The 58,395-nt window shown below is 42.4% G+C and overlaps 4 protein-coding genes across 5 annotated transcripts; 1 reads left to right on the top strand and 3 right to left on the bottom strand.

Annotated features, from left to right (window-relative positions):
* Positions 1–8,170: 8,170 nt before the first annotated feature.
* Positions 8,171–22,438, bottom strand: LOC138205953 (bromodomain-containing protein 1-like). 2 transcript variants are annotated; one of them, XM_069162338.1, is made up of 12 exons: positions 21,994–22,438; positions 18,313–19,703; positions 17,646–17,802; positions 17,421–17,549; positions 16,982–17,110; positions 15,927–16,239; positions 14,854–15,603; positions 14,594–14,720; positions 14,264–14,394; positions 11,343–11,437; positions 10,775–10,929; positions 8,171–10,070 (listed from the first exon to the last, which is right to left on the bottom strand). In XM_069162338.1, the coding sequence occupies exons 2-12, from the start codon at positions 19,683–19,685 to the stop codon at positions 9,881–9,883; spliced, it is 3,549 nt and encodes a 1,182-aa protein (XP_069018439.1). In that variant the 5' UTR covers positions 19,686–19,703; positions 21,994–22,438; the 3' UTR covers positions 8,171–9,880. The 2 variants fall into 2 exon arrangements, with proteins under 2 accessions (XP_069018439.1, XP_069018440.1); XM_069162339.1 differs by lacking the exon at positions 11,343–11,437 and having other exon boundaries at positions 9,959–10,070; positions 21,994–22,434.
* Positions 22,439–22,864: 426 nt separating this feature from the next.
* On the bottom strand, positions 22,865–28,701 carry ftsj1 (FtsJ RNA 2'-O-methyltransferase 1). The gene is made up of 11 exons (XM_069162341.1): positions 28,664–28,701; positions 27,730–27,856; positions 27,397–27,466; positions 27,025–27,151; positions 26,253–26,331; positions 26,101–26,153; positions 25,971–26,024; positions 25,041–25,143; positions 24,629–24,712; positions 23,904–24,007; positions 22,865–23,454 (listed from the first exon to the last, which is right to left on the bottom strand). Exons 2-11 carry the CDS (start codon positions 27,848–27,850, stop codon positions 23,281–23,283), a joined length of 969 nt encoding a protein of 322 aa, XP_069018442.1. The 5' UTR covers positions 27,851–27,856; positions 28,664–28,701; the 3' UTR covers positions 22,865–23,280.
* Positions 28,702–29,605: 904 nt separating this feature from the next.
* Positions 29,606–35,673, bottom strand: LOC138206626 (serine/threonine-protein kinase pim-3-like). The gene is made up of 6 exons (XM_069163458.1): positions 35,473–35,673; positions 34,363–34,472; positions 33,261–33,311; positions 32,706–33,069; positions 32,315–32,491; positions 29,606–31,399 (listed from the first exon to the last, which is right to left on the bottom strand). The coding sequence occupies exons 1-6, from the start codon at positions 35,531–35,533 to the stop codon at positions 31,227–31,229; spliced, it is 936 nt and encodes a 311-aa protein (XP_069019559.1). The 5' UTR covers positions 35,534–35,673; the 3' UTR covers positions 29,606–31,226.
* Positions 35,674–43,147: 7,474 nt separating this feature from the next.
* On the top strand, positions 43,148–47,270 carry kbtbd13b (kelch repeat and BTB domain containing 13b). Its single transcript, XM_069162692.1, has 2 exons — positions 43,148–44,691; positions 47,216–47,270. The coding sequence occupies exon 1, from the start codon at positions 43,162–43,164 to the stop codon at positions 44,602–44,604; it is 1,443 nt and encodes a 480-aa protein (XP_069018793.1). The 5' UTR covers positions 43,148–43,161; the 3' UTR covers positions 44,605–44,691; positions 47,216–47,270.
* Positions 47,271–58,395: the final 11,125 nt, after the last annotated feature.

Consider the following 58,395-nt stretch of genomic DNA (forward strand, 5'->3'; position numbering starts at 1 on the left):
AAATGACAAGATTTCCCCTTGTAATGATGAGGTCGGTAATGCTATAAGAGTACTTCTTGACTGAGGGGAGAAAATGTCCACTCTTTGCACTGCATCCAAATCCTATAAAGCAATGAAAACATAAGCAAATGGCAGTGATGTGTGTAATTGTCAAAATGCATACAAATCTAAAATCTAATCCAATCTTTATGTGCAGCAGTGTAACCACAGATTAATTGACTATTGTTGAACATAATGAGACTGTCTCTGAGAGTTATTTGTTATTCTAACATTTTTTGAAATGTTAGAATAACAATTTGAAGTTTTTACAGTGTTGTTATAGAAATGAAAAATATATCTGTATTTTGATGGCAACTTGACACCCACAATTCCAGATTTCCAGTATTAAATTTAAATTAATTGATTTTGGAAAGAGAGTTACAGCAGGAAACGTATTTTTCCATTTTTTTCCTATTTTTTCCTATTGTTCACTGAATGTTTTTTTTTTTTAAATTATTATTATTTTATCTATTTAGCAAAACAAGGGAAGTTGTCTCAAGGCAACAGGACAGACGGCAGGCAGGTAAACCTGGCGTCTTGATCAAATCCCATCCTATAATGACCTGGGGATCAAGAGATGAGACGGGAAGATTTGAAAAAAAAAGTCAAGGAGCAGGTTTTTCATTTGGTGCTGAGAGCCTGGCGTCCTCCACCGATCCCTTTTTCTTACAGAGGAGAAAATTAAGTCCAAAGGCCTTTCCAGGAAAGCATCGCTCCTCTTTAATATTCCCAGACGCCGCGTGGCTTCTTAGCAAGCCGACGTGACATAAGGTCGAGGACCGGCTTCACAATCGACGGCCACATCGAGAGGACAACTGATTTTCATTAAGATGGACTGCGGTGCGCTTGTCTTATTAGCGGGTCATTAGGCTCTCCGTGGCCGACAGATTGGCTGAACAGGAAGCAGGGGAGCAGGCAGAATGTAATTGCACTCGGAGTGACCACACAGGTGCCCGCTCGCCCGGTGCTCCTTGATTGGTTAATTAGTGCGTTGTCAATCAGCCCCCTCTAGCAGCTCACTCTCACCATAGCTAAAAGGTGAAAGTGTTTCTAATGAAGCCTAAAACTTCTCTTTACGCTTGTTGCGGTTCCAATTAAAGTAAATCCTGAACGCACAGAGTGAGGAGCAACACAGGCACATATAGACGATGATTATTGTTCTTTTTTTTGAGTAGGCTTATTATTTTCCCAAAAATTACAGAAATTCATATTGTCAAAAACTGGAAAATTGAGTTGGAGTGGAAAAGGTTATCGGGACTAAACACAAAGAACATCCAATTCACTGAGCCTAAAATGATGTGGGGCTAACAGTGGGTGGCAAAAAATTAACTACAAAGCATCTGTAATCCACTAAAACACTTCAGACTGTAGCTTCCTCGCCACGACAGCAACAGAGGCTGTTTTCTAGTATTTAGAGCCATCTGCAGAACTGATGGATGAATAATGGTTTTCCAGAGCTGCAGTTGAACACAACACAAATCTGCATGATAATTAATGACAATCACAGTTTAAAAGATTCAAAATTGCAAGATGCAAATACAGCCGCAAGCGGCAATGATGGGGGTTCAGGCAAATATCAAGCAGCAGCAGACAAGAAGCACATGAAAGGAAACCAAACAAACACATTGCAACAGTGTCGACCAGTTGTACTTGTCCACTAGTGGATTTGAACCAGGTCTCCAGAGAAGGTGATTGACAGACTGTGCCACTGAATTTTGGAGAAGTTTGGGGGGGAATAGAAAATGTTGTTCATACAGTACAAATTACAGGAAGATATTGAATATCACTGAAGGCTCACCGTTTGACCAAACAGTTACAGACACTCACTTCATAGCTCTGGCGCTGCTGTTGCAAAAATATTTTAAGTTATTTACCTAGTTTTTGAGCTCATGTGGAGCTGATAATAACAAACTGCTGTTTTCTAGGGAATAGTGGCAGCTGATTGGCTGAAAGCTGAATGGTTGGGTCGCAACAGGGGGCATGTCTGTGAATTTGAATGGATAGAAATTTAAAACAGATTTCCTAAGTGAGTTGGTGTTATCAAAGGCATACACACATTGTTGAAAACCTTCAAGCGAGCTATTCAGAAACGAGCCATGAGCTCCTGGCAGCTTGTGAGCGTTGGAGACGCCCGGTTTAAGACCAAGCAATTACCGGCAGTTGAACGCTGCCTGAGAACACTGGCTTCCTTTTTTTCCTTACGCAGCCATAATTGCTGTGTAATTACACCTCCATTGTGATGCTTTCAGCAAAGACAACTCTGCTGCTAATAACATGAAAACTTCAAAGGTGACAAGATGCTGCATTAATATTCATTAGGACGGAGACACAGGAACGACTACTTGTTTGTTTTCAACAACAGTACATTTTGTTTCAATGCCTGATTGCAGATCTGCAGAGAGACACGGGTGTTAAAGACTTGTTTTTGTCATGCAAATCAGTTTTAACCATAAAATCCATAAAAAATGTGCCTAATGGGGGGACATGCCGGGTGTCCCATGGCATGGGAGTCCCCATAATGATGGTGTGCAAGTACAGACACACCTCTTTTTAATCCTGCTCCGCACTGTTGCTGCATGTTTTCCCTGCAGATAAAGAACTTATGCGGTACAGTTAGCGTTCACTGTTGTCTGTCACTGATCTGAACCTCTTTTATTTGAATCATGTGACTCATAGATCATAGACCGATAGGACCAACCTATTCTCATCACAGGCCATCAGACATCAGTGCTGTTTTGTCACAGTTGCAGACAAGGTGCCTGAGCTTCAGGCAACAAAAACCATGTGGTTAGGCTTTAGGAAAGAGAGTTTTTCCTTCCCTGGAGGTTTTTCTCCTTAAATGAGGAGTTTTTCCCTCCTAGCACATTTGGGAAATGTTGAATTGTTGGGTTTCTCTGTAATGTAAAGTTCTGCTGTAAGGACTTTAATGTGTTCAGTGCCATGAAATAACCTGTGTTGTGATTTGGCGCTATATAAATAAAATGAATTGAATTGGAAAGCGAGTGGTTTGTGTTGAATGTTACACGGGGACAAATCGAACAGGGTTCGGCAAAGATCACGGTTTGGGTTCAAACCTAGAAAAAACATCCATGTTTACTTATACTTTCTCTCGGACGAACATCAGTCTCCCCGATGAAAGTCTTGTGTTCGTGCCATCTAACCACCCTCAACCTCTTCCAAACTTTCTACTGCGTCAGATTACCGTCTTTTTTTACATCGGTTGCCATGGTTGCCACACCTTGTGCGTTTTTTGCCTGATGGCAACCGCTTTGACAAAATGGCAGTATTCCACATCCTGAGAATGAGAACGTGTTGCATAAGAAGTCAGACTAATTTCATTCAGGCTCAATTGACTGTCTGCTGTGTAAATGTTGGTGTCTGCATTTCACCAATCCAATTCGGGTTAACGGAAATCTTGTTCTGAATTTTAATTTTGTATTAGTGAACTCGCCTTTAGCCTCCTCTTCCCTGCAGTGAGGAAGAAAAGGCAGCAAGCAGTTCCTTATGACCTGCTAATCCCCTACAGAAGAGGTTTTCTGCACACATGCTGTTACAGATTTAATCTGCCCTCAATATCCTCCTACACACACATAAACGCATCCTAACCTTAATCCTCACCCCTTCTTATGTCACGGGAAAAGGAAACAAAAATCTTGACCCGGATACTCACCAGGGTTTCAGTGAAAAGTGTGAAAGAACACTGATTTATCAATTCATGTTTTGATTTTGATCACCTGTCTATAATTGTAGGTAACACTTGTGCCAGAAAACAGCTCAGACCCCACGAGGCGAAGGTGTGGTGAAGGTGTCCCGTGGAATCAGACACCCAGACTTTAGCAGCGGTTCCTTTTAAGTCCAGTAAATTCAGATCACACTCTTTCTTCCAGCACATCCCAACGATGCTCAATTTAAACTGAGATCTGGGAAATTCGGAGGCCAAGTCGACTCCTTGAATTCTTTGTCATGTTTCTCACATTATTCCTGGACATTATCAAGCTGAAAGAGGCCACTGCCAGGATGGATTACTGTTGTCATGAAGGAGTGCATGTGTCAAAGGAACATGATGCCAGGAGCCAAGGTTTCCCAGCAGAACATTGCCCAGAGCATCACACCGCCTTCTTGCGACAGTGCATCCAGCTGCCAACTCTTCCCTTGGTAAATGACACACTCGGACACACACACACACACACACACACACACACACACACACACACACACACACACACATACACACACACACACACACACACACACACACACACACACACACACACACACACATACATACACACACACACACACACACACACACACACACACACACACACACACACACACACACACACACACACACATACATGTCCACATGAAGTAAAAGAAAATGTGATTCATCAGACCAGGTCACCTTCTTCTCACTGTTAGCCATGGACATGGATCAGCATGGGTTCTGTGATGGATCAGACAGGCATTGCGTCATCAAGAGCCGACTCTCATTACCACAAACCTTTCTGGGGGAGAACAATCCCACATACTGCATTGACAGGAAGTTGAGACTTTTCTCTAAAGTTCAAATTTTAAACTAACCAGTTTGAATGATAACGTTATTGCTGTGTGGTTAGTTGCGCCAATAATCATGTGAAAAACGCTGATGTCCTAAAAAAAAGGTCCTTTACTCTACTTTTTACAAGGGAAGACAACGGGACAACTTGGGTTATAATGTAGCTTGGTCAGTACAGAGCAGGACTGAAAAATATAATATTTCTGTGGTAATTTGCTCACCTAGAGACCCGATAAGGTCAAATTAGATGCCCGCAGAGGAAACCGCTGACCACTGAGTCGGGTTACAGCACCAGCTTGATGCCGGTCTGAAGAGGGACCAAATACCATTTTTGGGGCATTTATAAACTAATTACCTCTGCTGGTTTGCTTTTGTAACGCTATTGTACATTAAAGTCGATGGCGAGGGTCACTTGTTTAAGGAGGCGGAGCTGCAAGCCAAATATTTTGGATGTGTCAGTCTGATCTATCGGTCCAGAACTACGCAGCGCCAGATACAACAAGTGCGGTCTAAAACCTTTCTGTCATTGCCAGCATTGGTGGTTTTTTTTGTATGATTTTGGATACATGATATTCATTGAAAAAAAATTAATAATCACAATTGTAATATTAAGGCCAAGATGGTCAGAAGGTACCCTTAGAAAATGTGCCTCCCATCTTGGATCCAAAAGTCTTCAACAAACAAGCAGAGCCGAAACCAAACCAAACCATTCTGAGCCGGTCTCAGCCGGGCCAACTCTGCTGATGACACCTCCCGCTTGACAGAGACAGACTTTCTTCCAGCAGTGTCGGCCGCATTAATGGTCTGTGTGCACAGGAAATGTGTTTATTTATGAGCTGGACACTGTTAATTACCCATCTGCATGGATAATTATCTCCAACTTCAAAGACGTTTTAACCCCCAGAGACCCCAGAGAGTCTGTGTGCGGCTGAGCCGGACGACGAACTCGGCAAGCCCGAAATATCTGCTGCTAATTAGAGGATAATGATGAGTCATCAGCGAAATATTCACAAGAGACAAGAACTGTCAAAACTGAACCAACAGGGATAATGAAACACAAACAGCAGCCGCAGATTTGAGCAGAGTGTTACAGTACTGACGGAGTGTGACCAGAAATATTCTACAACCACTGATCATCCTGCCGTTCATTAGCATCTGTTTATCTGGAGTTGGCCTTGCAGTTGCACCACGATGTGTGGTTCTTACACCCGACTCCGCACTCTGAGCACGTGTGATCCTCTTGCACATTCAATTCTGCGGCTTGGCAGTTAATCCAGAACAAGCCCAACAAATTAGTGTGCATTTAAAACCCAAAGTAGCAGTTTATGACTCGTGCCATATTTTCCGTTGGAGCCAGGAACCTTCCCAACAAGGAGAGCTGAGTGTTTGCGTTTCACACTCTGGAAACACGGCCCGCTATCTCAGACACGAGGAAACAACAGGTTACTGGAGTCACAGACCGGTCCGGTGGTTTGTGAACGGCCGAATGAAGCCTCGAGTTCAGATTTTGTCCGTCGCCATTTTGATAGTTCCAAATCGTTTGGAGCAGGAAGTTGACCATATTTGGGCCTTCTGGAGAGAGGGGGGCGGTGGATCTGACTCGATCTGATTGAAAACCCGGCGACACTACGTCCCGCCCACCGATAGCAGTAACCTGACTGCACCACAGGCCTGTCAATCAAACAGACACGCCCCCAAAAACATGGCTTTTTGAATCTTATATTCTAATTAATGACGGGATTATTTTCAGATGGACCGCCAGGAAACTAATAAGAAGGAGCGACTTTAGCTAACGAGACCGAGATAACTGATGGACACATTTTATTGACTGAGAATCTTGAGACCAGTTGAATGGGATTCTGTGGAACTGGAGGTTTTTTGGAGCCGACCTCAAGTGGCACTCGGTGGTATTGCAACTTAAGTTAGCTCATGTTAGCTACTTTAGGTACACTCTGCTGAGAGACAATGTTTTAGAATTGCAAACATTATTTTCACCAAAACATTGTGTGACAGCAGCCTGTGAGGGTGTTGTCAGTGTTGCTTCTGAACTATAAACAGAGTAGAACTGCGTGTCTGGAGGAAAAATGACTGTTTATTCTTCAAACAGAAGCTTCAGAGACAGAACCAGTCCAGCAGCCAGGACGGCAGCAGGCGAGCCCACTGTTGATCTCAGCTGTCAATCAGCGGCCACATGGTTGACATCAAAACCTTTAAATCACATTTACAGAGCAATAACTTCCTAAATGACCGCCAGCATATTTATTAGAAGTTTAAATGAGAGTCAATTGGAAGCAGGGATGGTTTGGAGCCAGCATCTGGCAGCTGTTGGTATGACATTTATATATTTGGAAATCATAGAAATATTAACCTCTCTGTGCCTCCAGCATTTGCCTGAGAATTATCGCATTTTAAAGCTTTCTTCCGTATCCAAGCAATCCAGCTTGTGGACAAAACAGCTAATTCAGTGGTTTTAAAGTGGTCACTTTGCCAAAATGTAACTGAATATTGGCTAAAATACAGCATAGCTAATTAAATACCTGACATTTTACTTCCTTTTTAAATACCCCATTTGTCTTTTGGAGTATCCACAATGAAGATTGTTCACATTGACCAAAAGGCATTATTTTGAATAATGTAAACTTTAATTTCAGTCCATTGAAGAATGTTGATGAATGTTTTAGTTTTAGGGTAATACAGTCACCACAATTAGTAGACAGAAGCCACTGGGACCTTTGTTGACAGTCAGTCTCTGTCTCTTTACATCTACTTGCTATTTGCTGTCCAAATAAAAGGCTTCAGCCAAAAAATACTTGAAAAAGTACCATGTACTACAAACAAGTCTGAGTTTTATCTATGTTGAACAGTGTTTGGACTTCATTTGCGTGTCCTCAGCTACGTTCAACAGAGCAACAGCGCCACCTCGTGGTCACTTAATATGATGCAGGACATTTCTACATCAGCTTCTTGTTGAGTATCATTTTTAATGTGTATTTGTTTTTGCACTCTATGGTTTATTCATTCTTTATTTATTTTCATAACGATAAAAGTCTCTTCAGTTTACAGGATTTATGATCCCTGAACTGCATTCATGGGAACAGACTAATTTAATCTGACAACAGTCATTTTAATTAATAATCACAATATTTCTAGTGTGGAACGTGTCCGTAACAGTCCAAAGCAAAGTGTTTATTTTATTGTTTAAGAGTAGTTTTAGTGGAGAATAATTTGATCTTTTCCCCATGCTCATTTCACTTCCCTTTTCTACTTGATAAGAGTTAAAAAGTATGACACAATTTTGCCTGTGTATTCATAAATCATGTTATAATAACAAAAAATACCCCCCAAAAAAACGAAAACCCAAAATGGAAATGGGTAAAAACAAAGAAATCAAATAAATATAAAAAAAACCAAATAAAGTAAATCCCCTCACAAAAATAAAAACAATAAAATAACAATGCAATTAAAATGGAAAAACAAAAAAATGTATACAGGATGACAGATAAACATATTAAAAATTACATTACAAGTGAAATCAAATTATATATAAATATAATAAATGCCAGGACACGTTGATTCAGTGATTCAATACATATTTTAATTTTTCAGTGTTTTAGTATAAAAATCCCACCGGCCTGCTGTCGGGTGGTTTCCGCTCCCGTTGGCTATAACTGTGGTTTTTCCCAGAGAATCAGCTGAAGTACCAAATCTATTTACACACAACATCCACATCCAGAGGGGCCAAAAAAAACCAGGAAGTCTACCCATTGCTACCCTGCCAAAATAAAACATCAAACGCTATCACCTCTCAGATTTAATGCTATCAATCCCAAAAATAAAATACAAAATAAAACAACACAAAAACAACAGAAGAGGAGCGATCTCTACACGTGGCTCCTAGTGTGCCCATAGTATTTTTTTTTTTTTTTTTTTTTTTTTTTTTTTTTACAATACTCTATAAAGTAATGCATATACATCTTTTCAGCTTTACAATAAATTAGTACAGGCACATACTCGTCTCTCCTACGTCTGACTGTGAGTCAGTTCAGGTGGAGAAGATGATTCTGTGACATTTTACAGAGGACTTGAACTCATCATAGCACACAAACAGAAAGGCCAAAAACCTGAAAAACACAACTGAACTGTAAAAAAAAAAAAAAACACGCACGCACGCACGCTCTCTCTCTCGCACGCGCACACACACACACGCACACACGCACGCACGCACACACACACACACACACACACACACACATTAGTGGGAAACCTGTGGGCAGCAGATTTTTTTGGTTTTGGTGTGAATGATGCACTTCAGGCATTTTTAAACTTTGAGAGCCTCTATATAGATTTTATATAAATATGTACAAACAAAACAAAACAAAAAAGTAGTCCAGTAAAAACATTCAGGTAAAAAAAAAAATAAAGAAAAAGAAAAAATATGCAAACAAAAAAAAATGAATGCCAAAGACGAGAGAACTTTGAAGGTTGAGAACTTAATAACTTACAAAAACCGTACAAAAGAAGCTGAAATAAAAATGTTCAATACAGTATGCATGTTTGTTTTTTCTCTCTGCAGAGATAGCACCAGCAGAAACACCAACACCGTCAGTGACAAAGACGACGTGGATCATCACCTCTGACTGTATAAATACCAGACCGCCGTGTACCAAAACAGACTGAAGGAGTGAATAAATTAGTGTCAGGCCTTGTACAGGATATTTACAGGAACTGCTGCCGTCACACACACACACACACACACACACACACACACACACACACTGATGGACATTTCATGGCAGTGAGATTGTTGCAGCAGTCTTGCAGCACATTTAAGTAGGTCAGAGGTCAAACCGACACATTCAACAGGTTTCCACCTGCGATTTTTTTTTTTTTTTTTAGTCCTCACAGCCAAAGTTAGATGTTTTTTTTTTTGTTTGTTTTTTTTTCATTTCTTTCAACTTTTTGCACCCGAGAACCGAGTCGTTTTTATTGCATAGCTCTTTTTGACAAAACAAGATGACCATCACAAGCTACAGTATTTCAGACAGGTGGGACCTATGTGTGAGGAAGTGACGAAAAATGACCGGGTTTCCAGTTGGCAGGAAATGGTAAACATGAGAGGTGCGTATGTTGTGCGTACAAAAACAGAAACGAGAGTGCCTCTGCCAGGGACTATGTTCGAAAGAAAAGCTGAAAAGATAGAGGAGGAATGAATGATGGGAAGATTGTTGAGGTGGTGATGGGGGTGGGGTGGGCTGGGGGGGGGGGGGGGGGGGGGGGGGGCTTTTAGTCTGTGACAGCGAGTCCGGGGCTCGCCTCCAGTTTGCTGCTAACACGGTTCAGGTGGTTTATGGCTCGGTCGAAGGCGAGCTGCACAGTTTTTCTGACTGAAGTCTGACGAGCCTCCGTCAGCTTCATTTCATCGAGCATCTTGTTGATCCCGAAGGGAGCCATCTTGGATCTAGGAAGCCATTGCCTGAGGAGAGGGAGAGGGAAGAATGTTTTGGAAAATGTTTCCAGCGTCCTTTGACAGATTCAAGATACAGGTTTTTTTGAATACCGCTTTAATGTTCTTAAAAGTCCAAAAAAATAATAAATTCGACTCCCTACAACTAACTGTGCCTTTGTAACGATAATTCAGTTACACGGTTTAACTTGGACCCAACGCCTGGCAAACTACAAAGACATGTCAAACTACGACAAGGAAATACAAACCAGTACAAAGAGATACAAAAGCACCTGAATACGACTACGATTGACAGTAGGCGTTTTCGGACCCCCCCCCCCTCCATCCCCACACACACACTTCCCCAATAATGAGCCACAAAGGTAACAGTATACCGCTGCAAACATATTAGAAATATTTGGTTCTATTTCTGCCAATAAAATGCCCCTAATTTGACATATTGAACCTTTATTATTGGCCTACGTATTGCTCACTTTAGTCCTACAGTACACTCGCAGTTTTGAATGAGCTGTTTCTTGGTCAAAGTTTTTCTCCTTGTACTAAAACAAAATACCGTTGTTTTTTTTTTTTAAAGTTTGAGGTTTTGAAAATGTACTTAACTTCCCTAACAGCAGACCAATGTGATACATGGATTATTTCACACCCTTATTTACTCCTTTTTTTGTGTCCTAACAGCAGCTCTGTAATCAGTGAAGAGTTGGTGAGTTCCTCACCAGCTGCGCCTGTTGTCGAAGAAGTGGACGAGGAAGAGTTTCTCTGCGGACCTGAACTGCATCTGCTCTCCGACTCTGAGAACGTCCGGCGGCGGCAGGGGAAGCTCCACCCCGTTGTGCCGGGACACCGTCCTCCGCAGTCTGGGCTCCATGATCTGTGAAGACCACAAAAAAAAAAAAAAAAAAAAAAAAAAAAACAGAGAGGGGTGGACGCTGAGTGAGGCAGCCTTCTAAAAAAAACAAAAAAACATCTGGAGTATATCCTGGCCGCCGGCCGCACAGAAGGAGCCCGCACTCAAGAGACACAAGCATGCAAAGGCCAAGTTGAGCCCCAAAAAAAAACACATTGTGAGCGAAGCGGGCCACTCTACACGCACGCGCACGCACACGCACACACACACACACACACACACACACACACACACACACACACACACACCAACCAGTCCCACGATCGGCCAGCTGGAAGCTCCCGCACGGCTACGAGCACAAATCACAAGCTACGGCACGGACAATGGCAGAGGGGCAGATGGGTAATGAGACACAGAGGGCACCAACACTCACTCACCAGGGCAGGGAAGGAGGGATATCCACTACATTTAGCCCAAACTAGTTTAAGAGGCTCCAGAACAAATGGAGAAGCAGCGGTGGGCTTCCACACCTCTACAGGAACAACGACAAGCAAGTTATGAAGGATTCACTGCAACAGAGAACACAACCAGTCTGAACACACGGCCACGCACACAAGAGGTGATGATAACACACGTCCAAGCACGCCAGAGAGGACACGCACACAGCCGCAATTTAAGATGATAAAACTCAGATTTTGGAATTAGGAACATCCGTATTTGATTAGGGACTTTGAGGGATAATACGGGGTGGCAAAGTAGAAAGCCTCCGCTGTTATTCCAACATGTCACATACTTCTCTAAACTGTGCGAATAACTATTAGCAGATAGCAAATTAAAAAAAGACCCGGATCAGAGCCAAAGTATTGTACTCATAACATCCGTATGAGGAAATATGTGGGGTTTTTTGTATTTGTAGAATGGGCCGTTCTGTATATTTGGTTGTAGCGTATTGAGGTCCTGCAGGACATTCGTTAACTGGTAATGGACCTTGTTTTATGCGTAGCTACATGTTTGCTTAGATTATGTTTAACTGTCAACGTAACCGATGGCCCGGTACAACTTCACGCAGGGCAACTTGAGTGGACGGCCAATCAGAGTCTTTAATGTGAGCATGTTTTTTAGATTATGTCATTGTTTTTTTAATAAAACAATACACGTTGGGAGGATGATTGAAAATGAGATGTCTGTTCTCCAAAAACATGTCCACTACAGAAAGACACACGGTTGCAGGAAGAAAGAAGAGGCTTTCTACTTCTCGAGAAGCAACATTAATCCTGGGTTTAAAAAAAAAAATAAACAACATATATGCTTGTACAGTTTGCTGGTGATTTCCTGCCAAGACGAGCTTCAGTGCCCTGAAATGTGTCGAGACAGACTGAAGGAGCAACCTTATTGTAAGCACACCGACAGACCTGCTCTTCATACCCCCGTTTTACCTTCAGGAAATCTTACATTACCTTATTTCCCTCTTTTCAAGTTAATTAATTCAAATAATTGTGTATAATAAATCAGGAAAATTATGTAATTATTACGTTTTTAGCTGGTGGGCAAGTAAAAATATACGAGGGGCAAGTATTTGTCCTTTAGCCACCATATAAAGCAAATCTCCAGAACTGCCTTCTTTCATCTATGTAATATTAATAAAATCAGGAAAATCCTTCCTCAGCGTGACGCAGGAAAGCTAATTTATGCATTTGTTACTTCCAGGTTGGATTATTGTAATTCCTTGTTGTTAGGATGTCTAAATTACTCATTAAAAACCTTGCAGCTGATCCAAAATGCTGCAGCAAGAGTACTGACGGGATTTAGCAAGAGAGATCATATTTCTCCAGTTTTAGCTTCTCTTCACTGGCTTCCTGTGAAATCAAGAATAGAATTTAAAATTCTCTTGATGACTTACAAAGCTCTACATGACCAGGCTCCATCATATCTCAGAGATCTTATAGAACCATATAATCCTAGCAGAGCACTTCTCTCTCAGTACGCTGGTCTACTTGTGGTTCCTAGAGTTTACAGAAGTAGAATGGGAGGCGGAGCTTCAGTTTTCAGGCTCCTCTCCTGTGGAACCAACCAGCTCCCAGTTTGTGTTCGAGGGGCAGAACCCTCTCTAACTTTAAGATTAGACTCAAAACCTTCCTTTTTGATAAAGCCTATAGTTAGGGCTGGCTCAGGTGAACCTGAACCATCCTGCAGTAATGCTGTTATAGGCCGAGGCTGCTGGGGGACCTCGTGATGCCCTGAGCTTCTTTCCTCTCACTCTTTCACTCTCTATTAGTCATATCTCACCATCACATCTCATTAACTTTATGCTTTTTCTCTCCCATAGTTTCCTCTTATTGTCTGTTGTCTCCATTCAGTTCCCTTGCTCGCGTAGTTTCTGTTCTTTCTTTTGCAGATGTCCCGCCATGGAGCTGCACGTCTCTGCCCTGTGATTGTCGGCCCCACCAACATTTCATGTGTTGGATCTCTATGCTGTCCTTTTCTCTCTCTGCTCTCCTCTCACCCCAACCGGTCAAGGCAGAGTCTTGTGATTTGGGGCTATATAAATAAAATTGAATTGAATTAAAACTCTGAAAAATGTTATGTTGAACACCCAAATAATCATGTCATTCCTGATACTATTTTTTCATGGATCTAAATAAATAAACATTAAACACAAACCGGTCCAAACGGTGAGACACACACGCACACACACACGTACACACACGCACAAGGCCGGTATCATACGAATGCACTGCTCACTTGAAGTAATGTTGTCAATAACAATTAATAGTGCCATTAAATAAGTAAAACAAAAAGATAATCACCATCAGCTGAACTTCAAAGTCGCTGATTGGATATTGTTTGCGGCCTTGGTATAAACCTAGAATTCAATCTGAACCCACAGAAAAAAATAACGGCCTTCACTTCACTTCCACATCGTTCATCAGAGGTTTGTCGTTTTGGTTTTCTTCCTTCATTCGAGACTGAACCTGCAGTTCGAGTCACTGCGGACTTCATTTCAGGATCCTCGAGTCCCTGAGCCTCAGTTTAACCTGTTTGGTCCATAACTGACGAGTTGCTGGTTCTGTAAATTCCCATTTCAAGGGTTCCTTTTTAAGGACTTTTAACAACTAAAACTACAACTTCTCTCATTGTCACAAAGGTGGGTCAGTAGAAAAAGTAGGCATGTAACAGGTAAGCAGGAAATCAAAAAAAAAAAAAAAAAAAAAAAACAGCAGATGCATGCTGGCACATGAAGAGTATTAGTAGGACTGAAAATAGATTTATTAAATGTCTTCAGGAGACAGAGGTGAGAGCTGCCATGCCGTTTCATGCACACTCATCAGAAACTCGCTGATGACTCAGATTTGCTCACCTGAGGGGATCTTGGCAGCTTTGGGTAACTCTCCGTTCTCGATGCAGGTCACCAGAGTGCTTTTGTCATCCACAGTGCTTCGTCGAGCCGCCGCCGGTCGCCCTTTGCCGCTTTTCGATACGATGACGGTGCTGAAAGACAAAAGAGGAAAGCTGAATGAGGATAATGTTTTCAAGATACACTCGTGTTTGTGTTTGTTTTTGTGTGTGTGTGTGTGTGTGTGTGTGTGTGTGTGTGTGTGTGTGTCAAAAACTTGTAACTCTCCTTTGATTACTGACCATTGATTGGGGGAGGGTGTGGGGGTCTGTATTATTCTCTTCATGAACTCACCTCGTGCCACAGAGGATGCTCCCGCTCGAGGAGATGCTCGACTCTGAGGCGCAGCGACGGCGAGGCTCCAGCAGGCGGGGAGACGGTGAGACCGCCTCCTCCTCCACCACAAAACCATTCGCTATTCCTGAGGAGGAAAAAAATACAGGAAGTTTGTCACTGCAGGTAAACAGCAACAGCAACAACAACAGCAAAAGAGTATGTTTTGTCGCCGGGGTGATTTAGGTTGGAAGTGAACGCTGACGGCTGATTTCTGTTACCCGTGCCGAGGCGTTTGATGGGTGACTCCTCGTCCTCCTCACCGTCAGCGCTGCTGCTGCGGGTCCTTTTCTTCGGCAGGAGGAGCGTCTCCAATCGAGGAATCACCACCGACAGGAAGGTTTTAGCGCCCAGCGGCGGCGGTGACGCAGAAGACTCTTGGTTCTTGGGAGGTTTCTGCGGGCTGGCGCTCTTGGACTTGCGGAAGAGGACGTTCGACCGCCGGTTGCAGGCGCCGGAGGCGTCCGTGTGGACGTCGCCGTTGGGAAGCAGCGAGTGCGGGATGTGCCCGTTGGGGGTGTCCGGGGACTCTGAGGTAGATGTGTTGGTGCTGTCGTCGAGCTCCATGGGAGTCTGGTCCAAAAAGGGTTTGACGGGGTTTAGAGAGGGCGGCTCCAGGTCGCTGGGCGAGGTGTCGAGCTGGGACGGCGAGGTTAAAAGCTCTAATGTTGGCGGAGGTAAAGACTTGTCCTCCGGTGGCGTGCAGGGTTTCGATGGGGGTCCAGGTGGTGGTTTCTCCTCCGCCTCGGTGCCTCCGGGATCCAGGCCGGAGGGCGGCGACGGTGGGAGGGACTTCTTTAGACTCATCTCGCTGCGGACTTCCATGATGGTCTTCTTGAGCAGTTTGAGCCTCTTGCTGCGGGACGGACTGCTCCTCATGGCCGTGCTCAGGTCCAACTTCTCCAGGAGCTCCTTCAGCTGATCCTCCAGAGGGGTCCGCTGACGGTAGGTGGGGCTTAGGAGGCGGTCCACTGAGAAAGACAGACGGTCACAGGCTGTGACATCACTCCAGCACTTACGGATCGACAAAACAATTCAATCGTTGTCAAAAACGAAATACATCGAGTAACAATTAAACAACTTTCAGTGTGTGACAGTTGTCTTGATGAATCCGTTAGTTGCAATTTGTGTTTGTAAAACTTCAAAAGTTTAAAAGTTAAAGCTGCTTCAGACCCACAGTTAAAAAAATTTTTTTTTTAAATAATCACAATAATATCGTGTTGGGAGATTTTACCGGAGAAATGTCTTTTTTTCTTGAATCGATTTAATGCTCCTTAAACATCAATCCGCTTACCGTCCTCCCAGCAGAAAGGGGGAGGGGTCTCCACCTTCGGGGCACGGGGAAGATGCAACCCGCTGGGGAAGTCCAAGCCGATCCTCTCGGCCTCTCTGCGGGCCCTGCGAAGGATGGCTCCTCCGTGGTCCTGCATCCGCTGAGCCGCCTTGTAGAAGAACGTGTCCTTGGCGTTGTACGACAGGCAGTTGGCAATCATGAGGTCGAAGTCGGCCTCGAACTCCTCCAGGCTCCTGTAGCTGTGAGCGTCGATGCATTTCCTCATGGTGGAGAAGTCCATCGGGTTCTTGATGTGGTCCAGGTAGTCGGGGACCTGCAGGGGGACAGAGGAGACGCATCAGAGGTTTGTGGATGGTTTGGGAAGAGTTTTGATTTCGTTATTGACGTGACGAGGGCTGTGAGATATGGTAGAAATGTCAGAAAACAGATGCTCATCATTCTAGTTCCTTTACAGCACGGAGGTATTTATATGTTTCTGTTTGTGGTTCAGGGACTGTTCAGTAAAGAGTTGAATAGTGCAGCGAGTATTCAGCACGGAGAGATGCAGATTGTCGGTGCCTCGTCTGGCACCGTCGCTACTCTTAACTGAATAATTCCAAAAGCCTTGATCCCTTCTCAACATACTGCATGACAAAAATAAACAGCAGAACTTCTGATGATACTTAGCGTTTCTCTGTACGTCAAAGCGTGATTAGCTAAACCAACTTTGAAATCACAGCTGACCTCTGTACTGTCTCCAACAACATTACATCCCTTTTTGAATGAAAACAAAAAAATAATAACAGTTAAAAACAGAACAATTCCATCAAGACAACAATGCTTTTTTTTCCCTTGATATAAAGGCTGTAAACACAACAAACTCAAAGTATTTTCAAATTAAAATAATGAAAGATCTGGTTAGCCTGGACTGTCCTGAAAAAACACCCACGAGATATAGCATGAATGGTTTGCACCGACTATGACCGAGATGAAAGGATGGTAGTGAAATGACCCTGAAAATAAACCCAGGGCTCCGACGGCTTAAATTGCCATCGAACGAACAGATGCTTGCAGACCTCCTTGATGTTGACGGGCTGCGCGAAGATGCTGTACTGGTCCTTCTCTTGCAGCTGACTGAGCACAGCTCTCAGCAGGATGTTGAAGGGGGTCAGCTGGACCTCCAGCATCGACTGCTGTAGCTTCATCTGAAAGGAGAAGACATTTCAGACAACTTGCAGCAGCAAGGCGCGATCAACCCCAAACTGCTAAAAATCGGACCAAAATAATCCGCATTTTATTTTTATACGTACCCTGCCTGCACCTACCAAAAGCAGCAAAGGAAGCTACTGATCAAGCCATTAAAGTGTAACACAGAAGCTGCACCCCCATATGAACCCCTCCCCCCCCTCCGTATATACCACATGTCCAGACAGGAAACCTGATGCAATTTATTTACAGGTTTCATGTGAAACGTTGCAGCTTTAGGAGAAGTAGTAAATATTGAAAGAACTCTACCTCCTCCCTTTTCAGCTTCTCTCGTTTCCTGATGAGCTCCAGCAGCAGGCGGGCTCGCTCCAGGTCGTGGCGGAGGCGGTGCCACTCCTTCAGCTGCTCTTTCAGCGCCTGGTTGGTCTCCTTGCGGTCCTGCGAGGGAAACACAAGCTTCCGTTCGGTAACGAGAACCACGCCAAAGGGGCGACGCTCTGCGGTCTCGAGGCTACGCGTGTTCGCAGCACTGACCATCTGCTTGGCTTTGGGCGGCTGCGGGTTGGCCTGTAACCGGCGGATCAGCGGCACGTTGTTCCTCGACTGCCTCTTCAGCACCCAGTAGCTCAGCACCCGCTCGACGAACTGACGCTTCCTCTGAACCGACACCTGGTTCAGGATGGTGTCGAAACTGATCCGCATAAAAATAAAAAAAATAAAAATAAGAAGGAGAGGGAGATATTAGCAAATGAATTCATGTAATCTTCGTTCTAAAGCTTCACGTTTTCTAGTCTGCGTCTTTATGTCCGTAACAGGTTGTAATCTGTACATCATCAGACTCCTTTGTTGTGATGTCACCTTGTTCCGGGATCTTACATATTAACATCTTGCATGTTAACATCACGGACGAACATCATTCTTACTGATAGATTTAATGTGAAACAGTGACAAAACAAAACAGCAAAAACTTGACGTGATGAGTGGATCTTCTGTTGTTGATAAAAATCCTTATTGTGTGTCGCGCCTTCAATATTAGCTATTTCCAGGATTCCATTGTGGTTATTTTTTTCTTTATTTTTCAGTTGACAACCTCAGAAACTACACTTCTAAAATCAGGAGTTACAAAGAGTTTAAGTTCAAATTGAAGAAAGACAGAAGCGGACGTAATTATGGATATCATGAGTGTTGGTGGCCAGCTTACCTTGATGCAGTGATACTGGGCCCAGAGTTGTTTGGGGTCTCTGGTTCTGGTTCCGGTTCAGGCTCTGCTCTCCTGCTCTTTTTCTTCTGCCATCCCTTGGTTTGGGCTTTCTCCCTCTTGTCGGCCCTCTTGTGGCACGCTCCGTTTTTGGGATGCGGCTCCTCGTAGATGTTGAGCGGCGGGCGGTCGCAGCCTTTAGGCGTGTGGCTGCAGCAGTAGGCCGTCTTCTTCACAGAGAAGTTGGCGGCTCCGGACGCAGTCACCTCTTTGACCGGCTCCATCCTCATGTAGAGGCCGGCCTTCTGGGCGCAGCTGACGTGGAAGGCGGTGTAACAGTTGATCTTGTCGCATTGGATGCACGCTCCGGCACCTTTCTCCTTACACAGGTAGCAGGTGAGCTTCCAGCGAGCGGGCGGGATGTTGCGGACGCCGTCGATGGGCTCGATGAAAACCGTGTCCGAGAAGCCGACCTCGGGCACCCACAGAGCGCACGCCACGTGGCCCCAGCGGTCGTCGTCCGTCTTCTTCAGGGCTCCTCCTCGGTTGGGGCAGAAGACGCACTCGGCCGGCCGCGACGGACACTGCAGGCAGTGGCGGCACAGCCACTGGCCCTCGGGGATGTAAGGCACGCCGTAGCACTCCTGGTGCACGGCGATGTTGCAGGAGTCGCAAAAGAGGATGACGTTGCTGTCGGCTCCGTCTCCGTCCATGCAGATGCAGCAGACGGCGTCCTCGTCCACCAGCGACCGCAGGTCGCTCTGGCCCTGCGTGGCCAAGTACGACTCCTTCTCAAAGCGGTCCATGAGGAACTCAAACAGGTTGTGCGACACCTGGCTGATACCCTCGCTCTTCCTTTTCTCGTTAATGACATCCAGCCAGGCGTAGTCTTCCTCATCCATGTCGTACTCCACCTCCTCATCCAGCTCCTCCGCTGTCCTCTCAGTGTATTTATAATAAGCCGCCGGCCGTCTCGGCACCACCGGCAGATTGTATTCAACAGTTCTAACCTTCGGCTCCAGCAGGCCGCCGGTGCTGCCGTGGGTGGCGCTGCCGGCGTGCGAAGCTATAAGTGCTGCGTTCTTTTTCTGCTGGCTGTTTTTGAGGCGCACAGAGCGCACCAGGACCTGCTGGGGCTTCTCGTTGTTCTCCTTGTTGCTGTTACACTCCATGATCTCCTGCGCCGTGGGGTCATCGTCGGAGATGACGTCCAGCTTGTCGTAGATGCTGAGTCGGTGCACCCGGCCGTCCACCTCCAGCTCCACTATTCGCTGAGCCTGCGCGTACGTCAGCGTCTCCCGGTTGGGCGACGGCTTGATCGGAGAAGAATCCCTCTTGAGCACCGCCGGGCGCTGATTTCGACATTTCTTCTTCATGTTGACGCTGTGAGGACCCTGAAAACCATAGAAATTAAACAACAAGAGTCAACGACACGCAGATGTAATGTGGTGGCAGCAACTGCTGAACGACATTAGATTTTCATGTCATCAACTGGCCCTGTGGAACAACTAACACACCCAGCAGGACATTTTGGATCTAACTGAACCAATGATTAGCAGCCTTAACCCCCAATGCTGCCTTGTAGTGATGATGTTGGGCAGTTAAGTTGTTTACACAGGAATGTCAGCATCTGTGTAGTTCGTGTTTCACATTGTTCCACAGGCCCCGTTGAAAGAAGCGTGAAGGATTTCTCCGAGCTGCTTATAAGCAACATGCATACGTGTGCACACCTGACTGGTAAACCACCACACACTTTCCTACAGGGGGGGGAGAAAAAAAAATACATGATCTCATTCATCGAAAAGGTTAACCACCAGGCTCGTAACACAACGGAGCATGAATTATTTTAGGCAACTAGCAACATAAATCCATACAGTTTATTACAAATACAGCGTCTGTCATCTGGTACAGCGAAGTAACATGTGGTGCCCACAGAAATGTTTTCCGACATCCGTTTGGTGATGCTGATGCTGTGCGAATGTCCCGACTACACTCCGGCCGGGTAATGTGAACTGGAATAGTTGTGGACACCGAAGCTATTTTAAACACTTGTATTCGGGAACAATTAACATTTTTAAATCATTTTTCTTCAATTACAAAAGATGCCAAACTGCTAAATGCATCTATGTTAAATAAAGATGTTTGTCTCCAGGTAATATTGGGTGTTAACCGTGTTTGTTGTGTGGCTACTGCCTGAGCGTTACATTTAGCTGAATGTCACAATATACAGTATTTGACCGAATACCTCTATTTTTATAGTGTAACAATATTGTAGGAATGACTATTGATACTTTCACAAAATATTTGCACAATGAGAATTTTTGATTATCAGATATCAGTAATTAAATCATCAATGTAGATATAAGAATTGAATAGTTAAAGGCATAATAGAGGGCCGCCGGTAATATCTGATGAATTCTGACAATGACTGTGACACTAACTTAAAACCTAAGAAAAGACTCTGGAAAGAGTGAAATTTCCATAAAAAAATGTTCCCAGAGTTGATGCCGGTATCTTCAAAAACTGTAGCTCTGTCTATCCAACAGTCCAGTCCATAACACAGCAAATACCTTCTGGCAAAGAATGTCCACAGTTGAAGAGTTAGACCTTCTGTTTACATGTTATCGTGTACATTTACATTGTGCAATGCGTGTAGCTATAAAGAGTTTTGATTTATCTGCAGGCCGTCACTCTGCTCAACACGTACCATCTTCAACATCACTGGACGTTTTGCACGACACCCAACCGCATCAGCACCATGGCTGAGGTGCATATATTGATATATCTTGTTTCTTAGCTGTATATATGTCTATTTGTTCTGAATGTGTATTTATGTCTGTCTGTTTTTTTGCACAGAGAGAGAAGCTACAGCCGGAGTCGAGCTCCTCCTCGTATGTGTAAACATACCTGGCCCATAAAGCTGGTTCTGATTCTGAAAACAAAACGCTAACAACCCCCTGATCTGAAACTCCCAAGCATTCAGCACACGTGTGTCCTCGCAGGGCTTCGACAAGGACACATGAAGTTCAGAGAGCAGCTTTCCACTCGTGTGTTTGTGCACCTTTAATCGTGTCAGACCGACACGCTGCTGAACCAGTCCAGGGGGGCGGAAACATGACGTCCACTGGATGAATGAAAGACATGTACGGGGGAGCAGCGAGCCTCCGCAACGACTCCAGCGAGCCTCCGATCGGCTCAGCGAGCCGGACTCAAAGCCACCCAGAGCCGGTTTGTTGCTGGATGACATCGGCCAAACACCAGCAGCAGCTTCAGGCTCTGGGAGCTGAACTGTCTGCTAGCCACCTCTAACGTCAGCTCGGAGGAACCGAACTATAACGGTCCTTTCTGGATTTAGTCGAACCTGCTTTGACGTTACCAACTGAACACGGGCATGTTGCGAGAAAAGACGAGCCGGAGGTGCCCACCAAACAGGTGGCGACCTCCCTGCCCGCTGGTTAACCGCAGGAGGACACTCCGTCCACAACCCTAGCTAACGTTAGCCTGCTAGCACTCCACTACCTGGAGGAGGGGGGAGGAAATATGGCGACCAGCACAACAAGAAACTACCTCAATTAAAAAAGTTGGCTTTTCCTCAGAGCAGCACGGGTACTTTTGAGTTTTAACCTGTCGAGGCTGCAGGAGTTGAATGTGTAAGAGGTGAGGAGAGAGCGAAGCGAAACTTACCTCGGTATTTTCACGAATTCAGCTTATAAAAACAGCAGCAATGGCGGTGCGGCCTGCAGAGCGGAGCGGCAGTTAAATCCACATCCAGTCCGCTCGTCCAACGGCGGCCGCGACTCGCGCTGAACCGAGTAAAACCTGACCGCGACCGACGGGTATCCAGGGCGACGGAGCCGGTTTCAGTTCTCGCACATAGGGATGAACAGACGATCGTGAGGACTGTGGAAAAGCAGTTGGAAGTGGCAGGAGCTCAGCGACTGCCAGAGCTTCTCTTCCCCCACAACAATGCGGTTGTGTGAGTCGTTACGTCGTGGCGTCATCACGTAATGCGAAAACCAGGAAGTTGCTTATGGCTTCGTTTTTTTTTTCGGGGGTGAGAATACTCCCCAACAAATAATCCTTCCGCTGACATTCCCAATGCATGGTATACATGACAACATTATAGTCCAAATGTAGGCATAAATATGTAAACAAAGGGGTATAAATAAAAGATCAATTACCAAAAAATACTGACCACTTTAATTTTTGCAAACGCTACGCAAACGGGAGGTAATAAGGCGTTTGCTGCGGACTATTTTCAGTGGCGGATTAATATACAAACAGGTGGAAATAGTTTTTGGAGAAAAATAAAGTTCTAGGGCACAGAAATAAGTTTGCATCAGGCTACGAAGACAAACGATTGTTAGTAGCATCAATAATTTGGGGTTTTGAGTCAGCACACAAACACTGTGGACAAGAATAACAAAAAGAATAAAACATTGTTGTTTAAGTGAATATTCCTGTGTAAATGTAGAGTGGTGCGTTGAAAATATAGTCTTTTTTAGTCATCCAGTAAGAATCTCGGTTGGAAAAATAACCAACAGCTAGAAGCATCAAATATTAAATGAGAAGTTTATTTCCAAAAAACAACAACAACACAACATAATTTACAGTTTAATAAGTATTCAAATAAAAACCGCATGTGGGTTTGCCTCGATGAAATGACCTTTAGTTCTAAAAAAAAATACACTTTTTTCCCTAAGCGATGGATGAAGAGATCAGTTTCAAGAACTCTACATAAAATCAGACAAACCAATAAAAAAAACATACTTATCTGCTTGGAAAACCATCTAGTACAGCCAAAATGGTCCAAGAAATGTTTAGTCTAGCTGAGTGATCACAGTTACAGGATGCACAGAGATGAGGCTGACACTCATCTTCTTATCTAACAGGAAAGCATTGTTCCGTTGTTGGTAATTCTGTCCTTCGTCACTTTTTTTTTCCTCCACCAATGAGCAGCAGCGACACGGATCAGGTGGACTCGGCCTGTGGCTGCGGCTCATCTTGGCTCTGGTCGGAAGAGACGGACGGACCGTCTTCCCTGGCCAGCAGGTTGTTTTTGCGAAGATGGCAGGCTTGTTGATAGGGTGGGCGTATGGGCGGCTGGGTGGGAGGGGTGTACTGGTACTCTTTACCAGAATCCAGCTGAAAGAAAAGCAAGAAAACAGTTGAGAGAAATATGATGCCAAAGAGATAGTAACTACAGTACATGAATCAGGTTGAAATGTGAATACATTCATCCTCAATTTACCCTTGAAAACACTTTTCTTTCAATTCTAAATTGAGGTGTTTGGTTTTTTAGCCAGAAATCCACTTGACTGATTTGCTGTCAATTTCAAGAGTAAAGAATAGTGCTGCATTCGATTATTTGCCCATAAATATTATTCCAGACATCCTTTTAAAAAGTCCTTAAACAAGAAATAGTAACCAAAAAAAAGAAGAAAAAAAAGAGACATTTATGGATTCAATTTCATAGTGAAATTAAATAAAGAATGGTACAATCAAACTGAAATTAGAATACAAACATGAAAATGATTTTACAAAATGGCTGAACTTGGTTTTATATATACGTGAACCTTGTTTGTTTTCCTCACCTGCAGAGGGTAGGTTCTGTCTGAGTCGAAAGCACTGAGGTCACCGCATGCCAGGAAGGGAACAATGAGCCGGTTCGGACCCTCTAACTGGTTGAAGTCCACATCTGAAGGACCGAAACCAGAAGCAAGACAGAGATAAAGATACAGACAACAGATGTGATTATTCAAAAGTTAAATCGAGACTATAAAACTGTTGAGAGAAGAAATGACAAATAAGACTCTAAATAGAAATCTTCTCTTGTTTTTAGCGCAGCACATTCAGGGGTTCTGCTCTTACACTCCTACTGGGTCTGGTATCACCGGCTTGTATTAGGTAATGCTAACAAACATCAGAAAGATACAGTGGTGTGACTGACTTGCTGTGTCGATTTACGTGAAATTTTCTCTACCTGCTTTTCCTTTACCAATAAACGCAGGTTTTAACCTTTAATAGCCTGTGGGATACTGTTTTTTTCCTTTAAACTCAAAAAGCAAAAAATGCAACTAAGATGCACTAATTCACGCCTGTCCTACTGAAAGCAGATGAGATATTTCCAAGCTGATTCGGTTTGCGAACAAACATGTTGCGTCACAGGTGACGGGAAGTGTTGCTGCTGCTGTCATTCACCATCTCCAGATGTTGGTCTGAATGCTCCACCGGTTCTGTTATTGTAATCCGTTTTACTTTCTTTGGATCTCATGCCAAAGATAAAGATTCCAGATGTGGAAACGGGTCTCATAGTTACCGTAGGAGTGATCCAGCAGAGGGTTGGACATGTTGGGGACGTAACCTTCGGGCGGCGAGTAGTTCTGACAAACCACAAAGGCCTCTGCACACAGACAGACGGACGATTTGTGATATTTGTCAACACAGTTCCTGCAAAATTGTTAAAGTAAGTCTATCGCGTAAAGACAAGGACGAAAACCAGCCAGCCACTGGAGGGCATTTACCTCCAGCTTTTATAAGGTCGGGAAACTATTCAATCTTCAAATTTGACGGAACATTTAGTATAAGAGTGTCTGGATAAGAATATTGTTGAGACAGAAATACACAATTATTACAAAACTCTTACATACAAACAATAACCACACAGGCTGGGGGTCTGGGTTTGTCTCCCATTGGAGCCGTGTGATTGGTCCACGGTGGAGGCGACTCACCGATGCTGGAGTTCCTACTGCTGCGAGGTTTGGCGCAGGTCACACCGCTGAAGAAGATCTTCAGCTGAGAGTACAGCAGTGTCACATCTTTGCCTCGGAAGATCTGAGACACGCAGGACAGAACGTGGGTTAATGGAGGCCCATCTCAGAGACACGACGTTCCCACATCCCACAGTGCACCGCTGCATTAGGTGTTATTTACACTGTGGTAATTACTGCAAATATTTGATCCTGAATGATAAAAAAAAAAAAAAAAAAAAAAAAAAAAAAAAAATAGGCCTTCATAAACTGGTGAACTGCTGTTTTCACACTTTGGTCTTTGTACGGATTAAATAAAACAAGCAATTTACCTGCTGCAAACTGCGGCAGGTTCCACAACAGCCACACTTTTGTTGGATGTCTGCAATTATCTGTTGCACAAAGCTGTACAGCACTTTGGACTATGTTTAGTGGGACTAATATATTGTAAATTTTGGTAAATTAAGATATTTCAGACACAAAAAAAACCAGTTGACCAGACGACCATATCAAACAGCTCAAAACTTCTGCCTACTTGAAGAATTTCAGTTACAGATATTTTAATGGGAAAATTAAGCAAAAAAATGCAATGAAACAAAAATAAAAAAAGATGTTATCTTATCTAAAGTATTTTTTATTGCTTCACAAAATTATCAGCAAACCACAAATCATGAGCCATGTTTTCCTCCTTTTTTGCCAGAAGGTGTCACTGTCTGTTACCAACGAAACACAAGTCTGCATTCAGCGTTAGCCCTGGGGGTTCAGGTGGCTAACTTTTCAAGTATATAATTATTTCTGTGAACATCTGTAATTATCCTAACACCTTACTGGAGACGTCTTAACGTTAAAGCATGTAAACATCTACATACTCGGACATAAGAAGTAAATCAGATAAATAAAAGCTGGACTCACTTTGGCCACAAACGTCCCTCCAGGTTTCAGGACGTGAGTGGTGATGTTCAGAGCCTGAGAGACAAAACAGCTGTCAGCGGGACATCACGTGACACCTGACAGGTGAACGTATATGCGCCCGTGTACTCACGGCCAACAGGAGCTGAGCCTGGATGTACTCATCCACATCATGGAGCCCGGTAACTATAGAAACCAAACAGAGAAGACAGATTAGACAGACAGCAGGGAGACAGCAGAGGCTTAAGAAGAAGTGAGGACAGACAGGAAAAGTGAGCGTCTCACCGTCTGGAGCTCCGTCACACACCACCAGGTCAGCCGGATGACCCTCAAAGTGACGGATTATCTCCTGAGCCGTCGACACCTGAGAGGAATTAAGACGGCACAGGTCATGTGACGCACCTCCGGACGGATAATTCTGATTTATGTCAACCTGTTAATGTGGCTGTTGTTGCTCTATGGGTCATTTCCATTCGACACCTTCGTTGTAGAGATTTTGGGCTTGCAAACAGCATATACACTTTGGCCAGTACCCCCCATGGAGCAGGGACTTTTTGGGGGGTTAAATTCATCTCCCCAGAACTTAATGTAGACCGTGGTGCTCGCAGTGAAAATGCAGTTAAAGGAAATTAGTTTTTATTTTCACTTTATTAATCCCCGAGGGGAAATTTCTTCGCTGCAGCAGGGGGGCTCTCAGGGGGGAGCTGCTGCAACAGGCTGCCACCAGCACGGCGCCAGGTAACCTGACCTGAGGTGCATGTTTTTGGATGCTAGGTTCCGGAGAACCCGGAGAGAACCCACGCAAGCACAAGGAGAACATGCAAACTCCGCACAGAAAGCCCCAGGACCGGATTCGAACCGGGAACCTTTTTGCTGTGAGGCGACAATGCTAACCACTGCACCACCGTGCCACCCATCAAAGGAAAGATGAAATAAAGGAAATGAGTTCTTCAAACGGTTCCTAGTCCTGGGTTAAAGTTCCTGTGGTTGAAAAGTAGCTATTACATTCGGTTACAGCAGAGGTTCAGAGTTACACGTGTGTTCATCAGTTCCTCACCTTGGTGATGTCTCCCTGGATCTGAGTGACTCCTGGCAGAGGAGCCATGGCCTGCAGGTCCACCGCCACGATCTTCACTTCACCACCCTCACCCTTATCACCCTTCTCACCCTTCTCCTCCCTCCCTCTGCATGAGAAAAAAAGCAAATCTAATGAATATTTAACTCTTGGTCATATCAAGATCATTGTTGTTGCTGTTTTTTAATTCAGTATTTGAAAGCTTATATGTATTGTTTTATAAAAAATAAAAAATAAAAAAAAAATCATAAATTGCAGCCAAGCCATGCTGTTCAGGTGAGTATATGTTAAAAAAAACAAAAAAACTATTATCATTACTTATAAAAGTCGTGAAAAAAAGAAATAGGAGGCGACCTGAGTTTCCGACTGAGGACCTGACTCCAGCTCCCGGGGGCAGCACAAAGATCCACAGCTCTGTTTACACCTGGGAGAGAAAAGAAAAGAAAAGAAAAAGTACAAGTGGTTGACGTCAATCAGTCAGACTATAGAGAAATTATATGCCAATAAGCACAAAAATTCTCAAATGCATGATTTCCTATTTATTTTTGTCATGATTAATCCTAAATTGAATGATTAAAGATGTTATACCGGCAGTTCCGGTGACCTTGTAAAAGTTTTTTTTTTTTTTTAACATTTGATATACCTAATCATGAATCCAAAAATGGCAGGTGTCCTGTGGGGTCTCACCTGTGAACAGGTTGAACTCGTGGTCGAGCTGCAGCAACTTGAACGCGCTCCTCGCCCTCCAGCCCTCCTCTTTGGCCAGACGGTAGTAAATGTCCCGCTTGTCTTTGGAGGAGCGACCCATCCTGACCTCTTACACACACACACACACACGCGCACACGCACACACACAGACGCACGCGCACACACACACACACACACACACACACACACACACACACACACACACACAGGGCCATAAACATGACAGCACACATTTACACGGTTCCCTCTTCTTTCACTGGCATTACTACCATGATATTATTGCAGCTTATTGTCTAGGTTACTTTAGGAATGCAGTTCCTCACTGTTGAGTATTGATCATTGTATCACTTGTTTTTTTCTTTAACCATTATGAACCAATACATGTAAAAAATAATAATAATAAATAAAATATATATATATATGACAAATCTAATGCTATTTACCTCATATCTGGGAGAAAGCAAATAGCTATTTCGACGTGACAAAAAAAACCAACAACCTTTAAACCATCAACTGGATCCACTGTCGCCATCATTTTGCTGACAGCGCGTCCCAACCAAACTGCACTCTGACAAACGACCATGTGAACCAGCAACTACAATAAATATTTGTTTTAAATTAGGAAGGTTTGGTTTATTTGTGTTAGCCGAATTGAAGAGCACCAGATATTAACAGTGAACATTGTTATCCTTCCAACCTTATTCGATTCAGTTTTTAAGCGGAATTTTTTTTTAATCGATTGCAAAGGAGACGGACCTATTTCGTGGCTGTCTGGGCTTGTTGTCTGATATTTGGTTACTGTATGTCTCTGGAATATATATACACGTTTATACTGAACATCAAGACGCAAAACAATGATATAATGTATAATCTAAACCGAATTTATGAGGCATTTACGAAGTAATATACTTACTGTTCACGTGTTGTTCCGGTGTTGACGATAGAAGGACCACTAGCTGCCTGTAGCGCCTGTTCAAAATGACGCCACCATGAACAATTTTTGATAATAATTTTTTTTTTTTAAATATGATAATAATGCATATTATCTTTGAAAATAACACTGTCAAACTGAAAGGGATTTTTTTTTTTTTTAATTCGATACTCAATAGTCAATATGTTTTCAGGTTTTTGTCTTATCAGTAGCGGCCACACGGTGGAGCTACAGATACTTTTAAACTGCTTTCTTTAGAAACAACACGTCTTAACACCTAAAAGAAATGCCACCGTAAATATTTCTCATTTCCAGTTGTTTGCTAACAAAATATTAATATGCTATGAACCAAAGACATTTAAAAGAAGATTAACATTAAAAATGGCTTTTTTTTTTTTTTTTTTTTTTTTTTTTTTTTTAAATTTTAAAGTGAAGTTTCTATAACGGATTGTAATGTGCCTCGTGTTCAGGATTTAGTGGTTATAGATTCGAAAAGCCTCCAAGAACGATTCAAACTGTACTCAATTATAACAGATTACCTTGAAATTAACAATTAATAGTATTTAATTTCTAGAATCGTATTTAATTAAATAAGTCTGGGTCAGCTTGCTTGGCCTGCTGCCACCGTGACCCGACCCATGATAAGCGGAAGATGATGGGATAGATAGATAATAAATAATCAGTTAAACCAGATAATTTCAGTGACAACTGCATCTCCAAAGTTTTTAATTTTAATATTTGGTTGAAAGTAAAACAAAAATTGGTTGTTTATGATGGTCAAATAACTAATAATAATAATAATAATAATAAGTACAACCATTGACGAGACATTGAAGAGAAACAGATGCAGATCTTAGGCTGGAAGGTCAGTGCAGAGATCAGCTTGAGTCTGAAAGTAGACAGCACATGGAGAATCTGTTTATGTACAAAACTTTTATTTTGAAAAATATCCATGAAAAAATATTTTCCTGTCAGAATTTAACATGACGGGAAAAAAAAAAAACCTGCGACAAATAAAATGAGAATTGAACATTTGTTCAAAGCGTTAACTGGGGTGAGAAAACTCAAAGCTGAACCTCATTTTATTCTTGTTTTTGGATCACAGGGAGGAAAAAAAATATAAAATATATATATATACATATATATATACACATGTATAAAAAAAATAAAAACAATTTTGGGGAAAAAAATGAAGAAAAAGTTGACTTAAATAAATAACTGCAGGATAAGGAATCAGTCATTACTGAATAAATAAAAACAAATGCACAAGACATAATTCTTTATAACGTGTCAAATCCGATACGAACTGTATATCCAAAATACAAAATGGAATATTTCTATTGATTGTGCGTTTTACTCTCCAACAAACAATTTAGACTGACTGCAGGTATTTTCCTGTGAGAGACTGGACCGGTTGTGGACTGGTGAGAACCGACAAGTAGTCCCAAAAAAACAACAACAACAACAACAGAAACTGCCTTTTCATTTTCAAACAAAAACCAGCTCTGCTTGAAAAAGGAAACGAACAACTGTCCGAACGAATGTGAACTGCGGAAACCAAAGTAAAGGATGAGAGGATGATACGTGAAGATATTTCTTTTCCTCAGCGGAGTCATGTTTCTGGCGTCCGGGACCCGGTCGCTGGTCTACAGAGGTGCGTGTGGGTGTTCAGTTTCCTTCTAGTAATCCACTCTGACAGCAGGGAGGTGGGGTGCGAGGGGAGGGTGGGGGAGGCCTTCCCTATCTCAGTGCTGTGACAGAGTACGTACTGGAGGATGGCTCCCCAGAGGACTGGAACCGATTAGGTTGTTGAAATAGAATTAAGAAGATCCACATTACCCAGAGACGATGGCTTCTCAAAGTTAAAAAGAAAAATGATGTCATGATTATGAGCTACAGAATTGGACCCGGTCTTTGTTCTGTAAAAGTGGTTAGCAAAATGAGCTGCAATCTACACCCTTTTCTGAATGCAGATGTTTTTGGTGATTACCGTTTGCTTTTGTTTTATTGTTTCTTATTGACTACAGACCCAAAAGAATATTCAAATTTCTGAATCTTGTAATGACAAAATACATAAAATCTAATTCACGAGACTCACCTGGTGTGTTTTGTGCTTCTGTATTGGTAACGCTTCATTTATGGGAGAGAATACCTGACAAGACGGCAACAATGAAAAACTTTTTTGCCGGAGCCGTACGCATGGCCACCTCGCCTCTGCTGTACTGATGTTTTAGCAACTCTGAAGCTGTAAATCATTGTAAAACCTGTTTTTGTCCCTGGAATTGAATCTTTCAGAACCTCTGAAGAACCATCCTTCCCTCCAGACTGAACCCTGATTACCATGGCGATGCTCTGCCCACAGCATCTTTCCAACTTAAGGCACTCTAGAAAGTCGCATGGAGCTGCTGCGTCGTCCGTTAACAGGAGGAATCACCAAGATCTGACCTGCGACCACAGCTCACTGCAGCTCAGTGATCGAGAAAAGTTACTGGGAGGTGGCTGTCAATCAAGTCCAAGCCCAAGCCTCCTGAGCCCCCCCAAGAAATCAGATGGTCTGCTGGCTGGAAGAGGAAGGCGAGGACGAAGAGGTCACTGTAATAGCGTGACGTGTGATGCTACCGTCATTGTCTGTCACCCAGGGGTGGAGGAGGAGCTGCTCCACGGTTGGCCGGTCGGACGGCTGCTGGCTCAGACACCAGCCAATCAGCTGCTGGCACTCTGTGGGCAGAAACACAGGAAGATTAAGATTTTCTTCGTTGTAAATGCTGATTCCATCGCAAGTTTACAATGACTACAAAACATAGTGTACCAAAACCCAAAAGAATTGTGTTAAGTTAATTCATTTTATGACATTAGAAAGCATTTTCTACTCCGCAGACCTATTACTGAAAAATCTGGAGATATTTTTATGGTCCTCTTCTTTAGAACTAAGAGGCATAAAGTAAACCAGGAAAACAGGCTGATGGAAAGAAAAAAAGATTGTTTCTTCTTGTCTGCAAGTGGCTCCGGAAAGATTCTATGTAGTCATCTTATTTGCAAGTGGCTCCGGAAAGATTCTATGTAGTCATCTTATTTGCAAGTGGCTCCGGAAAGATTCTATGTAGTCATCTTATTTGCAAGTGGCTCCGGAAAGTTTCTATGTAGTCATCTTATTTGCAACTGGCTCCTGGAAAGTTTCTTTTGTTTTACTTTTGGCATCTAATTTACGACTCCCCTGTGTCCTTATCTTGTGACCTACAACCAACTCAGTATTACCATACGAAAGCAGATACAAAAGGGAATGGGGGTGACTGTCAATTGTTTGTCACACTGTATAAAAGCTGCCCTACGGAGGAGTGACGTTGAGCAATGCTGGGCATCCTTCTTTGAGTGTACATGCATTTGCTCCTTCTTGCAAGAATAAATGTCCGATACGTTTGATTTTGAATCTGGCCTCCGAGTAATTTTTCTAACACAGGCCCAGACCAAAGACATGTACGTCCACATACTTTTGGCCATATAATGTATTTGCGGCAAGTTTCAAGTCTCAAGTAGCCATTGTAAACAAAAACAAAAAAACTTAACGAACTAAAAATAATGTATGGAAATGAATGTAAGCCCCAAGCACAGCAGACCTGTAACACTCGCACTGACCTGTGGAGACTTTTCCTCTGAAGTAGACCTGTCCTCTCAGGATATCCTCGTCCTCCTCGAAGGGGATGTCCCCGCACACCATGTCGTACAGCAGCACGCCGAGCGACCAGACGGTGGCCGAGCGGCCGTGGTACCGATGGAACTGAATCCACTCTGGAGGACTGTACACCCGCGTCCCTGGAGGGAGGAAGGGCACATTATGTCTTTTACATATAGATTTTTTTTTGCAGATTTTAACCTCAAAAACCAGACCAACAGCCAAAAATCCCCCCCCCCCCTTTCCTTCTCTGACAGGCAATCCTGTCCATTTGCTGTTGTCGTGGCGACTGCACTCATATAAAACAGCAATTCAACTGACACTGCAGATCACTCTTAAGACTGTCAGACTCACCATCGAACTCTGTGTAGACGGTGTCTTCGAGGAAAGCGCCTGAGCCGAAGTCGATGAGTTTGACCTGTCCGGTCCTCAGGTCCACCAGCAGGTTCTCATCCTTGATGTCGTGGTGGATGACGCCGCAGGCGAAGCAGTGGCGCACCGCCTCCAGCACCTGCAGGAAGAAGCCCCGTGCCACCGCCTCGTCCAGCGCACCGTGCTCCGTGATGTAATCAAACATGTCCTGCCCCAACTCTGGACGCTCCATCACCATCAGCCAGTCGGCCCCCTCCTCACACCAGTCTAGGAGCCGCACCACCCCGCCGAACGCCCCACCCACCTTCTCCAAAAGCACGATCTCCAGAGGAACCACTGCACCAGACTAGGAGGAAATGTCAAATGAATGACTTTGCATGCAAAAGTAATTTAGATACATGTGATGCAATATGCAATATCCTTGGGTGAGACACTTTTGTTCAAATCTTAATATATAGGAATGTAAAAAGAGTTTTGGTATTTTTGTTTTGGTCATTTGGTAAAAAAACAAAAACAAAACAGTAACATAAATCTCACCAGAGAGCCCCACTCAGTTACCCTGTCCCTGCTCACATGTTTCACTGCCACCTGCATGTAAACAAAATCATGATTAATATACAGCCTCCATATTAGGTGCATTACATTCTGTTTCTGTACAGAGACACAGAACAAACAACCATTATTAAGCATAACAGCAGCAATAACATGTGGTTGTGAACAGTATAATATGAAGCTTGTGGTTTGCTGCCTATGTATTTGAAGAATACACGGGGGAATTTCCCCCCAGTTTTGGACGTTGCCACTGAATCATTATGCAGCATTTAAACATTTCCTGCTCTCAGCGAGTAAAAAAAACAAAAACATTATTTCCCAGTGGCCACTGAGTGTAGAGCTTAAGAGATAACCGGCTCTCTGTGAAAACAAAGACACATGCTGGGCGGGACTGCACTGTGTCAAGCTGCACAGCTGATGAGAGTAAAAGAGGAAGTCCCAGGAATAGATCCAGCCTTTCAAATAAAAGTAATTTTCTTTTTTTATGGGAACTGCAGCCTCTAATCGGAAAATGGTTTAGGTTCGTCAGTGCAAAACACTTTAAATCTTGTAATAGAAAGTAAAGATGCATAGAATTACCAAATAAACAGTTAACATTATAGACACAAGCCTTTTTATACATGTTCCTTATATTATTTTTTAGTGGACCAAGGACAAATGATACATTGAATTTTACTAAACTGTGAATTTAAGCAAAGATCATGTGTTAGAGATCCCAAAGACCTTACATCAGTCTGTTGCTTAATCGAGAAGAAAACCATTTTAACATCATATTTTCGAAGACCACTTTGTATTCTAGGAAACTGTATTTGGAATATTTGAATTGTTTTGTGAACCAAAGAGTCAACCAGAAAAATCCAATTATATAACATGACAAAAATATTAACTGCAGCCCACGCCCCCCAAAAATAGTACTATGTTAGACGGAGCTGCTGTTTGCGAGGCTCAGATAAGATTTTCGATCGCTCACAAGCGGCTTTTATTTTGAAGGGTCAGACAGGAAACGCAGCAGCTCGCAGTGCGCCATCTTGACGCAGCGAGCCGGGGCCATGTGCTGCGACCAAAACAAAGCAGCTCCCGCTCTTACCGGCAGGCCGTCGGCCAGGCGGACAGCCGAGTAGACCTTGCCGAATCCTCCGCTGCCAAGCATCGACCCCAGCCGGTACAGCTTCTCGAACGGCTGCTTCTCCGCTTTTGCTACAGAAGGACAGGAGGAGACGTCCGGGTTTTAGAGCAGGTTACATTTTCGGACGGTGAAGACCTCCGTATATTTGTTGCGCCAAAAAGCTGTCCTGTCCTGTCCCGTCCCGTCCCCTCCCCTCCCCCCCGAGACACACACACACACACACACACGGCTCCCTGTCGATGCGTCCTCGTTGTGTCCCCGGTGTGTTCACGTTTAAAACCGCTTTGGCTTCACACTTAGTCCTTAATAAAAGACATTTAAAAGTATAAGACTGTCTATATTTGCCAACAGCACTTTAAAAAAAAAAAAAAAATGAACGAAAAACACACGAGCTCAAAACCACATGTCGTCAGATGACTTTTTGTTGTTCTTAGGTCGGCCGTTTAAAAATGGAGGACTGCCGACAGCAGCGTCGTCGTCACCTCCAGCACTGACCTCTTTGAACGAAACCAAGATACAAGAAAGACTCGAATGTCGTGTGAACCAAATATACCGTTTTATTTGTTTCAGAAGGAGGTCGTTTCCAAATAGACGGTTTCAATTTAAAAGGTCATAAAGTCGCACAGATCGACTGAATACAAAGACGGTTCTTTCTTCAGGAGAACTTTAGCTGGTATCTGCCTCTCCAGTTTCAAATAGTGATGCCTTTGTTGTGATTTGAATACACGACAGATTTATCTCGCCTCTTCTTGTCACGTTCATTACTTTACCAGTTTAAATAACCGTACACATACACACGCGAGCTAATCAGTCCACTGAAGTCAAGAACACGGTCCTGCATTTTCCTCCGTTTATTTACTAAACGGCTGGTACACGTGTTCCGCCGGCTGTGTGACCCGGATTTCATGACCCGATCAGGATTTTGGAGATTTGGAAAGCGCCGGTGAGGTTGTTGATCTGAGATTTGCAGGTCACAGTAAATAAAAGTCAGGTGAGGGAAATCCACCAGATCACACAAATCTAACGAATCTCAAACTGCGGCGTAACACCGGCACGCTGGAGTCACCTTACCTTGCTGCAGCCTGACCGGCAGATCCATGCTGGACGAGACGCACCGTTTAGACAGCAGCATGCTGCGCGTGGCTCCTCATAAGGACGACAGCACACCGGGAAATTATCAACGTGATTATATCCCAGACAACGTCGAAGTCTCCGCCAAAACAGACTGAAATGCGGTGAAAGTCCATCGTCCGTCCGGGCGCTATCAAAACAGATGGAAAACCAGCCGGAGCGCGCGAGACTCTGCCGCTCCGCCCCACCGCTGCCAGGATTGATAAACAAATAGATTCTTCCGCCTGACCCCCATCAAGTAGCACCGCAGAGGAACCTGACACTTCTCAGTCACCAAAACACACCTGCGTCAAAAGTGGTGTTTCAAGTCGTATCGGTTCGAGGTGAATTTTAAATTGATTATGTGCAAATGTAATCCTAAACCAGTGAGAAAGCAGGCGGACTACTTTTCTTCGTTGTAAAACAAGCGCAGGGATTCAGAGAAGGTCGCTCCAGCAGTGCTACGGCACATCACAGAGAGGATTCCCTCTCAAAGGCTAGCCACCAATACTATTACTGCTACTACTACTAATAATAATACTATTAATAATCATATTACTGATAATAATTATGATAATAATGTATGTTTATGCTTTATTTGATTATAACAATTAAAACAGAACCATCATTAGCTCAACATTCGAAAGGCTTGTATTTCTGCTTTTAAATCAAGAGGTGTAAAGTATAACTTCTCAAGCACTGTACAAATACAATTTTTAGGTTCCATTTATTGCTGCTCTTTACTGGGGAAAAAAAATACCTTTCCATGCCACTACATTTGCTTTAAAGCTACAGTAATCAGTCTCATCAAAGGAATAATGATTTGGTATCATACATTCAACTAAAACCCAGGGTTATATAAAGTCATAAAACTCAGCCCCACCTTTGGGGATTATGATGTAATTAAAGCCCTGAAATGAGTAAAGAAATGCCTCAAAATTGTACTTCTATATAGATGATACGTATGATTAATAACGTTACATCCACTGTTAAGCATGACTGGACAGTGAGTGTATTAAACACAGAAAACAGATGGAGACAGAAGTTGATCAGGAGTGGGAATGAAAATTCTTCCCATCATTTAATGTTTTCATACATATTCACTGTTTTCACATTTAGCTAACCGTGTGAGGCCGCAGTTTGAATCAGCCTGAAAACCAGAAAGCCATTCAAATAACACCCTGCGGGAGGCAGTTAAGTGGGAGATGCACTTCTTCTGTCCCTCTTTAAATTAACCTTGATAAAAAAAAAAAAAATTAAAATCGTGCAACAAATAGCCTACTGTTCAAAACATGGATATGAGTACCTGAATACATTGTTTTCTGTAACTCCTTTTACAAATCCCTTATAATACGTCCATCATAAATAAATACAAACACACATCGCAAACTACTAACAATAACAATGACCTCGTGTGTAAATGAACGTCACACTTCATTCAAATCTATCATTCACTAGTAGGCAAATAATTACCTTTAGCCAAATTCAGCACTCCAAAAGTTTTAGGCTCCACATTGAGAGTTGACATTTTCATCACAACTTTTACACAAGCAGTTTGTCAATCACAATACATTTAAACTTCCAAAAACTAATGAGGCAATATGTATAACAAAATTGTCGTATTGAAAAGTTGCATCTGCACACAAATGCAATCCTAAAACAAACTTAAAAAGAAAAAAAAAAATTCTCTCACAATTAAAACAAATGCATAACACAGGTGAACTCCAAGGTCAACCATGCCCGTGGAGCTAAGTTGGCCCTACATTAATAATGAGACATGGCCCAAGGTTGAACCTAATTGCTGAAACCAACATCAAAATTACCATACTAGTGTGTGTGTATTTTTGTTTCTCTGTGTGTGTGTGTGCGTGTGTGCGTGTGTGCGCGTGTGCGTGTGTGTGTGTGGAGGGGTTTAGCTTGTGTCTGTACTTATGTGGGTCTGAATGTGTGATTCATGTTGTGGGTTCATGTTTGAATCCATTGTTCTCGGTGGAACATCATCCGGTCCATCAACATTTTCATCTAAAGACTCATTATGGCATCAACAGAGAGGCAATATCCTTTAAAAAGAAAACATGAGACAAAAACTCACCCAGCATATTCTGTTTTACCTCCTAATATCTGGCGAGTCAGGTATTAGACCCATGTCCCCTCTGTGGGGGGACAGTGGACAGCAGGACTTACTAACTCTTATTTTTAACCAATTTCCATCTACGTAAGGATGCAGAGGGTTGAGTGAGGCAAAAAGGATTATACTCAGAATTGTGGAAGGAGAGTATTAGAGACTTTCGAGCTGTCATAGTTGGGGCCAGACGGTAGAGTAGGAAGGTGAAAGCTCAGAGGAGGACATATCAGCTTTTGAAGAGCCTCCAAAAATATATAAGAAGTTTTAAGCTACAGGGTTTTTAAGGTTACTGTTATAACAGTGTCTAAAAAGGACACTAGAGCCTTTTTTTTGTTGAATGTACACTTTCCCATACAAACACACACATGCAAAGCAAATATACAGGGTAAAGTCGGTAAATAATAATAAATAATAAATTAGCTTAAAGAGCATTAAACTGTACCTCTCCTTTATTGGTCAATTGAGTTTCAACCCTGTTGTGGAGGAGACTATACGCTTCATGACAGCGCTCTCTGATTACTTTAAATATAGACGACCGTAGTACACAAATTCAGTTGTATAAACCATGTTCAAATCAAAAGAATATGTGAGTGAGTCAGGATATAGTGTCCAAGCTCCTGATGCTTTATTGGGCGGCACCATCGTAACATAGCAAAGAGTGTAACTAAATCTTTAGTCTTCATGTATTTTATAGGGTGAGTGTGTAACCTAGTTTTTATTCAGTGGCTACAATTAACAAATGTCCCGTAAACCCCTCCAATATTGTGCTTTTATGAACCAAAGAAAGCCTGTTTAATGGAGACAAATTTTATATTTAGCCTCTATTTTTGGCCTCTACCAGCTCCTGAGAAAAATGTGTGGCTCTTTAGCCGCTGAATGAGAGACATTTTCCCTGACACATTGCTATTATAAAAGCATCCATTCTAACCACTATAAATGTAACTGTTATGAATTGCTAAATGGATTCAAACCCATTCGGGCAATGTGCAATTTGCATGCAGTTCACGAGTCAATCATTTTCTAACTCTGGCAGAGGAATCGTGCCAGTCGTCATCAGAGCTTACTGCAATCAATCAAGGGAGATTCTCCTCACTGCATATTTTCCTGCTCTCTGCTGTCTCAGTCTCCTCACTCAGCATTCCAGCAGCTCCATTTTTGGATCTTGTTCACCCCCAGTTTGCCGCCTGACATCAGGTTATGTAAAACACTCCATGTTACTCAGTGTTGCATAAGCCTTGCCGAATAAATGACATCCACCTCACTAACAAAGCCGCATGAATTATGCACTTATTTATGCAACACCATCATTTGCATTTCAAATTGAGAGTGTTTGGCTGACAAGCTTATCCAGAGCCATGACGGAGCCACATGTGGAGGTAGCAAGCTGAGTCACTGCTGAGTCATCCCACTGATTCAATCTCCACTCGGAGAAGAAAAAACCAAAAACAGATTAAACACCATAACGGTCAGAAGACACGTGAACTTAAATAACACAAGACGCATACTGGAATCCACAGGAGGACTCAAAATATGCATTTTGGGAGATATTTAAACATAAACTATAAAATATAAAATGAGTGTAATAAATATAAACATTGAATGGAATCAGACTTTACAATAACTCACTCACCTCTGGCCAAATCCATCTTACATCATCATTAACACTGTTGCACTGTTTTTAATTTAATTTAAAAAAATCTTTTTTTGTCTTATTCTATTTTATTTGTATATACTGTGTATTTTAATTTGTTTTTATATTTATACCTTTACTACCTGTATTTTTATTCTGTAATTTTTTATTGCTTTTGCCGTATCTTCCATGTTTCCATGCCGCTCTAACAAAAAAAAATGTCCCTTTGCTGGCCACATGATTGAAATGTGTCAAGTCCTACACTGTTAGTGATCCCCTGACTTTTCCTCCATGGCCATCATCAGTTACCCCGATACTTTAACTTACTTACAAAATGAAGGTAATTTCCAGCCCCTGTTTTAATTAGCAAATCTTTGTATGCTGGCATTGCAAGACTGTAACCATCTGTACCACACCATAGACTGAAGCCCTGTATGAAAATGGACCGAGAATCTGGGTCTGAAAAATGAAGCCAATGCAGATGTTCTTTAAGTGTAACAACACCGAGGGCCATTTAGCCCTTCTTTGCTGTGATTACATTCTGGAACTCCTGCTCACATAAACATTTGACTCACAGACTGCGTATAAAAGAGGACGTAGCTTCCATCAATACATTTTTCCACAGGATATCATTCACTTAACTTACTACCTCATATTAGTTTTCTCGTGGACCATATGAAAATAATTCTATCATTAATTAGATATTAGGCGTGTCTGTTTGATTGACAGGCCTGTGGTGCAGTCAGTTTTCTGGTTCCGGTTGCCAGGCATTGTGTCCTCTGGTCAGATCGACTGCTCGCTCCTTCCAAGCCCATCCAAACATGAACCCTTCACAAATCAGCGGTTAATGTCACAGATGGGTGTCGTTTGGTTTTAACAGTCCCTCTGAAAGGCGGACCAATTAGCGACCAGTGTGGGCGGCTGATTTTATGTCAAGCATTTCTTTCTAAATGTAGTTGCAGTAGTGGCGAAATTTATTGAGGGCTCCTCCAATATTTTCAAAATTAACCTGAGGTATCATAGGATGCAACAACTGGAAACGAATCCCCAATGGCAGGCAGCCTTCACCATACATTCAGGCACTAACTTTGGGTCTGGTATGCCGAGGCCACGAGCTGCTTGGGACCGGCTACAAAAATACCCTCGCTCAAACAGACTCCAATTCAAAAAGGATCAACAACTCATGAATTAAAAAGTAATCTTTTATAGTGTCATAAGCTCAATTCACTACTTCTGATCAGTGTTCTGAGGGCTCCTCTGAAAATAATTCCATCATGAATTACATAGTAGGCCTTAAGAAAGGTATGTTTGGTGGTATGTCTGGGTTGATTGACATGCCTGGGGTGAAGTCAGATGTCCAGTATAAGTGGGCGGGCGTGTCATGGGTCAGTTACCCAACTCGTCCAGTGTGGTCACTTCTGGCTACAAAAAAACAAGATGGCAACAGAAGAAATGCGAGACTCGAGGCTTCGCAACTGTACCGCTAACTATCCTTAACGTGCAAATAGACCCATCAGAGTTTGATGAGGGTGTTGTTTTGGTAACAAACGTTCAAAAGAATTTGAATTATCAAATGAGTTATCAGATGAGTTATCAAAGCTGAAGACACTGACACTGAACCATAAATGACAGATATGAGATATTCCAATTATATTGCATTTCTATTTAGTATACATCACCTCATCTGTGTGTAATATCTACAGTAAGTGTATATTTTGCAATGTGTAATCGTGTGCAGTTTAAACAGCCGCCCAACGTACCCACAATCCCCTCTTTCTGCTCACAAACTACTGGAGTTAGTGGGATTGTTTTGACAGAAGTGAGTGGCCGGATCACATGACCAAATGTGTTATGTGTGCCCCAGTGAACCCAGATCTGGGTCAGCCCCTCCTCCTGCATGTAAGTGAATGTAAAGTGACAGATCAACAGAAATCAGATTTAAAGATGTAACAGAGAGCCCCTGTTGTTCTCAGGACACAAACATCTTCAAATGGATTTAAACTCCCATCAAAACAGACAGGTTGATGATCAGGAGGTTAGCCATTCCTATAATCCACTCTGTCAGAGTGCTCGTAGTCAATCGACTTAATATTGTTAGCCACTCACAAAGAGCGGTTAATCTGCATGTTATGATAAGAATATGACAAGAATTTAATCACTTTAAGTAAAGAAATATTTTTGTCATGTGGTCTTTTCAAAACACAAAAAACATTTTTTTATGTTAGATTTGTCACAATAGGTCACCCTTAAACTCCCCAAAGTTTCATATGTTAAAGGAATAGTTTTGGTTAATACAACTGTTTTCTTTATGAGATAAAAGAGTAATCAAATCACCTAAATGTCACATCTGTCCATTAAATGTAAGCCAGAAGCTGTAGACTGTGGAAAAAAAAGGAAATAGCTATCATGACTCTGTCCAAAAGTAAAATCTGCGTGCCAGCACCTTTATCATTTGTGTAAAAAAGTAAAACAAAACATTTGTTTAGTAAGTGTTACAACTGTACAACAATTCAAGCTATTTTGGCAAATTTTATTCCCCCATATTGATATGTCAATCATCCCACCAGTCTATACTGAGGTCGGAAATGTTTTTGTTTTGGCAGCATTATATTGTATTTACCACATTGTTAGTGTACTCTCATGACCCCAATATCTAGGACCCAGCAACAATTTGGCCAATCAAGGTGAGAACACCTCACTCTTCAAAAGGTTCATGGAGCACAGGTGTCTCAGATTTCATTCCCGTTCCTATGATCCTCCCTGTGCACATGTTTCCATGGTGAGCAAAACCAACTCTTTGTTCGAAAGAAGATTATTTGATTGTTAGGGTAATGTAGGGGTTCAAATGCACCGAGTTAATTTGATTTTTATGTAAATTTTGAATGTGTTGCATGATTTACTAAAGAATGGTTGTTCAAGCAACAAGTCATTGTTTCTTTTGTAAAGGGTCATAATGGTTCGGGACTCGTAGCAGGTGGCAAGGTATGATTGTCTCTTTACTATTAGATCTTGTTTTCTTGAATAGATAGAGATTGACTTGGCTGTGTGCAGTTCACAGGCAAAGCGCTGGTTGGATGACAAATCATTTTATGTGTTATTTGTTTTATACGTTTGTGTATGTTTAACATAAAATACTTATTTTACACTACTTAAACTTTGGAAATATAGTTTATGCGAATGGGTGATTTTGAGAAAAGACAAAAGATGTCTTCATTTAAATTCGTATCTTACTACAACTTTAACACTTTAGTTTCACCCTTTGTAAAAACTGAAATGGTTCAAAGCAACAGGTTTCCACACTATCTTTTAGTAAAGACCTCAGGATAAGAGAGCATGAATATGTGCTTTCATAATTAGTTCTCTGTTCTGTGCTTAGTACAGTACTTATACATTTGGAAAGTCTGAATATTGTGTTCAATACCCAGGCAGTGTATAGTGATCCATGCCCGGGTCCATTTGGAAGATGCGAACTTGGGTCCAGGTCACTGTACGACAAGTTAACATTACCCTACTGTCAGCTATGTCACAATTTTAAGCATAAAGGCGATATTATCTTAAAATATGGAGTGGAATCTGCGAGTGAAAAAACACTATGTGAATGCCTAAATATGCATCAACACATCAGTGCCCTTCAATCTTGTCTAATACAGTAACCTACCAACCCTGTGTTCACTTGTTCCCGTCCTGTCCACAGCATGAAAATGACTCCAATCATTTGTTCTCTGCTATATTTAGCTGCTGCTATTTTAAAACCTGTGAAAGAACTGATCCTTGTTGAAAAGCGAGTCATTTCCCTCCAGCTCTGCTCCTAGACTTTTGGAAATGTTTCACCCACTTGCGACAATTTAGGATATTTAGAGGATATTTTCTTGACTGTCACAGTTGGTGAATAGTAATGTCCGTCCATGGCAAGGTATCAGAGGACAACGGCAGCTGTGATGGCGCGAATGGGGAAAGGTATCTACCATGTGCTGCCTCCAGTCTCGTATCGGCTAAATTAACCGTTGTGGTTGGAGACACCCACTTCTCCGAGGATAAAATGTTACTCGTTCAGAGCTGTGACTATTTCCAAGCTCTGTATCGCTCTGGGATGAAGGAATGTCAGCAGGAAGAAATCCACCTCAAGTCTCTGCGTGCTCGAGGCTTCCTCATTGCCCTGGCAGTTTTACGTGGTGAGATGCCAATTCTGAATGAAGACGACATTGTCGAAGCCATTGAATGCGCTGCTTTCCTGCAGGTGACATCACTCACCAAGCATCTTATCGACCTCATTGACGCCGATAACTGTCTGCTAATGTATCACACAGCTGCAACCTTTGGCCTGATGGATCTTTACCACGCTGCTGCGCTGTTCATTCGAGATATGTACAGCGACCTGGAGAACGACGTCAAGGCAACCTTGCCATCAGAGCTGGTCTCTTATGTGGAGTCTTTGAGTCCCAGTGTGTTTATGGCCGTAGGGGCACATGTGACTTGTGGTGGGGATAAAACTGTGCACGCCTCCAGGACGGTCTGCTACCTGGATGAAACCGGCAACAACTGGAAAGTATTAACAGACCTACCACTAGAGGCCAGCACCTCCATGGCCGGAGTGACTGTTTTAGACAACAAACTCTACATCGTTGGAGGCGTTCATGGAATCGATAAACAGGCTATGGACTCTAGTTTTTGCTACAGCATCGAAGACAACAGCTGGAGCAGGATTGCTGGTCCGGCACAGCTGCGCTATAATCATAACCTTGTTGGTGTAGATGGTCATCTTTATGCCATTGGAGGAGAATATGAGAGAACAGTGATGTCGTCTGTGGAAGCGTATGACATAAAGACCGGTAGATGGACATTCGCAGCTCACTTACCTCGGCCGGCAGCGGGAGCAGCTTACACCAAAACCATGAGCAGGATATTTGTGTGTTTATGGAGGCCAATGGAGACCACAGAGATCTACGAGTATGTTTCAGGGAAAGATGAGTGGCGGCTCGTTACCACGCTGATCAGGCACCAGAGCTATGGCCACTGCATGGTGGGCCACAGGGACAACGTCTACATCATGAGGAATGGCCCGTCTGACGACTTCCTGAGATGCCTGATGGACTGTTACAATCTGAGCTCGGGCCAGTGGTCATCCCTGCCGGGACACTTCGCCAACAGCAGAGGTTCTCTGTTCACCGCTGTGGTGAGGGGTGACTCTGTGTTCACGCTCAACAGAAGCACGACTCTAGAGTACACAGTCGAGGGTAAAAGCTGGAAGCCCCGGCGACAGATGGAGGGTTTCCCCAGAAATGGATCTGTGTGGACATTTCTGCTCCGGCTGCCGGATGCGTTCATGCTGCAGAAGTGACTTTGTGTGGTCTGGAATTCATTGGATTGTCTACATCGTTTGACCCTCTCGTTACACTTGTTTCTGCAGACCTGTGCTTCAATACATGTAATGGATCATTCTTGTTTATTACATCTAGCGTAATGGTTTTGGTCATTTCTCCCTTTTGTTCTGTTTGCTTCCTGTCTCCTCCCACCCGAAGTCCTCAGTTTCTGTCTCGTCTTGCTCAGTCTCCTGCCTGCCCCGCCAATCTCACCTGTTCCTAGTTCCCCAATCTGGCTCACCTACAACTACTTCAAAATCACACAATCAGCCCTGTCTGTATTTGACGGTCGATCAAAAAGTTCAAAGACTGCTCCTGTTGAGGGTGAATGGTAAGTAGCACTGAAATCCATGGAGCAGGGGGAAGTTATAACCTTTGTTCATAACTATTCTGAGTTTCAACGCATTATTATCATTAGCACCTGAGTTACACATGGTTTTGTGAACTCTGGTCTGGGCACATGGCAATTTCGCCATGGATATGAGAAGAGGGTCCACGTACAATTTTGTGTCAGACTCTGGAAATTGACAACAAGACCCTTGAAATGCTTCAGAAAGCATTTCAATAAAGAAATTAGCTGGGTGGGGGTGTTTTGAGTGATCTTTGCATTTCAAGAGGGGCAGAACGTCACTGCCAAAAACCACGAAAGGCGCATCAGGTCAAGAGCACAACCAGGTGGTTTCTTTGACTTTCGGCAATGTTGTGCACCATGAATTAGTCTCCCAGAGTCAGACTGTCAACACCAAGCTGTTCTGAGATTTTCTGAGACGTCTAAGGGGAAAAACATTTGGTTTGAATTGAAAACCCCGCTACCGGATTTGGCTCCTTGAAACTTCTTGGTGTTCCCCAAAACCTTTGACACAAACTTTGATGTGCGCTCTGCGTCTGTCAAGTGTAAGGTGCATGGATTCCGTGCACCCAGACCAGCGCTCACAAAACATGCAAAAACCCAGATGCTGATGTTGATCAAGTGACCATCTTGGAGTACTTACTCACCACAAAGCTTCCCTTGGATTTATGCACGTCATGGTGTTACACGTTGTTCACACACACAACAGGAGAGGTCTCGTAACTTTTTGATCCACCCTGTATATGCTTCCTTATATGCTCAAACCTAAATCAGTAGCCATTAACAACTTTAGAATGGGCTAACATAATGTCAATGTGGATTAGTTCAAGAGCTGGCCCTGATTCTTTTTTCTTTAGGACTAACTACTGGCTGAGCAAGCTGAGGTGTCAGGTGGTAAAGATGTGAAGATGATGGCAAAGCCAGAGGCATGTTGTTGTTTCCCAGTTCTGTGCAGCTTACACAAGATGGATGCCCTACTGAGTAAAGGACAAAAAGCTACAATACTTGTTAAGTGTGTCATTTGGCTTTTTGGAAGAACAATTGGCAAAAAGCAGGAGAGCTGTCTGAAAAGCCTTTGGTTGAGAAAAAAGTGAGGGCCTGGACCAATAAAACAAATCAATAGCATGTGTTAATTGTTGATATTCTGTAACTACTAAGTGTAAGTATTCAGTCGATAATACAGTACAACGCTGACTTAATAATTACATTTAATTACATGACAGGAAGTGTCTACAAAGTTGTATTTTGTATTGTTTTGCATGCATTTCCTGTCTGTGCACTGCATGCCACCCTATGGAGGAGCTCTGCAGGCACACATTTGTTGCAGCCCTTGTACATGTTGTTGCTCTTGTCTAGAATCTGCAGTACCGATGGCTGTACCATGGTGTTTTCAGCATTTTGGCATTGATTAAGTACTGAAGTATTGGTTCTTGAGACGGCCCAAGCCTAAACAAAATACCGGTGTCACTTTGGTACATGCCAAGAACCTCGGCAGAATGTAGCTGCAGCAGTAAATGGGACAATGTGAACCCTGTACTACAGAAGCTGCAAGATAGGACAATTACCTTTCATAAATAGTCCCGCATTGCAAGACCATTCTCCACCGCACCGTGCCAGTGCTGAAGAATGGTATCGCTGCACCCGTATGTCATTCTAGAATTAAAAAAAATGCTCTGGCTTGTTTGTTTCTCTTTAAACCAATCGTAGTGATCTGGGGTGGTGCTAAGCCCAGGATGCAAATTAGTGCAGGAGGGAGCTGGTTGTGGTGCAACAATTACAAGTGAGGAAACGAGCAGTAGATATTAAAATGGCTTAAAACCCAGCAAAGGACTAAAAAAGTTGGCTAGCTTTACTCGCTCCTGTAACATTCTTTTACAGGACTCCTTTTTTCTGTGGGATTTATTGATGTGAATGTTTTTATGTTGCCATAGTTTATTGGTTTACAAAAGAAAAGCTTAAAAAGAAAGGTTAATAAAAAAGCATAAATACATTGGAACAAAACTGTTTTTCATATAGAATTTCAAATCTTCCATTAATTGTTGGAATAAAGCTGTGATTTATCATAGAAATCAGTAACTTTGAGTGAATTTGATAAGAAACTGAATTTAAGAGATTATTTGTGTAACTGTGTGCCTTCCAGGTCCATCAGGATGTGTTTAATAAATGGTATTGTAATGCAGTCAGTGCGTCGCTGCCTGCTGCCGGCTCTCATGTAAAGTCCACTGTTCCTCCTCACACAGAGCTTCTGTTTCCTGCGGCAGCCTCTGTTTCCTGTTGGCACCGACTGGCCGCGATGATGATGATGATGATGATGGAGGTTAACGGCAGGCAGAGCCAGGCACCATGGTCAGCTGGGCAGGACGCCAGCAGCAGGCAGTGATCCTAAATCTGACCGGCTATACTGAGCATAGCCGGGGTCAGGTCAGGACACAGCGCTTGGGCTGATGCCCTCCATAACCCCCCAGCTGGGAATGAAGCCAGGAAGCAGAGCTCTGACTGGGTGATGGATATGTGTCCATCTGCAGACATTAAGCAGGTTATCAGTGTATGACCACATGATTGGAGGGTGTGCTGTCTGCTTTGCATTTCTGCACATTCTCAGTTCACGTACCCAGAACAAAACGGCTGCTGTTCTTCTTTGTATCAGCTTTGTGTTTTTCCTGAGTGGTGGAATAATTAAGTACACTTTCTCAAGTATGGTACTTCATGTTAAGGTACTTACTTTTATTTTCCTCGACTGTTACCATTTTACGTGACTTTGTACTTTTACTTCAGCCAGTACTGAAAATTTCAGCTTTTGTTAAATAAAATTCCAGATGAAGTAACTAGATAATAAACTTGTAAATTATGTTTTATTATAAACCAAACACCCAGCAGTATATTATGCAGTTAAAGTAATAATCTCTGTGGTCTGAGGCTGATGTTTTTCCGACTTAGTACAGTTCACACACATTCCAAGACTGTTTCATCTACTAGCAAAATGAATGTTTCCATCACAATACATACAGTGGAATTGGAGCATATTCACTTTTTGGCCACATTACAATGTAGATTTCATTGTAAATGGATAAATATGCCATTTTTACCATCCATCTACACTTCATAACCCATAATAAAGTGGAAGCACGTTTTTGAAATTCATTAAAAATCACAAACTGAAATCTCTAATTTAAAAAAGTTTTCAGACCCTTAAAACAGTATTTTATTGAAATCCCTTTTTGGAAAAGTCTCAACTAAAACTTTGGGCATTTGCGAGGTTTGGCTACAACACAATGTGTAGTGAGGAGACCAGAAATTAATAAAAAAAAATTCAAGCAGCTTCAATTTGAGTTGTCAAACACTACAGAATGTATCCCTTTAGTTTAGAGTGTATACGGCGTGTTGGAATTTATTTAGATGTCTTTGTGAAGTGGGCTGTCACATTCCTCTACCACTAAACTGCAGGACATGAACAGAGCATTAGTCTTACTAATGTATAAGCACGGCCTAAAATAGTCACCTTACATCTTGAAAGTCAGATCAAACTGAAGATAACAGAGACTCTCGCTGCAGGCAATGTTCTGGTCAGTTTTGGTTCTTCTTCATTTGAGGATAAAGACTTTCCAATCCAACAAAGAACAGCTTAAAAAATGAGCTCTGTGATAGAAAACACTGGGATGGCCGGTTGAAAAAAGGGAAGTGCGTATTTTTTTTGGCTGAAGGCTGAGGTCAGCGAGGTGACACGCGCTCTATGATCTCTGTGTTTACATGCATGTGTGTTGTTACCCAACCAGCAGAGCAAGAAGTAGGTTAGTCTAAAAACAGCCTTCACACACATGCGACACACTGGTGGTCTGAAGTGGTGATGTCATTGAGTCTGTGGTGCAGCTGACCCCTGGAGTGGCCTCTGAAACCGCTGGCGCTCCATCAAACCTTCAACCTCTATGCCTCAGTCACTATGAAGCAAGAATATGTGGAAATATTATTGAAAAATAAATAATGTACTTTTCAGAGTACCGAAATTTTTTACATAAATTTGGAAAGACCCAAAGTCAACCCTTTAAAACTTCATAACTTGAGAAATCCCCCAGAAACTAATTGAAATATTAAATGTAATGTTCTCCACTTAAGTCACACTTACTTAAAATGGACAGGTTATTAGGTGTTTTAGATGTCAACCTTTAAAGTTCTTAATTATCAAATTGACTAGATCTTTAAGGGGACATTTGCATCAACACCAGAGCAACCCAATGATTAATGGATAGATTAAGTTATTATACCTATACTAAGGAAATTCAGTAGATTATTATGTAAATTAAAGCTATGCTGTACTTTTACATAGAAAGGATTGTTTGATATATTCTAGCCCTTGCCAAATGAGTTAACACAATGCTAATTTAACCTATAGATGCAGGATAAATCGGCGTATTTCACAGGATACAGAGATTCGTCTTCTTCTTTCCCGTATTGCTCTCTGCAAACAATATTATCTGGCTACTCATTTTGGCGAGTGGGCACTACTAACCTGGTGCAATTTTTGATATCACCCTCCGTCGCGATTGCAAGCAACCTGAGCAAATACTAAAAGGTGACATGAAAATACTGCAGACCACTGATTGGTCAGCGAGAATCGTCCCAACCACTGCGTCACCATGGACGTGACATAGAACATCCTGCACAAACCCCACATTGTTAACTCGTCAAGCTACAGTTTTTTTTTTTATTCACTAGAGTATACTGGATTGATGGCAATCCATAACTTTTTTCTTGCTGCCTTTAGTCTCCCCTGAAACAAAATTTGTCTCCTTGCTGTGACAAACAGCTTGACAAACAGTTTGTCTAATGCATTAGAACTAAAGATTTTCATCCATCAGGAGATACCGCCCCACCAACGACCCCTCCTGCAGCCTGTGAGACAAAGGCGAGAGCTGTCTACTCAGCACCAGTGCACAAAGTTCACACTTTCAGACTTTGAGACCGTAAATGGTTTTCTCCCTCAGTGGGGGGAAAAAGAGCCTATTTATAGACTTTGAGTGAGGCAACATGAAGTTGGCCTTCTTTAAACAATTGTAGCATTAAGGAAACTGTGTGTGGTCTGTGCGAGGCATGGCCATCATTCAGCAGTAAAAGGGTTCTTAAACACGGTCAATGAATTGGCTCATTTTACTGTTGGTGGCGAAAGGTTTTGAAGGTTTATCGAAGTGATAATTTTACGTTTTAGAAGATACTTTGGGAATATTGACACCACAGTTCAGTAAATATGAAACTACATCTTGTTAGATGTAGTTTCATATTTGGTTAGACCAGGGACCAGGGACGACTACGCTGTCTCTGTCTCAAGGCAATAAAATCTACTTACATCTACTCGTTAGCTCAAAGTGTGACATATTTACAATAGTTTCTGGGAAATCTTGTGTTTAACGAGAAAGCTGCTTTACAATGTCCTGAATTATCGAGTTCACAAGAATGTGTTTCCTGAGATACAGACAACAGCATGAAAACATAGTGATCAAGTGATCTTTAGCACATGAATATGAACATATTTTGTACCGGGGAGAAATGTTGAAAGAAGTTATTTTCTTTTTTCTCGGAAGGGTTGGGAATAAACCTTTCTCCAAATAACCAAAATGTTGCTTTGAAGATACTTTAACCTATATTTGTACGAAAACAAAATCAATTGGCAATAAAAAAAAATAATAATAATTTGACCCACAACTTGAGTATTATGGTTTAACAGGCGATGTTTTTTTAGGGGGAAAAAAAACCTCTGTACACTACCTGCTCAGCAGCAAACAGCAGAAAGACACTGGACATAGAGATAAGGTTGAAGGAAAGACAACCCAAAGTCATGAAAATTGAGGCAGGAGGCAGAGCCAAAAGGTGAGCTTAAGGCTACTTACAGGATGCTGGTCCTTTTATAAACACAACAAGGAGCTGGCAAATATTCAAATGCCAGAAAAAAAAAGTCTAAATCCCAACTAACACAAGGAAGCATACAGGGGTTAAAGTCGTTATTAGTAATGAACTGGGCCTGTTTTGGAAGATTATCACAAGTTCATCAGACTATTGGGGGGGTATTTATTTATGATTGTGTTCAGTCAAATATCTGAAATTAAAATACCGTTGTATATATATATATCTGTAGCTATGGACACATGCTAAGAGTAATTCTTCTGATTCTAAACTCCCTTCCAGGATGTTGAAAAGGTCTGCTCCGAAAACCTCAATGCACACTGGGATTTTTTCTAAGCAGTTGAGAAGACCACCTAACAGTTAATGTGGCAACCATGAGATGACCTCATTACCTGTTATCTCTCTGCTGTCGTCTCTGAAATAATGGCACAAGAAGACTCACATGCTTCAGTGTCCACATTCGTCTGACAGTTATAGATTATCGCTATAAGCTGATTCTGATAGAAATAAATCAGTGGCTGCCCGGAGGCAGGGAAATCAGTCTAAAAACTGATGGACTAGAAAAGTGTGCAGGACTTTGTAAAAGGCAATGTTCTAAAACTCCTATGAAGTAATTTTAAACTTCAGTTTTATTACTCTTCATTTCAATTTCAGTCTAGTCTCACTTTTTTTGATAAAACCCTCAGGCCTGAAGGTAACAGGTGTCCCATCCTTTGTGTGCTTTGGTTTTAAATGAGACCCCCACCCACCGTCCTCAGCATAAGCAGACAATGATGTGTGACTCCCATGAATATGAAATGTATGAGTGTGTTTTAAAGCAGCTGAGCTTCTCTGTGTGCTTCCCTTTAACCAGTCTTGTGTGTGGACAGCCTGGAGGCGTGGCTGAAGACATTTCTCACTGGGCTTGGAGACAGCTGACCTCTGACCTCTTAACTCGTCTCAATGTTTTTTTCACGTTGAGTTGTTATTAGTGTCATAGCACACAAGAGGCCGCTAGTCATTCATCATCAGAATTCTCAAATAAATGGGGATAATTTACAGAGACACTGAATGCATTTATCACAGTTGTCATGAGGATAAAAATGGTTTGTGTTTTTATGCTCCTTTAGACCGATTTTTCTGTCTTAAAACATGCACATTAACAAGTTCCTTCAAAGTTTATGTGAATAAAACCGTTGCTGATTCTGTAGCTGACCATTTCCTGCAGACAAGTTGTGGCAGAACTCTGTTTGACACAGTGGATGGAGGGAAACAAGTGGTTTCCACTGCTTCTAGTCTCTGTGCTGAAACTAAACGCATTATGGATGTCTGTGCTGGATGCACAAAAAAAAAAAAAAAAACTTTCACATTACTAAGGCTTTTTTTTTTTTAAGGCCTTCAATAAACACTTGGTGTATGCAGCATTATACCTACTTTATGGAGCACAAGACAACTTTGCACAAAATTGTAAAATTGGAAGAAAAGTCATGAGAAAATCACAGCTGCAAAAATATCATTCCGGGCCGAATATTTTCACACAACCGAGGTGCGATTATTGCTCAATAAATACATGTACAGTAGACTGTAGCTACTGTGTGGCACATATCCTGAAAGCGTGTTTCTTCTACTTCAACTTCAAACATTTTAAATACAAGTCCCCACTGGTTTTACAGTGGAAGAGGTTAACTTGTTACTTCAGTTATATGTACAGTGGTGATCTAAAAAGACTGACAGCACATTAAAAAAAATATGTATAATAGTCATGTCAAATTATTAAATAATCAGAAAATTTGAAGATTCAGAAATATTTAAAAACACAAATAAGTGGGGACATTTCAAAATGAAGAAGAAATGTGTAAGGAGTCCACGTGTGGTGCTGGCTAAAATAAAGACGCAAGACCTCTGAGTAGCAAAAGTCCCTGTCGATAAGTAAGATCTCCAAAGATGAGAAACGAGTCCAGACACCAGGAATGGGCCGAGATATATTCTCCTATAAAACTCCTATTTACTGAAGAATCCAAGTTAGAGATTTGGGTCAGTAACAGAAGGGTGGATGTAAGGAGACAAACAGGAGGCGCGATGAGACCGCAGTGTATCGAACCCACTGTGAAACATGGTGGTGGAAATATTCAGGTCTGGGGATGTATTGCCGCTCCGTACCTGCATGAAATCGACTACACCTCGACCAAAGAGAAGTAGGACTCCAGAGAGAGAGAAGGATTCATACTTTCATACTGCAGAGGATAAGGAGCCCAAATACACTCTTAAAGCTTTGCAGACCCAATTGAAGACCAAAGACAACCCAAAAAGTGCTAATTGTCTCAGACTTTCCTCCACAGTCACCTGACCTCAGCCCCACTGAACGTTTGTGGGGCAGACTGAAGACTGAGAAAGCCAAAAATTCCTGACTTCATAAGACGCTCTTTGAGACATTGTTAGATCGTGCTTGGTTCTCAGATTATTTTGTTAAAACTTGTGCTGCAATATAAAGCAGCCAGATATAAGTAGTATTTAATGTGAAACTTTGTGGAAAAAAATTGCACTAGATTACATCATGAAATTAATATATTTACAATAAGACTGTATTTAAATGACGACGTCAAAACGAGCTGACAACAACGTGACAGAAAAAGCCACAGGTTTAGTTCACCGCCCTCATCTGTCTCCTCCACACACCACACCTCCCAAACACCTCTGCTGCCTTCCCCCTCCCCCATCTCTCCCCCCTGGTGAGCTGCAAGGCTACCGGACCTGGCGGCATCAGCCCCGGGGTCCTGAAGACCTGCGCCGTCCAGCTGGCTGAGGTCCTACAACACCTCTTCAACCTGAGCCTGAAGCAGGAGGAGGTCCCGGTGCTGTGGAAGACGTCCTGCCTGGTTCCTGTCCCCAAGAAGACGACTCCATCTGGCCTCAACGACTACCGACCAGTTGCCCTCACATCTCATGTGATGAAGGTGCTGGAGAGGCTGGTCTTGGCCCACCTCAGGCCGCTGGTGAAATCTTCTCTGGACCCTCTGCAATTTGCATACCAGCCTCATGTGGGAGTGGACGATGCCATCATCTACCTGCTGCAACGAGCTCAGTCCCACCTGGATGGAACCGGTGACTGTGAGAATCACTTTCTTTGATTTCTCCAGTGCATTTAACACCATCCAACCACTGCTGCTGAGTGAGAAGCTGCGGGTGGTGGGGGTGGACGCGTCCACCGTCTCCTGGATCACTGACTACCTGACAGGCAGACCACAGTTTGTCCGTCTGGGCAGTGTGCTGTCTGATACGGTGGTCAGTGGTATTGGAGCTCCACAGGGAACTGTTCTGTCTCCCTTCCTGTTCACCTTATACACAACTAACTTCCAGTACAACTCAGAGTCCTGCCATCTGCAGAAGTTCTCTGATGACTCTGCAGTGGTCGGGTGTATAAGAGATGGACGGGAGGACGAGTACAGGGCAGTAGTGGAGGACTTTGTGGAGTGGGCGGGAAGAAATCACCTGCTCCTGAACGGCCAAGACCAGAGAGATGGTGGTCGACTTCAGGAGGAAGGCGACGGCTCCACAACCGCTGAGAGTTCTGGGAGAGGAGGTGGACATGGTTGAGGAGTACAAGTACCTGGGTGTCTCCATGACAACAGACTGAACTGGAAGACCAACATCAACGCTGTCTACAAGAAGGGGATGAGTCGACTCTTTTTCTTGAGGAAACTCCGATCCTTCAATGTGTACAGCAAGATGTTGGAGATGTTCTACCAGTCTGTTGTGGTCAGTGCATTGTACTTCGCTGTGGTCTGCTGGGGAAGCAGCATTGGAGCCGGAGACACCAAAAGACTTAACAAACTGGTTAAGAAGGCCGGCTCCATCATCGGCTGCAAACTGGACAGCCTGGAAAAGGTGGTGGAGAGGAGGACACTGCACAAACTATTATCCATATTGGATAATCCTGACCACCCTCTCCACCACCTGCTGCAGGGACAGCGGAGCACTTTCTCCAAAAGACTCCTTCAGCTCCGCTGTCACAAGGACAGATACAGGAGATCATTCCTGTCCACTGCAATAAGACTGTACAATAACTCACCTCTGGCAAAATCCATCACACAACAATAACACTGTTGGTTGTCTGTTTTCTTGTTGTTTAAATCTTTGCACTATTGTTTAGTTAGTTTTAATTTAATTTAATTATTCTATTTTATTTAATTCTATTTTATTGTATATACTGTGCATTTTTATATTTTATAATTTTTACTGTTATTTTATTGCTTTCCTGTATCTATAATGCTGCTTTAGCAGAAAAAAAAGTCCCCTTGTGGGATTAATAAAGTAAGTAACTATCTATCTATCTATCTATCTATCTATCTATCTATCTATCTATCTATCTATCTATCTATCTATCTATCTATCTATCTATCTATCTATCTATCTATCTATCTATCTATCTATCTATCTATCTATCTATCTATCTATCTATCTATCCATCCATCCATCCATCCATCCATCCATCCATCCATCCATCCATCCATCCATCCATCCATCTATCTATCTATCTAAAGCTGTGGGATATATTGTCTTCGGCGCCTCGTAAAGTCAGAGGGCACCCAGGGGACAGATGGAGGTTTCGGTGCTGACTGACAAGCAGAAGACAACACTTTGTTGTTGTGCATTGGGTCGTGTAACAAGACCCTCCTCCCCTTCCCTATTCTCTTCAGAGGTCAAAGGTCGAAGGGTGAGCGGGGGTTGTCTGGAAACATGAGACTGACTGAATTCATTTACGTCAGCATCATATGTTCGTTTATTCAAACATATACAATGTGTGCAAACATTAAACATTTATGAGTTTCCATTATTGAGTTTGCACTCTTCTAATTTAATTTTTTTTTTTTTTTTACGTAAGTTCAATGTTACAGAGGATGTATTGCGTAACTTATAGGCATGTTACATCAAATATCAATATAGATTTTTTTTCACTATATCACCAGCAAGCTCTTACCCTGATAATGGCTACTTCATAGATAATATATGGTATAAGAGACATTACACTATCCAATTAGGAGTGGACAACCAAGACACAGTGTTCATTGTAAAAAATTCGAATAACGGGAGGAAGGAGGGTGCAGTTAAGGACAGTTATTGTAAGAATTGTAATCCATTTATTGTAAGAAAAAAACATGTTTTGTTTTAATGTCAGGTTTTGTTTGCCTTGCTGTGTTGGTTTCAGCCTGTTATTGTTTCTGAATGTTTTGGATTTTGTGGAAATAAGTCAACAAAAACTATTTCTTTGGTGTTGTTTATTTGTATTTTTCGGTAAAATTAATCTCAAAGCATAAATATACAACATATGAAACTCCAGCAGTAGCAGCTTCCAAAGAATACAGTATGCAAAGCATGTTTTACATAGAAAGGTAACTTTGAATTGTAGTGCCCTCTTCAGACAACATAATGTCAGCATTCTGTGTTTTTACATGAATGAAAACAGAAACATTCAATTAGAATAAAGCAGTTTTAACTGAATTTAAATTTAATTTAATTGATATTAGAACGGCAATTTAGAAATGATCGTTTGTGTGAGCTTTGCATTAAGATCATCAGACATATGATGTTTATCTTTTTGCGATTACCTTACCCACAAAGCAGCACGATCATCAACAATTTGGAGTGAGAATTTTGTTATGTAACACAACAGAAATGGCTGATTTAGTCTGTTTATCTAGTGCGTCTACAAGTTAGCACTCGGAGCGATGCGTGAACAGTCCCACGTTGGAATAAAAGCTATTCTTCCCATTCTGTTGAGGTCTCTGAAATGCTTGAATGTCTCATAAAATGTCTCAGTTTCATCATTCGATAAGTTTCTTTTTAGTCTATCTGCAATAAAATATTGGTTTATGTGAAATCATTGCATTCTGTTTTTATTTACATGTTACACAGCATTCCAACTTTTTTGCGATTGGGATTGGACATATAAATTGAATTTGCATAAGTGATGATGTAATAGATGACTCTGTTTGTATATAATTTTATGGATTTTATCTTTTTGTTATGCAGTTTATCTGTTCTCGTGCATTTTATCTGTCCTTATACATCTCATTTATTTCCTATATTTTTAAATGTTCCTTTATATCTGTCTTTATGTGAAACAGTTCATGTAATTTTCTTGCTGTAAAGCACTTTGAGCTGCATTTCTTGTATGAAAGGTGCGATACAAATAAAGTTTGTTATTATTAGTATTTATGTCTCAGTTTTGAGCAAAGACAATGTTGCCAGAGTATATAGGCACAGGTCATACTAGCAGGGTAGTCTCTGGATTTAGTGGTGAAAGAATGGTTGTGTTGGTCATGATTAGCATGACCTTGTGGCTTTGAGCAAAGATAATATGAAGACATGGGGCCCTCTTGATAACCCTAGTGAGATAATGGACACTCTCACCTTGTTGCTGAAGCTTTGTTGTAGGTGTTTTTTTGTACTTTGGCATATGGGCATAGCATGCACAGTGTTAGGATAGAATACTGTGAAGTAGTAAGACCTTTGGCAGATATTGAGTCAATTGACCCTTGGGGTGTTATTCTGCATTCATTAGTGAATTCAATTCACTAACTAGGTGTGTCCAAGCCTTTGACTACTAGGCATTTATCTTTCTGAAATGGGTCATTCTCAAAGCGCTTACACTTCAGCACCTAAAGTACCTAGTAGCTAAAGTGTAAGTATAGTCAATATAGTATATTCAGACAAGGGTGCAGTCTTGCAAATGGGCCATTCTCAAATACACTTTAGTGCCTAAGTCTAAGTTTGAGAATGAGTAGGTGTGTCCAAACCTTTGACTACTAAGCCTTTATCTTTCTGAAATGGGTCATTCTTTAGTACCTAAAGTGTAAGTATAGTCAATATAGTGTATTCAGACAAGAGTATAGTCTTCAAGGCTCTTGTCTGAATATTGTCTGAATTGATTTTCCATAAGTGAAAAAAAAAATAAAAAATCTGAAAATGACATTATCACCCCTTCCTTCATTGAAACACCCGTACCAATATAACCTTACCTTACCTAACCCTAACTTTAACTTTAACTTTCCCATTACATAACAGCCTGGTCAGTGGTCATAACTAATCAAGGTTACAAGCAGGAGCAGCGGAAGTGGGACATTCTCCGGACACCTGGCAGGGAAATTTTTTTTGCGGATGAATGGATAATTTTTGAGAACGTTTTTACTCCTGGTGTCAAAAGGCCAAATGGGATTTTTTGAATGGGGGCGGAATTTAAGTAGTAGAACAAACGAGTACTTTTTTTGAATCTCCCCCCGAGAGAGACTTGTGCTTGGACCAACTACGACTGTGTCGGCTCCATCATTAGCTACAAACTGGACAGCCTGGAAAAGGTGGTGGAGAGGAGGACGCTGAGGAAACTATTATCCATATTGGATAATCCTGACCACCCTCTCCACCACCTGCTGCAGGGACAACGGAGCACTTTCTCCAAAAGACTCCTCCAGCTCCGCTGTCACAAGGACAGATACAGGAGATCGTTCCTGTCCACTGCAATAAGACTGTACAATAACTCACCTCTGGCAAA

This window comes from Embiotoca jacksoni, unplaced genomic scaffold, assembly GCF_022577435.1.
Source record: "Embiotoca jacksoni isolate LCO1_2020_lvr unplaced genomic scaffold, fEmbJac1.0.p SCAF_3, whole genome shotgun sequence".
NCBI lineage: Eukaryota > Metazoa > Chordata > Actinopteri > Embiotocidae > Embiotoca > Embiotoca jacksoni.

What these genes read in the sequence shown, in the direction of transcription:
- LOC138205953 (XM_069162338.1), bottom strand. Translation starts at nt 19,685, where the DNA reads ATGAAGAAGAAATGTCGAAATCAGCGCCCGGCGGTGCTCAAGAGGGAT. An exon ending in CATCAAACGCCTCGGCACGG is followed by an intron (nt 14,721 to 14,853) that starts GTAACAGAAATC and finishes TTTCCTCCTCAG; the next exon opens with GAATAGCGAATGGTTTTGTG. An exon ending in AGCTGCCAAGATCCCCTCAG is followed by an intron (nt 11,438 to 14,263) that starts GTGAGCAAATCT and finishes TTGTTCCTGTAG; the next exon opens with AGGTGTGGAAGCCCACCGCT.
- ftsj1 (XM_069162341.1), bottom strand. Translation starts at nt 27,850, where the DNA reads ATGGGTCGCTCCTCCAAAGACAAGCGGGACATTTACTACCGTCTGGCC. An exon ending in CGAGTTCAACCTGTTCACAG is followed by an intron (nt 27,467 to 27,729) that starts GTGAGACCCCAC and finishes TTTCTCTCCCAG; the next exon opens with GTGTAAACAGAGCTGTGGAT. An exon ending in GAGGGACGTTTGTGGCCAAA is followed by an intron (nt 25,144 to 25,970) that starts GTGAGTCCAGCT and finishes TGCGTGTCTCAG; the next exon opens with ATCTTCCGAGGCAAAGATGT.
- LOC138206626 (XM_069163458.1), bottom strand. Translation starts at nt 35,533, where the DNA reads ATGCTGCTGTCTAAACGGTGCGTCTCGTCCAGCATGGATCTGCCGGTC. An exon ending in TAACTGAGTGGGGCTCTCTG is followed by an intron (nt 33,070 to 33,260) that starts GTGAGATTTATG and finishes ATTTCCTCCTAG; the next exon opens with TCTGGTGCAGTGGTTCCTCT. An exon ending in CGTCTACACAGAGTTCGATG is followed by an intron (nt 32,492 to 32,705) that starts GTGAGTCTGACA and finishes TCCTCCCTCCAG; the next exon opens with GGACGCGGGTGTACAGTCCT.
- kbtbd13b (XM_069162692.1), top strand. Translation starts at nt 43,162, where the DNA reads ATGTCCGTCCATGGCAAGGTATCAGAGGACAACGGCAGCTGTGATGGC.